Here is a 70,469-nt window from a genome sequence, read left to right on the forward strand (position 1 = left end):
TATGGCTCCCTTTTTGTTGTCTATATGCTGCCCAGAACAGACACCCTGAGACACCTCAACAAAGCTCTCTCCTTTTTCTACACTGTCCTCACACCCCTGGTCAATCCTTTCATCTACAGCCTGCGGAACAGGGAGGTCAGGGAGGCCATCAGGAAGGTGCTCAGGAAAGCCCTGCCTTGCACCCAGAGCTCACGCTACCTTGGTGACACAGGCAAAAGACACTTCTAGCTCCTTTGAAATCTCTGGATACCAGCTGGCACTTCAGAAGTGCAAGCCACTGAGATTGCTTGTGGAGTGGCAAGGGCAAGAAAGCAAAAAGTCCTTGGAGGTAAATACCGTTGTTTAAAAAACAATGTTGAAAGTGTCATGGGTTTGCTTGTGCCTTGATAATAAACACCTTGTTGGTCTTATGTGTGGCAACTGTTGAAGTGTCAAGATTTTCTTTTCTAGAGGACACAAGAATGTGTATTTGGCCTAATAATTGAATCCTTGTAAGGACCATTGCGAGGGCATCTTTCTGACTCTGCGTTCCCAGTATGGGAATCATCTTCCCCTGTGATGCACATTTCCAGAGCATGAACCTCACATGTCAGCCACAAATGAAGGTCTACTCTCAGCGCATCACTTAGAAAAGCCGGCCATTTCTTAGGCATCAGTTGGGGATGCAGCAGCTCAGCAGCTGAGGAAGAAGCCTTTTCTTCTCCTGCTGCAAGGGGAGGTGGAGAGGCTGGAGTGGGGGGAGCAGTTCCTCTTTCTGAGAGCTAAAACAAGATCATCCCCTGGATCTCCCTTCCCCCACTTTTTCCTCCCCTCTTCCCAGAGAAAGGAGCAAATCCTGGCTCCAGCTGTGCTCCTCCTCTGCTACAGAGACCGGGACAGCCACTGCCTTGCCCCAGCTCCTTCATCCTTGGGGGATCAGGCTTTCCACCTCAGCCCTCCTTCCCCACTGGCTGGGGCTGCCTGCGATGGAGCTCATTTTCCTCCGAGCAGCCCATAAGGTGCTGTGTTTTGGATTGGGGACCAAAGCCATGTTGATAACACGCCAATGTTTTAGCTATTGCTGAACAGTGTCTGCACAGCATCAAGACCATCTCTGTTTCTCACACTGCCTTACAGTGAGGAGGTTGAGGGGGCACAAGAAGTTGGGAGGGGACACAGCCAGGACAGCTGACCCAAACACACCCAACAGGTCTTCCGTGCCATATGGCTTCATGCTCAGCAATAAAAACAGAGAAGAGGGGTGTTTTGGCTGGGTCCCCATCTGGGGACTGGTGGGGCACTAGTGTACTTGTGGGAGGTTGGTAGTGATTGTAATGTCATCACTTATTATTTTAAGGTTTCTGTGTTTTTTCTTTCTTCTTTGTTCCTCTTTCCTTCACTTATTAATCTCTTTCTGTCCTAACACATAACTTTCCTCCCTTTTGCTCTTCCTATTCTCTGCCCCCATCCTGCTGGGGTGGGGAATGAGTGAGGCACCAGTGGGAGGAAGCCAACTAGGAGGCTGCTTGGGGAGGAAGCAGAGAGGGCTGCCACAGGGACTGTGCTGGGGAGATGATCTTGTATCCCCTAATGCACCCTGGTCCATGCAGTGCCTGCACCGCAAGGCTGTGGGGCCATTGGGGCAGTGGGACTTGGCTGGCCCAGCTGAGGTCTTCTCACCCCACAGTCCCCAGCTCTGTCACCCGCAGGCACTGCCACAGTCCATCTGTGCTGGGCGGTGAGGTGTTTCTGTGTGCCTTTCTCTGAGCCCATGCAGGCACCCACAGTGCCTGCCTCTGCTTTGAGCAGTCACCATAGCTAGATTGCAGGGTCTCAGGAGACCCTGGCCAGGCTGTCCTTGGAGGTGGGCTGTGGTGCTCCTCAGCCCACAGCATGTGCTGAGTGCCAGCCCAGCAATGCTTCTTGCAGAAGAGCTGAGAGTGTGCGGGGAGCATGTGTGAGCCCTGCAGGATGTCCTCACCCCAGGATTCTCCTTGGTGTAAATGGGAACCATTGGATCCCAAAGTAATTCTGCTGAGTGAGACCTGTGAGGGCTGCACAAATGCTGACAGCTGTTTTAAAAGAAAAAAATAATGTCTTGGGCTCTAATGGCTTCAGTGCAGTGGGGGTGCACACAGGCACTACTCTGATACACTCCTCCACCACCATCATGACCAACAAACAAGCCACTTCCATACTGACACTCGGACCCGATGTGCCACAGCTCCTGCTAAAGTTCGTCTCTTCTCCAAGCCCATTTCCACACAGCTTGTGCTAGATCAAATGCTCTCGACACTTTCTCAACAAATTCAGAATATCTCCATTGACTGACCTCCCACAACCTTTCCTGGGCCCTTCCTCTGCTGATTGGCTCTTGAGAGATTTCTCAAACAGCCCCTAAAAACAAGCTCTCTCAACCTCTCCAAGTACATAATGTGCTTCAAGTCAAAACCACCTTTCTGTCCTCTGCTGGACTATCAAAAGTCTATCAGGGACTTCCTCGTGCTGGGGAGACCCACACTAGACTTGGCAGTCCTGATGTGGTCCCCAAATAGAGGGGAAGCGTCACTTCCCTTTCCCTCCTGGCTGTCATTTTGCTAATCCCACTCAGGATGCAGTTGGCGTTCCTCATCCCAAGGCCACACTGCTCCCTCCTGTCCCATTTGCTGTCCACCCGGACTCCCAGGTCCTTTTCTGCAGCGCTGCCTTCCAGCCAGTCATCCCCAGCCTGGCCTGTTGCATGGAGCTGTCCCAGAACAGAATCACAGAATCACAGAATCAGTACGGTTGGAAAAGACCTGTAAGATCATCGAGTCCAACCTGGGGAAAAAAAAAAAAAAAAAAAAAAAAACACAAAAAAAAAACAAAAACAAAAAAAACCCACAAAAAAACACAAAAAAACCCACAAAAAAACCCCACAAAACCCACGCCACACAACAACAACAACAAGCCACAACCCACCCAACACCACACAGCACCATGTCCATCAAGCTACATCCCACAATGCCACATCCACACGCTCCTTGAATACCTCCAGGGAGGGTGACTCTACCACCTCCCTGGGCAGCCTATTCCAATGTTTCACTACTCTCTCAGTAAAGAACTTTTTCCTAATATCTAGCCTGAACCTCCCCTGGCGCAACTTGAGGCCATTTCCTCTAGTCCTGTCACTAGTCACTTGGGAGAAGAGACCAGCACCCACCCCTCTGCAACCCCCTTTCAGGTAGTTGTAGAGAGCGATAAGGTCTCCCCTCAGCCTCCTCTTCTCCAGGCTAAACAACCCCAGCTCCCTCAGCCGCTCCTCATCAGACTTGTGTTCCAGACCCCTCACCAGCTTCGTCGCCCTTCTCTGGACACGCTCCAGCACCTCTATGTCCTTCTTGTAGTGAGGGGCCCAAAACTGAAACAGCAACAAGATGAATGTGACATTTGTCTTGCTTCAACTTTGTGCAGGTTACAGGCAGCCCATTTTCACAAAGTTGTCAAGGACTATGTCATCCACCTCTTTCCTCATCCAAAGGGCCCATCGTGTCATCGTTCAAAGTATTCAGGTTAGTCAGGCACATTTCTTCTTCTTGAGTTCATGCTGCCAATTCCCAATCCCCTTCTTGGACTTCACGTGCTTGGAAATGGCTTCCTGGAGGATTTGCTTCATCACCTCAACAGGGACAGACATCAATGTGACCAGCCTGTAGTTCCCTGACCTTCCTTTTTTCTCTTCATGAAGATGGGTGGGATGTTTGCCTTTTCCCAAGCATCAGGAACCTTCCCTGACTGTCATGGTTTTCCCAGAATGACAGAAGCAGCCACACAATGACATCAGACAGCACCCCCTGATCCCTTGGCTTCAACTCTTCACATCGTGTATGAGTGAGAGTCGGGTATGACCAATCACCTCACTGATACTCTCTCCACATGCTCTTGGTCACTAGGCACCCTGCCCCACTGAGCAGTGGGCCCACATCTTTCGTTGCCTTCCGCTGGCTGCTAACACACTTACTGAAGCCCTTCTTGCGACCTTCCGCATCACTCAAGCAGTGCCCAGCCTGGGGGAAGCTCTGCCTTGGGCATGAGGAGGGTGGAGGGATGAGGAGCAGGGAAAGCGGGAAGAAGACAGAGCAGCGCTGCTAAATGCTGAGGGGGAAGACATTGCTGAAGCTGGGGCTCCTACCTGTGGGTCATCAGTCAAAGCCTCTCCCAGCTCAGCTACTTCTGCCCTGACCCAGGAGCCCTTGTCCTGGTGCCAGCCCTGCCTCAGCGCAGACTGGAGTGCAAGAGGTGTCCTCCTCAGGGACGTCCCTGTGAGCAGTCCCAGCCCAACCCCACAGATGGGGGCTGCCCTCTCCCTGCCCAGGCCGGCCAGCCTGGCAGTGCCAAGAGCCCATCCCCTGGCACCCCACTGCAACCTGCTCCAGGAAGGCTTGGTCAGAGCCCTCCAAGGGAGCTGGAGCTGCCTCGGGCTCAGGGGAAGGCTGCTGGCAGGAGGGTGGGACATGGGCACAGCACAGCAGTGCTGGGAGCTGGGGCACCAACAGGGTCACTGGGCAGCTGCTGCCTCTGGGGTTGGCCAGGCTACCAAATCGGGGCAGATGCCAGCTCGAGGGTAGGAGCGCTGGGATTTTCTTGGACTTGCGGTGCAAACGTGCCTGTGGGGAGGGCAAGTGGGCAGGCTCAGGCACAGGCAACTGCAGTGGCAGGGGTGGAAAGAAAGTGTGCTGGCCTCCTGCCATGGCTGATCACCTTTACCCATAAAAGCCTGGAGGGGTCTTGTGTTTTCACATGGTTCTCCTTGAAGATGAAGCAGTTGTCTGAGGTCCCTTTGTCCTCCAGGGCACTTTCCCATGAAATCCAGCACAGGAGTTTCCTGAACAAGAAAAAATTTCTATCCTGAACTCCAAGGCTCTGATGCTGGCATTTGTTTTGCACTTCTCTCTTGGGAATTTAAACCCCACCATCTGCTGTTCACTGCAACCACCTGACACAGACCCTCTGTGGAAGAGCTCACGTACCCATGGTTCCAAGTGCCTATGGCTCTGTCTCAGATATTGGCTCCAGAAGGTCACGACAGGCCACCTCAAGCCTCTCATTGAGTTGGGCACATTCCTGGAGGAAAAGAGAAGTGACAGGATTTGACAGTCCTCTTCCCAGTGCTGAGGCAGGACTGTATTCTCCATGCATTTGTGTGTGGTGGCAAAATTAGCTCTTTCTCTTAGAAGTATCCTCAACTGGGTGAGAAGGAAGGAGAAAGTAGAAGTAAACTGAATGCGTCTGCAGATGGTATGCACATATTCTGTAGATTTCAATGAGTGCAGGTCCTGTATGACCTGATTCCCAGTTCCTAAGTCAGTTGGGTATTTTTGAACATAGGTTTCTGTTAGTAGCAAAGAGTCATAGGCCATATGGGCAGTATACTTAAATGGGATGCTTGTTTACAGGCAATTGTCTGACCTGCTCTTACATGGTTCCTGTGATCAGAGCAGTATTTTGATAAAATAATTAGGGCAGACTGGCAGAGATCTGGATTCAGGTAACACTATTTGTCTTCAGAAAGACCTGCTGTGATCCTTCAGCAGGACAGCACGACACTGGACCTTAAAGTGTTCATCTGTGCAAAAAAAGACTTTGCAGATTGCCTTTCTTGGGAAGACTGGCTCCTTGCAAGTATTGTTGCCAAGTAGGCAAGTTCTTATGGGCCCCACTGCCCTCTGCTTCTGTCAGGCATATCCCCGTCAACCGGTTGGATCGTTCGATCTCTAGGACCAAAAGCTCGTGAGTAACACTAATGATCCAGGCCATTTGCTAGCACACATTTCCTTCATGTTGTCCTTTGTAGTAACACGAACTAGTTGTGAAAGAGTCAGGCTGTGCTCTGCCTGTTGTGACAAACTACTCAGCCCTTCCCACCGTATGTCTTCAACCAAAAATTTTTTTCAGCACACACAACATTCTTGTCAGGGTGGCTTCTGCATCCGTGCCCCTCTGCTGCCTGCTGGCAGGAGCCTGCTGCAACTTTTGGAAAGCACCAAATGCTGCTTTTGTCACTCCTGTCACCAAACTTGATCCTGTAGTTGAAAAGGGAGGAGTGGTAGTGATCATGTGAGGCACGTAGATCTAAGTCAACCTCACTGCTCGTTGTGAAGTTCCTGTGAGGTTCAGTGTGACTGAGGATTAGCTGGCTTAGTGTTACAGTACTTCCCACCTTCATCATCACTTGCATTAAACTCGCATTTCTTTTTTCTTACCTGTACTGTCCCACCTCGACTCAAGTTGCTGTCGTGTTATAGGAACCATGACTCCTCATGAGCCATCTGCACACATGCCTTAAATGCTGATGTGCTGGAGCTTCAGTGCACAGGGCCCTTGAGACACTTGGGCATTGGGCCAGCAGAAACCTCCTCAAGTTTTACAAGGAGAAGGGGCAGAGTGGGACAGGACTGGAGTCTGAGGAGAAGGCCCTGGACATTATGAGGGATGCCATAGGAGCCACTGGGAAAGGCTCACCATCAATACAGGCAGCTCCTGCATACGGAGCTGCATTGTAGCATGACCACCCAGACACGGAGAGTCATCATCCCCCTAAAACCAGCACTGGCATGGCCACACCTGCAAGAGGCTGTGGGGCTTTCCATTCTGAAGAGTGGGAAGGAACAAGAGAGTGTCCAGAGGATGCCTGCAAAGGTGGGTTTAAGGGAGCATGAAGCACATGACTTGTGTGGAGAGGCTGAGGGACCTGGGCTTCCTTGCCCTGGTGATGTGGAGGCTTGTGTGGGAGTAAGAGAGTAGCCTGAAATTAGGAGTTTCAGGTGGTTTCAGGGTGTTTTCAGAGATGATGGAACTTTCCTCTACAGTGGGAAACCACATGAGAAAGGAAAAGCATGACAAAGTGCAGCTTGGGAGGCTGAGGCTGGACAGGAAGAGAAAGAGATGTGCCTTGAAGGGTAGTGCTGTGGTGCCAGAGGTCACGCAGAGGGAGCCTGGATCAGCGCAATGCTTTGTGTTTCAAGGCACAGGCAGGGAGGAAGAAGAGATATCAGTAAAGGCAGGGAGATGCCACGGTGGGTGCAAGGTGAGGACCTAAGTTTGGTGTCCACAGCCTGCAGGTCTTTGTCCCCTTGGCTATGGCAGCTGGCTCTGCTACAAGGGCCTGAGAGCAGACATGTTAGTCTCATGGAACTGGGGCCTCCGTGCTTCCTTGCACCCCCCAGGGAGGCTGGGAGGTGTGGTACCTTCTCTCAGCATTGCCCACCCCACATCACACTGCTCCAGGAAGAGCCCTGAGCTCTTTGGTGAGGGACAGGATCCCCCTTCGCAGGGCTGACCACTTGCCATGATAAAATAGATCAAGTTTTACTCAGCATCAGATCCCCCTGCACAGTGCCTTTGCCTACCTGTCATCACAGCCTCCGATTTTCTACTCGAACAAATGCATGGGGAGGCTTGGTCTGTAATGGCCCTCAGAGGGGCCAATTAATGCTCCAAGACGCTTTGGCTTTTGCTTCTGACTTTAACTCCTTGAGAGCTTCTTCAATCTCCTCTCAGTATCTGAGGCTCATGGACTCAGCACCAAATACCCCATGGGGCTCGTTAAAGTGCAGAAAGTCCTAATGAGGCACATCACTTCCATAAATTTCTTCAGGGTTTCCAGACTTGTACAGCTAATTGGAAAGGTCTCAGGAGTCTAATTAAAGTGGAATATTTCAATCAGAACTCAGTAAAAAAGCGGTTAGGTTCTTTTATTTTTTTACTTTTAAAGGGTTTTTAAATTATTGTTTCATTCTACAGAAGAAGTGATAGCAGCTTCTAGACTTGTACAGCTAATTGGAAAGGTCTCAGGAGTCTAATTAAAGTGGAAGATTTCAATCAGAACTCAATAAAAAAGCAAGTTTGGTTTTTTTTTTTTACTTTTAAAGTGTTTTAAAATTATTTTTAAGTCTACAGAAGAAGTGATAGCAGCTTTCTCCAATTGATATTGATGTAGAAGGTTTCCTAAGGAGGTCTGGAGAGGTAGCAGCAGCCGTCTCCTCCAGGTCCCCCACTGTATGGACACCTTTCCTCCCCACCTCCCCAGCCCCACCATTTCTCTCAGGGGCCGCCTGGCACTTGCATTCTTTTCCTACATCAGACTTCCACACTGAAGTCTGCAGCTGAGTGTACAGCTCCTTTGCACCAATTCCCGCCTGATTTGCCCTGAGACTTCGCTGTAAATTGACAGAGGATTCTTATTAATTCTGAACAAAGAGAAGTAAAGTGTGAAAAAAATAAATGAAAAGACCCAATGGACTACTCAACTGTATGCCAAGTCTAAGTCTCCAATAAGGTCGACATTCCTCAAAAAAGGAAGGACCAAAAAAGAAATATGTTCGACAGACAGATAAGAAATGATAAATATACACACAATTAGTGAGTTGGCTAAAGGGACAGTTTGGCAGATTCAATCAACTTTGCCTTATTCTTGGACAAATTTCCATCCCAGAGCCTTGTCACCAACGCAGGTCTCTAGAGATGTCCTTGCCCCTCCCCCTGTGGTCACATCTACCTGGCTGCCTGTGCCTCCTGATCCCATGCCCACCTCTAGCAAATGAAGTTGGGGTGTTGTGTGGGAACATTTTACAGTCAATGTTCAAAGCATTCCTGAGTTAGGACTGAGAAAGAAATGAACCTGTGTGGCATCAGGTGCTCGTTAACATCATCACACTTAGCAAAAGCCTTCCTCGAAGATGGTCTCTCCTGGTAGTCCCTCTGCAAGCATGCCGAAATTGAGATGCACGACTAAACTCCTTACAGTTGCTGCACACTAACAAGCTCCCAGGGGAAAGTCAGAGAGCGCAGAGGGCCATGGCAGGAGTCAAGAGCCCTGGAGGTTTAGTAGGGCCTGCCGAGGGCTGTGGGTGATGAAGCTGCTTCAGGAAATTGAAGCGTGCCTCCCTGGGGGCTGATTAGAGCAGAAAATCAGAGGCAGGGATTTCAGGATGGCAAAGAAAGGAGAGAGAGGCGTCCTGTGTCAGGTAGCCCCTTGGATATGCCCTGTCAAGCCAAGGGGCCCCGTGCTGATCCCCAGCCCATCACAATGATGATGCTTTTGGTCTTCAGCAGCTGAGGTTTCCCTCTGGTCTCCACAAGGGCTGATACACGCAGAGTGCCTGCCCACCCTTGCCCCTCAGACGTGGCACTGTGCAGGTCACCTTAAGCCTTTGCCTGTACCCTAACCCTAGTACCTAAGCTGGAGCTCTCATCTTTAGCCCTTCCCTCAACACGAATGCCAAAGCAGAAACACTCACCACATGCCTGCAGCCTAAATCCAAACCCGACTCCCTAGCCCGGTCTCCAACTCAGAAAAACGTATTGGAGAGGCCAAGATTAGTGGGAGCCTGGGCTGCAGGGATCATACCCTGGTGGGATTCATGAGCTGAAGGGATATATGCCAGGGGAAAAATATAGTCAAGACCCTAAACCTTGGGAAAGAAACATTCAGTTGTTTAAGTAACTGGTAAATGGGACCCATGCACCCCTCCTGAAGGTCAACAAGTCCAAGTGCAAGGCCCTGCACCTGGGTCGGGGCAAAGCCCAGTATCAATACAGACTCGTTGATGACTGGATTGAGAGCAACCTGTGGAGAAGGACTTGGGCACACTGGTGCGTGAAAAATTGGGCAAGAGCTGGCAATGTGCACTTGCAGCTCAGAAAGCCAATCATACCCTGGGCTGCATCAAAAGAAGCATGGCCAACAGGAGGAGGGAGGGGATTCTCCCTCTCTACTCCAATCTCATACTACTTCATCTGAAACACTGTGTCTGGTTCTAGGGGCCCCAGCACAATAAAGACATGGACCTGTTGGAGCGGGTCAAGAGCAGCATCCCGAAAAATTTTTTGAGAGCTGGAAGAATTCTCCTGTGAAGAAAAGCTGCGAGCGTTAGAATTCACAGAATCACAGAATCACTAAGGTTGGAAAAGACCTGTAAGATCCAACCATCAACCCAACACCACCATGCCCACAAAACCGTGTCCCACAATGCCTCGTCCACATCTCCAGGGATGGTGTCTCCACCACCTCCCTGGGCAGCCTGTTCCAGTGTTTCACCACTCTCTCAGTAAAGACATTTTTCCTAATATCCACCCTAAACCTGCCCTCGTGCAACTTTAGGCCATTTCCTTATGTCCTGTCGCTTGCCGCCTGGGAGAAGAGACCAACACCCACCTCTCTGCAACCTCCTTTCAGGTAATTGTAGAGAGCGATGAGGTCTCCCCTCAGCCCCCTCTTCTGCAGACCGAACAACTCCAGCTCCCGCAGCCTCTCCTCATCAGACTTGTGCTCCAGATCCCTCACCAGCTTCGTTGCCCTTCTCTGGACACGCTCCAGCACCTCTATATCCTTCTTGTAGTGAGGGGCCCAAAACTGAACACAGCATTCGAGGTGCGGCCTCACCAGCGCCGAGTACAGGGGCACGATCACCTCCCTGCTCCTGCTGGCCACACCATTTCTGATACAGGCCAGGATGCCGTTGGCCTTCTTGGCCACCTGGGCACACTGCTGGCTCATCTTCAGCCGGCTGTCAATCAACACCCCCAGGTCCTTTTCTGGCAGGCAGCTTTCTAGCCTCTCGTCGCCAAGCCTGTAGCATTGCATGGGGTTGTTGTGACCCAAGTGCAGGACCCGTCACTTGGCCTTGTTGAACCTCATACAATTGGCCTGGGCCCAGATATCCAGCCTGTCCAGATCCCTCTGCAGAGCCTTCCAACCCTCGACCAGATCAACAGTCCCTCCCAACTTGGTGTCATCTGCAAACTTGCTGAGGGAGCACTCAATCCCCTCATCCAGATCATCGATAAATATATTAAACAAAACCATCTTCAAAACTGAGCCCTGGGGGACTCCGCTTGTGACCGACCGCCAACTGGATTTCGCTCCATTTGCTACGACTCGCTGGGCTCAGCCATCCAGCCAGCTTTTTACCCAGCGAAGAGTACACCTGTCTAAGCCATGAGCTGCCAGCTTCTCCTGGAGAATACTGTGGGAGACGGTGTTGAAGGCTTTACTGAAGTCCAGGAATTGTTCAGCCTGAAGACAAAAAGGCTCCAAGGAGGCCGTACTGCAGCCTTCCAATATATGAAGGAGGCGTATAAGACAGACAGAGAGGTATTTTAGCAGGGCCAGGGCAATGGCTTTAAACAGGACAAGGCGCAATGGTTTTAAACTGAAAGAGGGTACATTTAGATTGGACATATGGAAGACATTTTTTGAAATGAGAGTGGTGAGACACTGGAAAAGGTTGCCCAGAGAAGTTGTGGATGACCTATCACTGGCAGTGCTCAGGGTGAGGACATCATTGCAGAGGGCTTTGAGCAACCCGATCTAGTCAAAGATGTCCCTGAAAAGAAGGGATTGGACTAGGTGATCTTTAAAGTTCCCTTCAAACCCAAACCATTTTGTGAGACTATGATTGCAGATGTGGCCACACCAGTGCTGGGTCGAGGGGGACAATAACTCCCCTTGTCTGGGTGGCCACGGTCCTCCTAACACTGACCCGTATGCAGCTGGCCTTATTCATGCTGAGCCTTTCCCAGTGGCTCATATGACTTCCCTCATAACGCCCAGGCCCTTCTGGTCAGAGTCCAGGCCGTCCAAGTGCCAATTTGCCCCTTCACCCCTTCCCCTTGTAAAACTTGAGGAGGTTTCTGTTGGCCAAATCCTCAAGTGTCTCAAGGTCCCTGTGCACTGAAGCTCCAGCATGTCAGCATTTAAGGTACATGTGCAGATGGCTCATGGTGAGTCATGGTTCCTCTAACAGGACAACAACTTCAGCAGATGTAGGACAGTGCAGGTAAGAAAAAGGGTTTACTAGTGTAATGGAAGGGGTGATGAATGGAAGTTCCACTGTAACAATCTCAGAAACACCATGGCAAGAACCAAGGATCAGAATGCAGGGACAATGAGGACACCTTATACAGGCACAGGGCCTGGGAGACACCCGTATGCTGTCCCACTTGTCAATGACCTCCGGGTAACGTGCAACTTTATAATCAATGGAGATGAAGAAAATACAGAGAATGGAGAAGGCAAAACTCACAAAAGGAGAGGTGGAAGTCAGTGGGGCCACGTAAGACCATGCCTGACAGCCAGGAGGTGTTTGCCACCATGGCCAGGGCCCCACTGATCCATGGCCCAGCTGCCAGCTGCAGGCAGGATCTGGCCCTCCTCAGGGCTGCATAGAGCAGCAGTCTGCAGCCAGGCACGTGGTGATCAGAGGACATCACACCCAGGAGTGAGCACTCTGCTCCTGTGAGAGAAGCAAAGCAGGAGAATTGCAGGATGCAGCAGCAGATGGAAACGGCCCTGTCCCCTGCCAGGACAGTAGCCTAGGCAGGGTGGTGGAGCTACAGCAGGACAAGTGTCCCAGGAAGAGGTACCTGGGGGTGTGGAGATGCCCATCAACAACCACCAGCACAATAGTGGAGAGGTTTGCAGCCAGGGTCATGGTGTGGGTCATCAGGAAGAGCAGGAGGAGAGGAACCTGCAGCCCAAGGTGACTGCTGCATCCCAGGAGCACTGATGTTTCATCCAGGCTGTGCAAAGGCATCCTGCATGCTGTGGGGTGTTTCACAATCATGTGCAATAGTTGCATGGGAGCCTCACTGTGGAGGCAGCCCAGGAAGCAGAACCAGGTGGGGAGCTGGAGCTACATTTTCTAATTGTGCTCACACAGCCCTGAGTAGTAAAGCAGGGAGTGAGAGTTGGCCCTTACACCAACTACCACTGTGAAGTAGAGGACCTACTGTGGGTGTGTTTGGGGCCTGGATGGTGTCACCTGTTGTCCTGAGACCTGTGTGGACACTCTGGTTATGGCCTCATTGAAGAGGAGCCCAAGCACCCCCCAGCACTCTGTGGATATCCAGAGGAGTGTGGGTGACAGCAATGGGCAGGCCTGAAGCATGTCTGCAAATCCGAGAGGTATTTCTTTCCAAAGAGCGGCAGGGCATGAGGTAGAGACGGTTGTGTGTAGAATTGTGCCAGGGAACTCTGCCTCTGTGTAGGAGAGTGGCCTGATCGTGCAGTGGCAGGCAGAGCACCCAGCCCAGGGGTGCAGAAATCAGGAGGAGGCTCAGACCAGAAGTGTCTACAGGACAGCGTCCTGCCAGCACTCAATTTGGGAGATGCTTTAGCAGGGCTTCCTAAGGGCTGATACAAAGAAGACAGTTCCTGGTGGCACGAGGTCAGTGCCTACCTTCATGCCTACCTTCCCTCTCCCCTACAGCCACTGTTACAGAGGCTGTTGATCACCTGGGAGTGGCTCTCAGCGAGGCAAGAGTCATCTCTGGAAGGAACAGAAGGTGCTGATGGTGAGAAGGACAATGAAGCTGTGGTTGGGTTGAGAGCAGGTGGAGCAAGAGCCAGCAATGGCTGTTGGCTAAAAGAAGCAAGTCCCCAGAGAAGATGGGTGGCATCTGGAACTTGAGCTGGTTGCCCAGCAGATGATCTATCCCCACCTGTGAGTGAAATGAGGGTGCTGATGCAGGGGGAAGCACCATGGGAAGAGGACTGTCAAATCCTGCCACTTCTCTTTTCCTCCAGGAATGGACCCAGCTAGATGAGAGGTTTGAGGTGGCCTCTTCTGACCTTCTGGAGCCAATATCTGAGACAGAGCCATAGGCACTTGGAACCATGGGTACGTGAGCTCTTCTGCAGAGGGTCGGTGTCAGGTGGCTGCAGTGAACAGCAGTTGTGGGGTTTAAATTCCCAAGAGAGGAGTGCAAGGCAAATGCCAGCATCAGAGCTTGGAGTTTGAGTTATCCACTCCAATAATCAGGAAAATAGCTTTAGGAGCTATGAGAAGTGGCATCAGATCTGAAGGAAGGGGAAGCTTGTTGAGAATTGGCTCTGCCATGGAGGGACTTATGTTAAGGCACCTAAAATAGGCCGAGGTACCTCTTGTTTTGAGCCTGGCATTGTTCCTCTGAAGCTAAGAGAGAGGAATTTCATTCTTCAAGGCACTGGGAGTCTCATCCTTGCTGACACTGAAGAAGACTTTCCCTTTCCCCACGTACAGGCAGGCTCTTGGTCCACCTCTCTCCACAGGGCTCATGAAAGTAGGACCTCTTTTGCAGGCAGCTTTGGCAGCCCAGCCCCGTCCTCTGGCACCATCCAGCACAGCACAAGTCTCTGTCCATGGACTTGTTCCTCATCTGCCGTGTTCACCGTGGATGGTATGACCCTGTGCTTGTCTAAACTGGGCCCAGATCCCTTCTCACTTCAACCCATTTCTCCATTTCCCAGTGCATGCAGCAAGTGGAGAGTGGGGGCTGACACAGCCCGGTGCTCCCTCCATTTCCTCACAAGTCTTCCAGGAACGATGTACCCGTGTCTTTGCACTTCCAGCTGACGTATCACTTTGTGATGAGCTGGCAGACAGAGATGGTCCTCCCACATCTTGAGATGCATTCTGACCATAGCACTTTGTGTGCAAAGGGTTCCTGTTAGGGGGAGGTGAAGAATGTGGAATGTGTGATGGGAGTAGTTGCCCACATGAAGTGTATCCACCTGTCTCAGCGTTCTTCCGTAACTGTAAGGTGCAGCCATTCCTGGTAGGGGCCTCCCTGGTTCAATCTCTGGTCACACCTAGAGCCCTGCTCCAGATGTGCCCCAGCTGTGCTGCATTTGGCAGAGCTACATCCATCACCCGGGGTTCATCTTGGGGCTGCTGGGCTGTGGGGAAGCAAGTGCCCCTGGCAGCTCACAGCGTGCAGCTCTGGGTGTGCAGGAGCGTGTCCAAGTGACGATGGGAGCCCCTCCTCCTGCATGAGGCCAGACTGGGAGGATGAGGGGCCCATGAGCAGCCATGGCTCAGCAGATCCCACCACCCATCAGGCACGTGAACTGAAGAGGGGTTTAGTAGGTGGGTGGGACAAGACAGTCTCCAGAGATCCTTCCCAAGCCCAGCTATTGCCTGATTCTGCGATTCTGCGAGTGATCTGTTTTGATCCAGTGCACCTGAAGGAATTTTCTTTTCCTGGATAACATTCACACTCACTCTTGGCTCTAGTTAAGATCTGACCCATATTTAGACTCCAAATGAACTTGCTTTTATTCTTCTTTCTGTCAAAAGCGAAGGTAATTTTTCCTTTCACGCTTGGGTTTAGTGACTCCTTGACACCTTGTTGGCCTTTTTCTGCCACAACATGCCTTGCCTGCAGAGACTGCTCCCCTGACTGAAGTAGGAGCTGGGGATCCTCACTGCTGCCACCTGATGTTGGTGGCAGCTGCAAAATGGTAACCTGATCAACCTGAGCAGGTATGGGGTGGAAAGCCAAGCCTGGCAAGGACTTAGAGCCTGCTTTGCCAAGTTGCACCCAGTTGCTCCTCCATGAGTTCCTAAGCTCTTGCAGCAGTGAGACCTATGGTTGGCAGGCCCTGTGAGTCTCGTGCTGCCGGTGGGAAGCAGGAAGCCAGTCAACCTTCTCCAGCCCAGCAGCTTTCTCCAGCAGAAGACCCAGGTCTGTCTTAGGCACTCACTCTACCCAGCACAGGCATCCCTATGGCCATGGTCCTGCCTGCTGCACGCACCCAAACATTGGTGTCCCAGATGCTGGCAGCCCTGCTCCAGCTGCTGGAACACAGACCTGGGTGTGGGACTCCCCAGGTGGGTCAATGGCAGAGCCTTCCAAGATGACCTTGCCGACTGAGGATGGGGGTTTCCACATCTGGGGGTAATTTGGGAATTGTTCAAGACTCTCCATGGGATGTCTAGGAAAGAACAACAAGCAGGGAGAAACTGCATTTCCCAAAACCCTGTGGGATGAGGAGGTGCTCTGCTCTTTGTACGGATGGGGTGCCAGCCACTGCACTGGGACTCATGGGGGACTTGGCTATGTGAATACCTGCTGAACGGGGACCCATAGCGAGGTACACACCACCCAGGACCTTTCTGGAGCTCCTTGATGAGATCTTTGTGACCAGGGTGACTGTGGAGGCAGTGAGATGAGGTGTCTTGTAGGACTTCCTACTTACCACCAAGGAAGAGCTGGTCAGGGCTGTAAAAGTCAGGGATGAGAAGGTCGACTTGAGGCTCCTGAGAGAAGAGAAGGCAACAAAGAGCAGGATTTCAGGGAATCAGGCTCTGGCCTGCTGAGGGACCTGCTTGGAGGAATCCAATGGGATACAGCCCTGCAGAGCAGAAGGGTACAGAGACCTGTGTGATGGTCAAAGATCTCCTCTTCAGAATCAAGAATGGTCCACCTGGACCTGCAGGAAGTCACACAAAGCTGGCAGGAGACTGGCATGGCTGAGAAAGGAGCTCCTGCCTCAAACCAAGTGTGAAAGGAAGCACAGGGAAGGTGGAAGCTGGCTGCCCTCCAGCCTCAATGGTTCTGTGATTCTGTGCTGGAGGGAGACATTTGTGTGTGTGTGTGCGTGGGGGAACTGGGGGTATGAGGGGATCCTGGGGCCAGCTCCTGGTAAGAGGGTGGATCTAAGACCAGCTCCTGGAGGGATCCGTATTGTCTGAGTGTCTATATAGGTATACATTTCCACTAACATAGCCTAACCCACAAACAGCCCAATCCTCATTTACCTTTTCTCCCCAAGTCCCAGGTTCACTGGCTTTGTACCCTCCTTCGGTGTTTCAGAGATGGTTGCCATGGTAATTCCTACCTGGGTCAGCAACTAAACTCGTGTCTCCTTTTACTGTCTGTAGTGCCCTGCAACACCTCATGCTGTCATCTTGTGAGAGACATCCCCATCAGGGTGAGCCATCTGCACCCAAACATGAAGAGCTGACCAAATGGAGCTTGAGCCCAGGGGGACCTTGGGAATCTCCGGGATTTGACCGACAGAAACACCTTGAAGTTTTGCAAGGAGGAGTGACCAGTCCTGCCCTGGGGGGAAGAATAACCCCATACTTCAGTGCCAGCTGGGACCTGATGTGCTGAGCAGAGACCCTGAGGAGAAGGGCCTGGGCACCATGAGGGACGCCCAGCGAGCTGGTGGCTCATGCTCACTATGACCAAGGCCAGCTGTAGAGGGGGCTGCATTAGGAGGAGCGTGGCCACCCAGACAACTTGAGTTACCATCCCCGTCTATTCAGCAGCGGTGCAGCTCAACACACACACAGGCGTGTCCCAACACACCCAGGCCTGTCCCAGTGTTCAGCTCCCCATTTTGGAGAAGAGGGGTAGAACTGGAGAGTGTCCAGAGGACGTCTGCCAAGATGGAGTTAAGGGCCTAGTGCACATGCGCTTTGTGGACAGGCTGAGGGACCCGGGCTTCTTTGGCCTGGTGGCGGGGAGGGTCCGGGTGCTCTAGGAATAGCCTGAAAGTGGTACAAGAGGGCACCCAGGGGGAGTCTGAACCAGCCCATGGCCTTGTCTGTCAAGGAACAGCCAGGGAGGATGGGGAGATGTCAGGAAGGGTGGTGAGATATTGGGGTGAGATTGAAAAGCAGATTGGATGTCAACAGTCTTCAAAGGAAGAGGCGCAGGGGTGGGGCACAGCAGGGCAGCCTGTGGTGTAGACGGCTGAGGACAGTGGCAAGGCTGAAAGCCCCCAACAGAGATGACCTCTTTGTCACCATGGCTATGGCTGTTGTCTCAGCAACCAAGGTCTACCAGAAGACACCTTAACCTTATTCAGGATGACCTTATTACCTCCTTGCCCCAACCAGGAGGGTCATGCCATAGTCTTGCACTTGGCATTGCACATCCCCACATCGCACTGCCCCAGGAAAAGCCCTGAGCAACGTGTGAGGGACAGGATCTCCTTACACAGAGGCTTCTTTTCAGTGCTTGTCCGTTTGGCTTAATGTAACACATTCAGGTTTACTCATCGTCAGAATCACCTTTACTTCGCCTTTACCTACCTGTCATCACTCCCTCCAGTTTGCTGCTTTAACAAGCCCCTGGGGAGGCTTTGTTGGTAACGATCCTCAGTGGGACCCATTAACACTCCAAGAAACTCTGGAGTTTACATCTGACTTTGCCTTCTTGAGAGGTTTCTTCAACTTCTTCTCAGTGTGTGAGGTTGATGGACTCAGCTCCCAACCCACCAGAGGGGTCATTAAAATGTCTTGGGCTGGTCCTCTGCTGCTGAGCTGGGCCAGGCTCCTGGGATGGAGGGAGCTCATAGCAAGCAGGCAGCGCTGCAGAGAGACAGCTCTGCCCAGGAGCAGCTCCTCTGCAAAGCATGGCAGGGCTGAGGGCACTGCCTGCAGGCACCGAGAAGAGACGAGCAAGGCAGAGAGAGGTTAAAGGCAACTGGGAGTGGGAGGACTCTGAGAGCTCACTGGGGGAGAAATCTTCACAGCCCTTGACACGGTAAGTCTCTGGCTGCAAGGCAATGCAGCTGCAGTTCCTGCAGGGATCTCCTAAAGCTGTCATAGCCCAGAGCCGGTGGGATGTCGCTGCGGTGTAGAGGAGGAGGACATGCTCCAGATGAGGGATTCTCTGCTGTGCCATCAGAGGGACAGGGCATGACGGCTGCCTTCTCCCGGGGAGGGCTGCAGGGGTGTGAGTGCGGGTGTGCATCCAGGGGTGCCCAGGGCTGTCCTTCCGAGCAGGGTCCCTGCACGCCAGGGCACTGTGTGCTGGGGCAGGGACTCTTCCACCTGCCAGGGTCAGCACTCAGCCTGCCCGGGGAGCTCCCCACAGTGCTGTGGGGAGAAGCTGTGGGTGGAAGGAGTGACCCCTGGCAGGGCAGGGCAGGGTTCTTCTGCTGTCGAGAAGGTGTTGCGTGGGTCAGGTTTGCTCACAGCTCCACATCACTTCAACCCATTTCCCAGGGCACTTTTCCAGAGGCACCTCAAGGCAGGGGCTACCTGGGAGTAAAGGTGCTTTCCAGGGTCTTTGCTTTCAGTTTCCTGCTGTGCTGGTGGTGAAAATGGAGATGGAGCTGTAAGGTTTGCCCCAGAGTAGGAGACTTTTACAGCATTACAGTGCTTGATCTACAGCTCTTCAAAGAACCTTGTCAAGCCCCTTCACCCACCTCAGCCTGCAGAATGCCCAAACATCACCTTTGTGTCCTCTTCAGTATAGATCTGATCTGCACTGTAGGACCTGCAACACGGAGATGCCCTGGGCAGTGCCCTGCTGCCAGGAGGTGTCTGCAGGGCAGAGCTGAGCACACAGCGGGTGGGATAGAGTCTGTGAGCGCTGGCAGGGAGGAGAGATGGGGACAGCTTCCAGCAGGGACAGCTGCTGCAGGCAGATGCCTTCCCCAGAGCAATCCCTTGGTCTCCTCTCCTGCCCAGTAGAGCCTCTGCCATCAAGGGAGTGGGATCTCAGGCTTAGCAGCCTCACCCTCGAGGAGGAGAAACTTGCAAGTGCTGTCTTGGTGTCACTGAGGTGAATAAGGTGTCAGCCCTTTCCCAGGTCTCCCCTGCTGTGGAGCAGGGATAACTCCTTGGGAGCCCACAGGCAGAGCTCCGCTCCTCACGGCACACTTGGCCAGCATAAACCAGAGCTCCAGGCAGGGAGATGCAAGAAGTTTCTGAAAAAAAGGAGAGAGGAACTGTGTGTTTTCAGGGGTTGGGTTTTGAAGGGCACAAATGGGAAGAGATTTGCTCAGAGCTGTCCTAAATTGTGAGTGTGCTTTCCTCCTTTGGCAGTAAACAAAGGGATCAGATGTCCAACAGCAGCTCCATGACCGAGTTCCTCCTCCTGGCATTCGCGGACACAAGGAAGCTGCAGCTCTTGCACTTCTGGCTCTTCCTGGGCATCTACCTGGCTGCCCTCCTGGGAAATGGCCTCATCATCACCACCATCGCCTGCAACCACCACCTCCACACCCCCATGTACTTCTTCCTCCTCAACCTCTCACTCCTCGACATGGGCTGCATCTCCACCACTCTCCCTAAAGCCATGGCCAATTCCCTGTGGGACAGGAGGGACATTTCCTTCTCAGGATGTGCTGCCCAGGTCTTTCTATTTGTGTTCTTGATGTCAGCAGAATTGTATCTCCTCAGCTTCATGGCCTACGACCGCTATGTTGCCATCTGCAAACCTCTGCACTACGAGACCCTCCTGGGCAGCAGAGCTTGTGTCCACATGGCAGCAGCTGCCTGGGGCAGTGGGTTTCTCTGTGCTGTGCTGCACACAGCCAATACATTTTCATTACCACTCTGCCAAGGAAATGCCCTGGACCAGTTCTTCTGTGAAATCCCCCAAATCCTCAGGCTCTCCTGCTCAGACTCAGACTACCTCAGGGCAGTTGGGCTTCTCATGGTCAGTGTCTCTTTTAATTTTGCATGTTTTGTTTTCATTGTGCTCTCCTATGTGCAGATCTTCAGGGTTGTGCTGAGGATCCCCTCTGAGCAGGGACAGCACAAAGCCTTTTCCACTTGCCTCCCTCACCTGGTCGTGGTCTCTCTGTTTATCAGCACTGCCATGGTTGCCTACGTGAAGCCCCCCTCCATCTCCTTCTCATTCCTGAATCTAGTGGTCTCATTTCTGTACTCGGTGGTGCCTCCAGCAGTGAACCCCTTCATCTACAGCATGAGGAACCAGGAGCTCAAGGATGCCCTGAGGAAACTATTGCAATATACTATATTTCGACATCAGTGTCGTAGCTGTCTTTCTCCTATGACTCCCACCATAGTCACAGAAAATAGCTGCATGATCTCTTGTTCATAAGCTTTTTCCTTCCTTCCTTCCTTCCTTCCTTCCTTCCTTCCTTCTTTCCTTCCTTCCTTCCTTCTTTCCTTTCCTCCTTTTTTTTCTTTGCTTCTTTCCTTCTTTGTTAGACCTGTGGTAATATTATTCCTGATCTCATTTCTTACACATTTTAGTGTTCTTTTTATGCCTAAATACCTGATACACATGAGAAGCCAGACTCCCTCTGTAATTTATAAAAAAAGAAAGGCAGCAGCTGAAAATCAAGTTTCTCAGCTCCCTTTTCTGATAAATTTTCTGGAGCTGAGGGCGAAGCTCCTCTGACTCTGCAGTCCCAGGATGGGCTTTAGCAAGATGAAGGGCAAGGGATGTAACACTGGAGCGTGATTCATGATACCCTGTTGTACTGGCTTTGGATGGGATGGAGTTAAATTTCTTATGGAGCTATGTTTTGGATTTGTGATGAAAGCCACGTTGATAACACACCGATGCTTTAGTTACTGCTGAGCAGGGCTTACAAAGCATCATGGACTTTTCTGCTTCTCGGGTTGCCCTGCCAGTGAATAGGAACTGCGTGTACCCCAACCGGCCAAAGGGTTAGTCCATACCAGCTGGGGGAAGGAGAAGGAAGTGGGGGTTACTTGGATTTATAGCGTTTGTCTTCCCTGGAGCCCTGCTTTCCTGGAGATGGCTGAACACCTGCCTGCCAATGGGAAGTAGTGAATGAATTCCTTATTTTGCTTTGGTGATACACACGGCTTTTGCTTTTTCTATATTAAACTGTCTTTATCTCAGCCCTCTGTTGTTGTCAATTGCATCCTTCTGCTTCTCTGCCCCATCCCACCCAGCGGGGGAGTGAGCGGGCGCCTGTGTGTTTCTTAGCTGCCTACTCGGCTTAAAGAAGACCTGTTTGAAACACCACATGCCAGATCTAGTGGAGCACCCAAATGCAGAGGCATTGGAAATGCCCCATGGCCCTACCAAGCACCTTTCTTGGCCATAGGTCCATCAGGAAGCGCAAGACGGAAAGGGGCTCATCAGCAGCTATTGCTGTCTGTCTGAGTCTGCTTCCCACCCTGAGCAGCATGGCCAGTGCAGGTCACCCCGTAGCCCTGGCTGGGGAGGGGCTGGGCTGGAAATTGTCCAGTGAATGACAACACCAGTGAACAGCTCAGCTGTGTGAGTGTGCAGGCTTGGGGCACTCAGCAGTGTCCTTGCATGGCCAAGCCTCCTGGGAGAGACTTGAAGGACCATCAGAGCAGGACCTGGTCTCTGCCATGGTCCCTGGACACCCTGAGGAAGCTGCCCGAGGGCAATCGTCACAGACCAGCCCCTTGCAGCCGCCAGTGCCACCACTGGCAATGCACTCCAGCTCAGGGAGGTGGTTTGTCCCTCCAGAGAGGGACACCGAAAGACTGGTTCAAAAGTTTATTCTTGCATTACAGACTCATGCTTGCACATCTCATGCGTGCGATGAGATGAACTTGAGTGAACAGAAGTGCCATCAGCTGTTCCTCGGGGTGCCCTGAAGACGTGTGGGGCAGATGGTTTCCCAAGGCCCCTGCAGTTTGCAAGAAACATCCCCCAGGTAACCACCACGGGAATGTGCTTCTTTGCATCTAGGACCCCGTGTCCATTCCTTGTGCCGTGGGGTACCTGCGACGAGTGCAGAGCAGGATGATTCACCGCAGGGCTGAGGTGCCTCCCACCCTCTGGGAATGGCAGCAGGAAGCCAGAGAGATACTACAATTGCTGCAGTGTACTGCCTTTGCATGTGCAGGGGAAGGACTCCTGTCTCTGATCACCCCTGGGTGCATGAGAAGTGCACGAGGCCAGCTCAGATGTGCACACCTCACAGAGCCCTGACATTTCTCTCTGTGACTCCAGAAGCAAACCCCACCATCCCAGTCAGATTTATCTCACCGGCCTTGGACAGGTTGCTATCTGCTGTGTGAAGAACCTGTTCTAGGTCCCGGTCAACTGGGTCTTTTTGGGTGGTTCTATGTAACACCTAGAAAAATATTAATCTCAACACCAGATCAATTAATGATTTTGATTTTGATAAAAATCAAATATGAAAGTATTTGATAAAAAAAGATTCACCAACTTGTGATTCCAAGGCCATTTTATCCTCCATGCTGAACTAGCTGAACAAAAAGACACTTCCATTGCAGAAAATCATCTCCTTGCGAAATATTTCCTCTGGAAAGGCTTTTCTGTGCTGTTGGCTATAACGTGGTGTAAGGCTACCCTGGTCAGACTCAGTCATCCATTTTTCAGACAGTGGGAACCAATGATTCTTTATAAATATAGCGGCAAGCAGCATAGTGACATGACACAGTCCTTTTTTACCTTCCCGTGCATACTTCTCAAACGTGAGATTTCACTCCAGGCTCTTTCTCAAAGTGAACCCAAGTGCAGGAAGCATGAATAAACAGACTTGCTCTTTCTACAAATGAAAAATATTGGCTGTGTGTGACGTATCCTTGTATTCCTAATATTTGAACTACCTAGCACTTCAGTTGGGTACCTTCAACAGTAGAAATAACCCCTTCCAGGGAAGAGTTATCTCCAAGGACATGATTTTCTCCAATGGAAGTGTCCATTTGTTTCAGAAAAGTCCTAAGGAGCGACGAGTCTAAGAAATTTGCTGCAACATTTTGCTAATCACAGAGTCGTTCTGTCTTCTTTGCTCTTTGAACTTATCTGTTTCATCATGGTAGCCCCATGCCAGAGCTCATGTTCATATCTAGCTCTCTCAGCCACTAAGCAGGTGTTCACGCTGGGGTTTGAAGTATGAGAAAGACAGCATACTTGACAGAGGATGAAACAGGCCTGAGAGGCTGGATTGTGACTGAACCCCATGAGAGTAGCTAAGGAAGGATTACACTGAGCTCAGGAGAGCAGCTTGTGAAAGTAGGTTATGGCTGATATTCACTGGGTCACCAAGGAAATGTGATTCTGGGATCACTGGGTCCTGAATTTCTGAAGCTTTAATGCACATACCAGAGCAGTCCACATAACTGGACTAATACTGACAAAGCCGGGGAGAGTGAGACCTACCACAAAGGCTACCTTCCATCATGCTCGCATGTCCCAGAGAAGAATAACTCCCTTTGGATTAATAAGTCACTTGTTTCTTTCTTCACTCTGCTGCTAGGCTTTAGAGGTGTTATTTCCCAATCTCTGAGAAACTAGCAGTCAAAAGAAGACCAGAAAAGTGCTTTGGGAGTGGAACAGCTAATGCATCATCTCTCTTATGTCGATAGTCTAGGACTCGATTCTCTTTTCGTGAAGGTTCAAGTCTAAAAAGCTCAGGCAAGTTGTGACGTAGAAATCTGTCGTTCTTAATGGAGTGCTCTTAAAGTGACATTAAACATGGTGCTCAGCTGGAAGCATTAGCCATCAGCACTAAGGCTGGGTGATTTGATTTTCACATGCAGACGGAAGCCAAAAACCCCATATAAATGAACAAAAGTGAGAAGGGATGTATTTTCCTGCTTCTTCCTAAAGGACGGTTTTTTCCTCTGCCTCTTGCAAGAGAATCCAGAGATCATCCTCCAAGGAAGGAACATAGCTGAAATCCCCCAGTTCCACAGGGAAGAGATGCCCGATGTACTCGGTGCTTTTGTTTCCCTTTCCCCCAGGAAATGAGAGGTGTTGGTGAGTAGTTCTTCTCTGCTTTCTTCAACATTTTTCGTAGTGTTTCAGTGCCTGGAAACACAGCAGAAGCCCTCATACTTCATGTGCATGCTTCTAAAAAAGTCAGATGGGAATTATTCAATCCATCCATCTTAGAAGCACAGTTTGAACAGGGTGAGTTGTCCTAGGGAGTTGCCTAGCGCTCTGCTCTCACTAGAGTATCAAAACAAAATGCCTGACAAGGGGATACCAGGATGCTGCTTTGGCCACCCCACTTTGGCTCTGTATCCAAATTTGTTGGTTTGCTGAGTGTTTGTCATGATATTACCATGGGAATCCCAGCCTGATGTGGTGTTAATTTTGTAGTTTTACAGGTGTTGGTATGTCCAGATCAATTAGGGTTAGGTTAGAGTTAGGGTTAGGGCTGGGGTTAGGTTAGGCTTAGGGTTGGCGTCAGGTTTTTCATTAGGGTTTATTGGCCCTGTGGTAGAAGATATTCATCGTCTCACTGGTCATGCCACTCGAGTGAACCTTGTTCTTGCCTGCGGATTAGGTCTCTGAGCCTCTGCTCGATCCTGTCCTTGCCCCACAAAGGACAAGGGGGAGGGCTGTGATTAGGGTTCAGTGACACTGAAGCACTGAAGGCCAATCTGAGTCCAGTCCTGGGTTATTGTCATTCACAGATCAATACCATGCATGTGGTCAGTTCGTGTAACACCCTCATCTACAAGATTTGAGGTAACCGGGCCTTCATTTCTTCCATCAGAGGTTGGCACTACCTGTGTCCATGAACAAATCGTTGTACCTGGGCCACGGATTGAGGCCAAGGCCTGTTGGTTAAGCTAGCCCAGTGCTCTAAAGTTCCTGAGAGGTTCAGCACCCCATGCCTTATGTAGCAAATAATGCATCAGTTTTCTGCAATATCCTCATACGAGGATGTCCTCATCCTGATGGACCAGCTGATGAAGTATAGACTAGACAAGTGCACGGTGAGGTGGACTGAAGACGGTCTGAACTGTTGGGATCACCCGGTTGTGATTAGTGGCATGAAGTTCAGCTGGATGCCAGTCACTAGCAGCCTACCCCAAGGGTCAACAGTGAGCCCAGTCCTGTTCAACACCTCTGTTAGTGATCTGGATGATGGGGCAGAGAGTACCCTCAGCGAGTTTGCTGATGAAACAGAACTGGGAGGAGTGACCGATATGCCACATGGCTGTTCTGCTCTTTGGAGGGACCTGGACAGTCTGGAGAAGTGGGATACGAGGAACCTCAGGAAGTTCAACAAAGGGAAGTACAAAGTCCTGCTCCTGCCCCATGCACCGGTATATGTTTGGGGCTGAGTGGCTGTGGAGAAGAACCTGGGACACCGAGGTGAACATGAGCTGACAATGTGCTGCTGTGGCAAAGAATGCTAATGGTGTCCTGGGCTCCATTAGGAGGAGCGTGGCCAGCAGGTGGAGGGAGGTGATCCTTCCCCTCTGCTCAGCACTGGTGGGGCCACACCTGGAACGCTGTGTCCAGCTCTGGTCTCCCTTGTACAAGAGAGATGTGGCCTGCTGCAGAGAGTCCAGCAAAGGGCCACGAAGATGATGAAGGGACTGGAGCATATCTCAATATGAGAAGGTCCTGAGAGAGCTGGGAGCGTTCAGCCTGGAGAAGAGAAGGCTCAGAGGGATGAAATTTAGTCTGAACATAAGAGAACACTTCTCTTTTGTTTAACAGTGAGGGTGGTTAACACTGGAACAGGTTGTTGAGGGAAGTTGTGGATTCTCCATCCTTGCAAATATTCCAAACCTGACTGGAATCCATCCTGGGCAGCCTGCTCTAGCTGCCCCGTTTCATCAGGGGATTGGACAAGACAATCTGCAGGGGTTCCTTTCCAACCTCAAGTATCCTGTGATACTGTGAATATTCAATTCTTCATTCATTAAGGGTCTTCTCAGTGCTTCAGAGGATTGCTCTGGAAAGAAAAACACAAAAAACAACCAACCATCCAACAAAAACCCCAAATCCAACAACGCACAAAACCATAAAAAAACCGCAAATGCTCCTAATCCACCCAATAATCCTACAAAAGCATTAGGTCATGGTATTTTTATTTCTTTTCTTTAGAATTTGAGTTTTTGAGCACCTCTCTAAGCATTTCCCACTCCTTTTGCTTTTGCAATAGTGTTAGTACTTGAAGACACAGTGTCTTGGTGGCGCAGTATCTTTATCTATTTATGCTTTTTTTCTCTGCTTGGTGACTGCTTTCAGAGCTCCTGTCTGGTTTTCAGCTTTTGCGGATTTGCCTATGCAGCACGACATCCTGCACTATTGATCTTTGTGTTCACAGCTCAGAGTTCTTTCAGTTGGACATTCTCTTTTTCTTACATCTTTAGCACTTTCTCCTTTTTCTGCATTTACTTCCTGAGAATCCCCCATATCATCTGCCTCAGGTACAGCATGCACTTCCAAGACCAAGCATTATGTTGGTGGAGGTGTTAGTTTCCAGCAGAAGAAAGGAGCTTTTTATTTCCCAATCCAATCCTGCATTTAAAATGTACAAGCACAGTATTCCCTCACAAAGTCTTTCAGAAGAAACCCGTAACACAAGGGTCCTGTTGTGATTTTTCCAGGCATGAATTCCTGCTGGCCAGGAGGATTCTTAATGTTTTCTCACCCACTTGATCATCCCCAGGAGTCTGCGAGAAGCATTTTTCAAGGCCTCTTTCACCTGCTCGTTCCTTAGGCTGAGTACGAAAGGATTTAAAAGAGGTGTGACAATGCTGGAAAGAACAGAGAGTATTCCGTTGAGGTGCCTGGCGTCCCTCTGGTACAGCCTGGTATAGATAAAGATGCAGATGCCAAAACCCACGGAAACCACAGTGAAATGAGAAGCACAAGTGGCAAATGCTTTCTGTCTGCCCTGGGCTGATGGGATCCGGACCATGGTTGAAATGATCCAAGAATACGACCTTGCACTCAGTGCCAAGGAGCCCAGGAGCAGGACAAAGGACACCACAAAACTGTTCAGCTCAACAAGCCAGGTGTCGGTGCAAGCGAGGTGCAGGAGAGGTGCGTTCTCACAGAAGTAGTGGTCAATGACATTGGGACCACAGTAGAGCAGCCTGGCTTTGAGGACCACTCATGGCAGGACCATGACCAAGCCACCCACCCACGTGCCCAGGACAAGTTGGCTACACACCCTTCCCATCATGATGGTGGGATACCTCAAGGGTTTGCTTATTGGCACGTATCGGTCACAGGACATGATGGCAAAGAGAATGAGCTCTGTTGCAGCCAGGGAGAAATGAAAGTAGAGATGGCTGAAGCAGCCTGCAAAGGAGATGATTTTCTTCCCTGACAAGGCACTTGCCAGCATTTTTGGCACCACAAAGGAAGCCATGGAGATCTCAATGATGGAGAAGTTACCGGGGAAGTAATGCATGGGAGATTGGAGATTGCAGTCTGTATGGACAAGCACAATGATAAGAGCATTTGCCAGGGCAGTCACCACATAAATAAGCAGGAACACCACAAAGATGATCTCTACCTCACAGCTGTAAGGAAATCCCACTGGGATGAACTCTGTCACAGATGTGATATTCCCCCTCTCCAAGCATTTTCTGTCACCGGGAGAGTAACAGCAACACAATCTCCTTGAAAATTCAATTCATTGACTTCAAAGGAAGATCTTTCCTCACTAGACACATCTCCACTCCTCCCCACTCAGCAGTCACCAACTCTTGTTACAGCTCTTCACTTAAGAAAGAACAGTGAACAGGCAGGTCTTGGCTGCCCGGCTGCTTCAGTCTCTCTGCTGCCGTCAATCAAACTTTCCAACAAATCACAATGTAAGTTTCATTATTTTCATCCTACGTTTCCTACATCTGTATTTCTGAGTCACACATGCTCAAAGGGGCAAAACATTGCATTTGCAAGGGAAATATTTTTGCTCACACATCACTTTGTTCATGCTTACGTTCAGCAGTGAGGACACCCCAGGTATGTATTCTTGGTGCCTTGCTGAAGGCAGTTGTTCCTGAGTTCCTGCTGATAGTTCAGTGCTGGTGACCAAGAGGCAAACTGTGGAGAGACAGACTGAGAGAGAGAGAGAGAGAGAGGATCCCACGCTCCCAGTTTATATCATAACATCAGAAGAACTCACTCTCTCATTGAGTTACTCATTGCACAGCTCCCAGCACAGCGAATGCAACGTGAGCCACAGGGCTCGGACTATCAGAATAAAAAGGGCTTTATGCTCTTGCTGCTGCTATAACCTTGGCTGTCTTGCAGGATCTGACAAGCTGAGCTCCATGCCACGAGAACTGGCCGCTGTTCCCCATGGTCTGCGGAAGCCCTGACTGCTGATTGCCATGGGAATTAGCTAAGTCTTTGCAAAAAAGCCTACAAAATTAGTAAGTTTGAAACCTCCCAGGGAAGGAGATCCAGAAAGCAATAGTCAGCTGATGGCCGGAAACATTCTTTGTTACTATTATTGGGATTTTAATTTCTCCTTTAGTGAAGAGAGTAGATTTCACAGTGGGACAATGATACTTGACAGACCCTCTGAGAAATGCCATAGGGTATGATAGAATAGCTGGCTCCCTCACAGCAACTTGGGGCCTCAAAGCCTGGAGATTTCTGATGCAGGGGATTCTGGCAAAGAAGTTTTATGTAAGATTTATAAAAGTAGAACACTTCCCATGTGGAACTGATTTTCTTCTGCCTCCACCAAGGCTTGATGGCCTCATGAAGCACCAGACAACAAAAGCCTTTTCCAATGAATCAGATCAGGGATGAGCCTTCAAGGCTCCTATCCCTCAGAGAGCCCAACATGCAGATGGGCTCGCAAACAAGGGGTCAGCCGGACCATTGAGGCCATCTCACAGGTCACCCATGAAGTTGAAACGTGCTGCAATCAAGTGAGCCACGTGAGTGAAGTCTCCCCGGAATAGCAGGCAGTGGTTGGGTTTTCGATATGGCAAGGCCTGGCAAATTGACTGTATTGGGCCACTGCCAATGCAAGCACTACGGACTCACCCTGGTGGGAGCGACTACTGGTTGCCTAGAAACATACCCTATAGACCATGCCAGCACCCGAAGCACCATCTTGGACCTTATAAGGCAAGCTCTGTGGCGAAATGGTAAGCTAGCAAGAATTGAGTGAATGGGACTCATTTCCAGAATAACCTCATAGACTCCTGGGCCAAGAGACACAACATTCACTGGGTGCATCACATCTCCTATCAGCCACAAGCCTCCAGAAGGATGGAGTGATACAATGGACGGTTAAAGACTATGGTGAGGGTGTTGGGCACTGGGGCAGGGAAGCACTGAGATACAAATTTCGCAGAAGCCACTTGACTGGTTAACACCAGAGGCTCTGCTAGCCCTCCTGGTGGTGCCCAAACCAAGCCCCCCATACCGTGGGAAGAGATAAGGTCCCCGTAGTACACATGGGGAAGTGGCTGGGGAAGGCAGTGTGGGTTGCTCCTCCCTTGGGAAAAGGCAAGGCCGTTCATGGGATTGTCTTCGCTCAAGCAGTTGGATGCACTTGGTGGGTAATGCAAAAGGATGGGGAAATCTGGTGTGTGCCTCAAAGAGATTTAATCCTTGGGGGAAAATAATCCTTGCTGTGAGCTGTATGTTCGAGGAAGTAATGTAGCAGGAACCACCTGAACTGATGAAGAGTGAGCTTTGATGGGAACTGGGCTAGTGCAACGATGACCCAAACCCAGCTGGTGTTGGCACCCAACAATCCAACATGCAGCTTATCCTGTCCTGAGTGACCACCTTGATAGAGGGGGCCCAGGTCATTGCCTGTTCTTATGGACATTTTTGGGAGTGGCAGAGGCCCATGGAATGGGGAAATGACATTTATCTCTCTGACAAGGAACAGGGGATAGTGATTAATGAGGACGTATAAATCCTTATGTTGGATGTAAAGATGGTTTACATATGCAGTATAAGTTTTAAGTGTTGGTGAGGGGGATTTCAGGAATGAGAAATAGATACAATGGGATGGTCAGGAGATATGAAAACATATCAAGTTATGTGGGACCTGAGCATGATGCAAACGGTATGGAATAAGAGGTATAGATTGTACTGGCTCTGGCTGGGAAGGAGTAAACTTTCCTCACAGCAGCCCATGCAGTGCTGTGCTTTGCACTGGTTGCTAGAACAATGTAGATAATGAGCCAGTGTTTTGTTTATCACTGGGCAGTACTCGCACAGCATGAAGGCTGGCTCGCCTACTCTACCCCTCACCCTCCAAAGGCCAGTAGGCTGGGGGTAGGCAAGAGGTTGGGAGGGGGCACAGCCAAGAGAGCAAACCCAAACTGATCAAAGGGATATTCCATATCTAATGATGTCATGATCAGTAATAAAAGATGAGAGAAAGGGGTTGGGCAGGGGCATTCATAAATATGGCATTTTTCTTCCAAACCAATCGCTAGGAGTGCTGAGGCCATGCTTCCCAAGAATTGGCTGGACACATGCCTGACAATGGGAAGGAGAGACTGAATCTTGTTTTCCTTTGCTTCTGCCAGAGGCCTTTGGTTTTCTCATTAAACTGTCTTTGTCTCTAGCCACAAGCTTGTCCATCTTATTTTCTCCCCCTGTCTTGCTGCGGAGGGGGAGTGAGAGGGTGACTGCATGGAGGCTTAGCTGCCAGCCAGGTCTGCCCATCACTCCGTGGTATATTTCCATACATACCTGGAGATCTTAGTCTAGCTTTCCTACTACTGCAATAGTGTATGCTGGTGTTTGTGGTCTTTCCCTGTGCTTGAGTGGTATGTGATGGCGGACGGGACATCACCAACCTCCAACAGCTGTTATTTGGATTACTTTATACGGAGAAAACTCCCCGGAGTAGTGGCTTGGAAAATCACACAGCTGGATCTGGATTTCTTCTGGGATTTTCTGTCCACACCAACCTGCAGAGCTTGTGCTTCACAATTTTCCTTTTCACCTACCTCGTGGTCCTCATAGGGAATGGCCTCGTCATGCTCAGGCCTCCACAGCACCATGTACTTCTTCCTGAGGAATTTGTCCTTCCTGGAGATCGGTTCTACATCAATCACTCTGCCAAAAATGCTGGTGGGCTTCCTGAGAGAAGACAGCAGGACCTCCTTCGATGGATGTACTGCCCAGCTGTATCTCCTGGTTCCCTGGAGGCACCAAAAGCCTTCCCCTGGCTGCCGTGGCCTGCGACCCTTACGTAGCCATCTGTGACCCCCTGCACTATAACCTCATCATGAATGGGGGGGTTCTGCGTCACACTGGTAGTGGCGTCACAGCTGGCTGTCATACCAGTACAAGTAGGGCAGACCTATCAGGCATTCACTTTGCCCTTCTGGGCATCCCTTGACCTTCATCACTGCTTCTGTAACACCTCCTCTGCTAGAACTAGTCTCTGCAGACACTTTCTGGAAGCAAGTGGCACTACACACCATCGTCGTGGTATTCGCAGTCCTTCCCTTTGCCTTTCTAGTTATTCCTTACAGTACAATTATCAGGGCTATTCTGAAAATGCCTTCAGTTCTGAGCAGACATAGAGCCTTTTCTACTTGCACCTCACACCTCGGGGTAGTGACTCTCTTCTTTGGCTTAGTCATGGCTGCGTGGTTTAAACACTAGTCAAGGCACTCTGCAGGCACTGGCAAATGATAGATTCATAGAATCACAGAATGGTTTGAGTTGGAAGGGAAGATCATCGAGTCCACTTGCCCTGTCCCAGGTAGGGACATCTTTCACTAGGTCAGGTTGCTCAATGTCCCATCCAGCCTGACTTTCAACACTTCCAGGGATGGGACATCTACAACTTCTCTGGGCAACCTGTTCCAGTGTCTTGCAAACCTCATTGTACAACATTTCTTCCCTACGTCCGATTTAAACCTACTCTCTTTCAGATTAAAACCATTGCCCCTTGTCCTGACACTACAGACCTTGGTAAAAAGTCTCTCTCCATCTTTCTCATAAGACCTCTTCATATATATATATATATATAGGGTTGACTGGACACCTCCAAAGGCCCATTCCTATTTGAATGCTTTCCTGAATGTAGGACAACTTTTGTTCTAAACTGACTTGCTGGTCATTTGGAGAAAGAAGGTCAAGACCGAGTCACTCAGCTTTTCTCAGTGTCTCCCTTAGAATGAGATGAATCATCTTCCAGCTTCTCCCTGTGTCTCTGATGGTGGCAAAGTGGGCCTGGACCATGATCTGAGGTGTTTTATGTCTTGCATGATGTGACAGCAGTTCCACTCTCTGGAGGATCACCTTCACTTTCCAAAATTGCAGCACACTGGAGAGGATCCGGAACAACCTCCAGATGACTGGATGCATCGAAGAAGTCCATAGGCATCCTACAGGTGATGTACCCTCAAACACTTTAGGATGTCTTTAATTGCCTGCTGCTTGTTCATTGTGGTTTAAGCTTTCATAGACAGTTATCACCGGCCTGGCTTCAGTTCTGTCTCTAATTCCTTTTCAGTCTTGGAGCTTGGCTGTATGACACAGCCTTTGAGGGAGGAAACACAGCAACATAGGCAGACCACAATGAAGAGGACTTACCGGGTCATCCAGACAGATGGATGTTATGGTCCTTATCATGTGTGGTCAGTGCTAGTAAATGCCTCATGTAATGAGGACCTGGTCACGGACAGGCGGGAGGCAAATAGTTTGCTCTGTTTCACACATGCCCCATGTATGCATTTTGATCTGAGCAAATGCCCCGCACTTCCATAAACATAAAGAATTGCCATTTCTAGGGCATGAATCACCCTGTTTTCAGAGAAACAAGTAAAAACCCAAATGGAAAACCTTTCTTTCACAGACGGGGCCAAGATATTTGGGTGTAAGACTCAGCAGGTGGATCAATGGGAGAGCCTCCCAGGTTGACCTTGCACAGTGAGGGTGGGGGTTTCTGCCTCTGGGTGTCTGAGACTCATGATGGGCTGCAAGAAAGAGCATTTGGGGATTGTGCAAGACTTCCTGGGGAATGTCTAGGAAAGGACCAAAGGCAGCAAGAGAGAGGGATCATGATGGTTTGGGGAGGAACAAGCGTGGGAAAACTGAGGGAAAAGGGGATAAAAGGAGATGGTCACGTGTAAACAGGTGGCCGGTCAGTACACTTGTCTGGCCATGCCCTGCAACTAGTCAGCCCAGTCTGTCTCATGTTCTTATTCAACTCCAATTTCCCACAAGTTTCTGGGGTGTGGATAATCTCTGGGTTTGTGTATGGATGGAGGTCCAATTGCCAGCCACTGGAGTGGGAACCATAAGTCATATGGGCTCATGTTCTTTGGGAGCCCAGAAACTGGAGACATTGGAGACTGTGCATATAATGTTGTGGTGGATGTCAGTGGGTGTAAGCACTAGCAAACATCAAAACAGGGCAGCCGGTGAGTAGAATCAGCAGCCTGGGAGCCCAGCATTTAGAGACCCTAAGTCTGGACTGGACACTGGAGAACCCAGAGGGTCTGCAAGTTGGCTACTGGAAGGAGAAGGTGGCCCAAACCACCTCCTGGGAAAACTGTGCGGTATTAAGGGTCTGGTACTGATAAGGCCACAGGTCTGGACCTGGAGGGGAAGTTGCTCTTGATGGGAGAGAGCAGCAGGAAAGCGTGGAGCTCTGCCTGGGCACAAATCATGAGTCAGCTGAGAGCTGAAGGGTCAGCATGAGAGGGTAGAAAAACATGGGCAACACTGTGGTGGGTGGATGTTTGCTCCAGACCTCCTGATCAGGAAGAGGAAGTAAATGAGGCCTTCTTCAGACAACTGGAAGAAGCCTCATGTTTGCAGGCCCTGGTCCTCATGGGGGGACTTCAACTGTCCCAAGTGCCTCTGCTGAAGAGGCAACATAGCGAGGTGAAAGCCATCCAGGAGGTTTTTGGAGCTCGTTGATGACATCTTCCTGACTAGGGTGACAGAGGAGGCAATGAGGTGAGGTGCCCTGCAGAACTTCATACGTTCAAAATGGAAGAACTGGTACGGGATGTAAAAGGCAGGAGTGAGAAGGTAGAGTTGAGGATCTGGAGAGAAGGGAACAAGGCAGAGAGCCTTGATGTTCAAGGATCTCCTTTTGAAGCTCCAAAATGGTCCACCCAGACGTGCAGGAAGTCAAGGAAAGGTGGCAGGAGGAAGGCATGGATGAGAAAGGAGGTCCTGACAAAAAAACCAGCATGAAGAGGAAGCACAGCGAAGGTGGAAGCTGGCTGCCTTCCAGCCTCAATGGTTCTGTGATTCTGTGCTGGAGAGAGCTATTTGTGTTTGTGTGTTTGTCTGTGTGTGGGGGAACTGGGGAGATGAGGGCGTCCCAGGGCCAGGTCCCAGATAGATGGAGGGTCTAAGATCACACAGCTGGATCGATCCATATTGTCTGAGTGTCTATATAGGTATACATTTTCCACTAACATAGCCTGACCCACAAACAGCCCAATCCTCTTTTATCCTTTCTCTTCTGACCCAGGTTTTGCTGGCTTTGTGCCCTCCTTTGGTGTTTTGGAGACTGTGTTCATGGCAATTCCTACCTGGGTCTGTAGTGCCCTGCAACACCTCATGCTGTCATCTCGTGAGACTCCACCATCAGGGTGAGGCATCCGCACACAACCCTTAACAGCTGACCAAATAGAGCTTCAATCCAGAAGGACCTTAAGAAACTCAGGGATTTGGCCAACAGAAACCTCTTGAAATTTGTAGGATAATTGGCCAGTCTGGCCTCAGGGTGAATAACAAACCTATACATCAGGGCCAGATGGAACCTGATGTGCTGAGGAGTGACTGTGAGGAGAAGGGCCTGGGAACTACAAGGGACACCATGAGAGCCAGTGGTTTACGCTCACTGTGAACAAGGGCAGTTGCATACAGGGCTGCATTAGGAGGAGCATGGTCACCCAGACCAGGGTCGTCGTTATCCCCCTTGACACAGCACTGGTAGGGACCCCCACACAGGGGTTTGTCCCAGTTGTTGGCTCCCTGTTTTGATGGAGTTGGGAGGAGCTGGAGAGTGCCCAGAGGAGATCTGGCAAGGTAGAGTTTGGGGCCTTAAGCAGACGCCCAGTGTGGAGGGGCTGAGAGACCTGGGCTTCTTTGGCCCTTTTGCCCAGTGGCCGAGAGGCTCAGCACAGTTTGGGAGTAGCCTGAGACTGCTTGAAAGGTGATTTCAGAGATGGTGGAGCTTTCTGAAAATTGGGAAACACCATGAGAAAGAAAAACTGCTACAAAGTGCAGCTTGGGAGGTTGACACTGGAAACGAGGAGAAAGAAATACCACTCCAAGTGTAGTTCCGTGGTGCAGTAGGCCACCCAGAAAGAGTCTGGATTAGTCAAGGCTTTATATTTCAATGAACAATCTGCGGGGATGGAGAGATATCAGGAAGGGTAGGAAGACGCTCAGGTGAGACCAAGGTTGGTAAGCAGGGTGGATGTCAACAGCCTTCAGGGAAAGAGATGCAGGTGTAGGACACCATAAGACATCCTGTGGTGGAGACAGCTGTGGGCACTGGCAAGGCTGAAAGCCCCAACACAGCCGAGGTCTTTGTCTGCTGGGCTGTGGCTGTTCTCTCTGCTCATGATGCCTGTCAGGAGACATCTTAGCATTATAACACCAGGACTTCATTGCCTCCTCGTCACAACGTGTGAGCCTGAGAAAGATTGTATCATAGTCCTGCTCTAGGCATTGCACATCCTCACATCACACTGCCCCAGGAAGAGCCCTGAGCAATGCGTGAGGGACAAGATCTCTCCTCCCAGGGGCTGGGGGTCAGGGCTTGGCCCATTGACTTACTATAACACATCCAGGGTTACTCAACATCAGAGCCACCTTTTCTTTCCTTTGCCTACCTGTCATGAGTACCTCCAGTTTTCTGTTCTAACCAGCCCCCGGGGAGGCTTTATCAGTAATGTCCCTCTGTGGGACCCATTAATGCTCCAAGAAACTTTGGAGTTTGAATCTGACTTTGACTTCCTGAGAGGTTTCTTCGACTTCCTCTCAGTGTCTGAGGTTCATGGACTCAGCATCAAACCCACCAGAGGGGTCATTAAAATGTCTTGGGCTGGTCCTCTGCTGCTGAGCTGCTGGGACAAGGGGAGCTCACAGCAAGCAGGCAGCGCTGCAGAGATACAGCTCCGCCCAGGAGCAGCTTTTCTTCAAAGCACAGTAGGGCTGAGGGCACTGCCCGCAGGCACCGAGGGGAGAGGAGTGAGGCAGAGAGAGCTTAAAGGCAGTCGGGAGTGGGAGGATGGCTAAGAGCTCTCTGGGAGACAAAGCATCAGAGCCCTTGACAGGGTAAGTCTCTGGGAGCAGGGCAATGCAGATGCAGTTCCTGGAGGCAAGTCCTAAAGCTGGCACAGTCCAGAGCTCATGGGATCTGTAAGGAGGACTCCCTGTCCAGAGGCTCTTGTTAGGTGAGTTTGAATGGCTGTGAAGCCAGGGGTGCAGCCAGGCGTGCCCAGGGCTGTCCTTCAGAGCAAGGTCCCTGTGCCCCAGGGGCTGTGTACCAGGGCAGGGACTCTGCCACCTGCCAGGGTCAGCACTCAGCCTGCCCAGGGAGCTCACTGAGGGGAGAAGCTGTGGGTGGAAGGAGCGACCCACTGGAAGGGCAGGGCAGGGCAGGGTCCTTCTGCTGTCGAGAAGGTGCTGTATGGGTCAGGGTGGTTCACAGCTCCAGATCACCCCCAGGACATTTCCCAGGGCACTTTTCAGGAAGCACAGTAAGGCAGGGGTACATGGAAACAAAGGCGCTTTCCAGGGTCGGTGCTTTCAATTTCCTGCTGTGCTGGTAGGAGGAAAGGGTAATGGAGCTGTCAGGTTTGCACGGGAGACTGAGACCCCTACAGCATTATAGTGAGTTATGAACAGGTTTTTCAAGGCACCTGATAAAGTAACTTCACACTTTCCTCTGCCTACAGAAAGCATGGACATCACCTTTTTTGTCTCTTCAGGGTTTATCTGATCTTCTCTTTAGGACTTGCCAACACGGAGATGCCCTGGGCAGTGCCCTGTTGCCAGGAGCTGTCTACAGGGCAGAGCTGAGCGCACAGCGGGTGGGATGGGGTCTGTGAGCGCTGGCAGGGAGGAGACGTGGGGACAGAGAAAGAGCTGCTGGCAGGGAGAGCTCCAGGCAGCAGAGACATGGGCAGGGAGTGGGAGGAAACTGCAGACAAGCCCTGGGGTAGGCTGCCTTCAGGCAGCTCTCTTTTGTCCCTCACTGTAGATGTCTTCTGGGCGTTGTCTGCTGTTCTGACCAATGGTCTGACTCTCCCTGTAGGCCATCCCATCACCAGGACATCTGACTGTCTGCTTTGCCTGTCCTGCTGGGCTTGTTAGGTGGCCCCAGAAAAGCACAGCTCTCCTGTAGGATCCTAGGGAGTGCTGAGCTTTCCCTTGGAGGTCAGTACTCTCCCCTCAGAGTCCTTTGCTTCTCTCTGTGAGGTGTCATGTCCTGCTCTCTCCATCACAACTCCACCTCTGGGCTGGGATAGAGGAGTTTGCAGATCTGCCCTTTGAAACAGGGCTCCCCTGCTCTCATCAGAGTCTGGTTTTGGGGTTTTTTTTAAAGGGTAATTTGTGTGTGAAGTTGTCTTCAAGGCAGCACAAGTGAAAGAACAGAGCAGCTGGGTAACAGACTAACAGACACTGCAGTTCTCCTGACTGCACTAAGCTACAAAGACATGAGCCCTTTTGCCTGTCCTGTCTCAAGACTCCACATTTTCAGACATAAAATAAGTATTTCTACCCCTAAAAAGAACACTGATCAGATGAGATAGTGGAAAATAGAAAACAAAGACAAAATTCTTATAAGGACATGCTGAGCCTCTCTTCTGCAGCCCACACCCTTCCGAGTCATGAGTGAGGCTATGGATCTTTTCCATTAAAGGTGGATTACATCTGGCATTGGTTGTGGACATCGGAGCTGTCACAAACCAGCTCCATGTACCCACTGCAGCAGAGAAAAGATGACTCCTCAGCTCCTCACAACACACTCAGCCACTCACAAAACTGAGAAATGAAATGTCTTTCAAATGGGGAGGATTTCTATGAAAATGGAATGGCTTTGCTCAGAGGAGTCTGTCCTAATTTTTCCTTGTCCCTTCCTTTTTTGTACAGGCCCGCATGCCAAGAAACAGCAGATGTCCAACAGCAGCTCCATCACTGAGTTCCTCCTCCTGGCATTCGCAGACACACGGGAGCTGCAGCTCTTGCAGTTCTGGCTCTTCCTGGGCATCTACCTGGCTGCCCTCCTGGGCAATGGCCTCATCATCACCACCATAGCCTGCGACCACCACCTCCACACCCCCATGCACTTCTTCCTCCTCAACCTCTCCCTCCTTGACCTGGGCTCCATCTCCACCACTGTGCCCAAATCCATGGCCAATTCTCTGTGGGGCACCAGGGCCATCTCTTATGGGGGATGTGTTGCCCAGGTCTTTCTGTTTGTGTTTTTGATCGCACTAGAGTATTTTCTTCTCACTGTCATGGCCTACGACCACTATGTGGCCATCTGCAAACCCCTGCACTACGGGACCCTCCTGGGCAGCAGAGCTTGTGTCCACATGGCAGCAGCTGCCTGGGGCAGTGGGTTTCTCAATTCTGTGCTTCACACTGCCAGTACATTTTCACTACCAGTCTGCCAGGGTAATGTCCTGGACCAGTTCTTCTGTGAAATTCCCCAGATCCTCAAGCTCTCCTGCTCAGAATCCTACCTCAGGGAAGCTGGGCTTCTTATATTAAGTTGTTTTTTAGCTTTTAGCTGTTTTGTTTTCATCGTGCTGTCCTATGTGCAGATCTTCAGGGCTGTGCTGAGGATCCCCTCTGAGCAGGGACGGCACAAAGCTGTTTCCACGTGCCTCCCTCACCTGGTTGTGGTCTCCCTGTTTGTCAGCACAGGCATATTTGCTCACCTGAAGCCCCCCTCCATCTCCTCCCCGTCCCTGAATGTGGTAGTTACAGTTCTGTACTCGGTGGTGCCTCCAGCAGTGAACCCCCTCATCTACAGCGTGAGGAACAAGGAAATCATAGAAGCCCTGTGGAAAGTATTTGAATACGCTCGACTTCAGATTAATATAGTGCCTATTATCCCACTAGGGCTCGCACTGTACCTCAGGAAAAGTGAGGGCTAACTTTTCTTCGTATGTGTCTTTATTTTTAATTTGTGGTTGGGGTTTTTTCTTTTTGCCTTTTTTTTTTTTGTTTTGTTTTGTTTTGTTTTGTACCTGTGATATTATTGTTCTTGGCCTCCTACTTGTTTTTTCTTGACTGTGCTGGGCCCTGGCCAGTATCTACCAAACACTGCTCGATACTATGCAGCACCCACAGGAAGAAGAGAGGGGAAATAAACCAACAGACACTGTGGCTAAACCAGGCACTGTATCAGTTGCCCCTATAACTAAAAAGAAACAGTGGAAGCAGAAGTCAGCTTGTTCAGTAAGGGATGAAGAAGCTTCTCCTAAGAGGGAGCAGGAGAAAGAATCAGAAGAGGCAGCCTGTTCTGCGGCAGAGCAATCACAAGAACAGGAGGAGGAAGAGACTGAGATAATCAGTGAGACAGAAACCACGCGCTCCCTATCCCTGAGTGAGCTGCGAGATATCCGAAAAGATTTTAGTCATCAACCAGGTGAGCTAATTCTCAGCTGGTTGCTTCAATGCTGGGATATCGGGGCCATTAGTCAGGAATTAGAGGGTAAGGAAGCCCGGCAGCTGGGATCCCTTGCTAAGGATAAGGCCATTGACAAAGGGATTGGAAAAAAGGCAGGAGTCCTCAGTCTTTGGCGGCGACTCCTGTCAAGTGTGAAGGACAGGTATCCCTTCAAGGAAGAACTTGCAAATTCTCGAAGGAAATGGACCAACATTCTGGGGGGCATCCAGTAACTGAGGGAATTAGCCATGTTGGAGGTGATCTATAATGACCAGGCATCCAAAGACCCGGATGAAATCCGGTGCACACGGTCCATGTGGCGAAAGTTTGTACGAAATGCAGTGACGTCATACACCCACACCCTGGCGATAATAAGCTGGACAGACACTGAGCACCAACTAGAGATGAACTGGCCAGGCAACTCCGAGAATACGAAGATAACCTTGCTCCCTCCATGTGTGCCTGTGTCTCGGCTGTGGAGAGACACAGACTGACCCAAAACCTGTTTGAGCAAGCTGAGAAGGGTAGGTTTTCCTCATCCACTCCAACCAAAGCCTCAGCTATTAAGAGTCAGCTTTTTCCCGTTCAAGCGAAAGGGTACGGGTGGTGCACACCACGTGCAACCCTGTGGTTCTTCCTGCGTGACCAGGGGGAGGACATGAGGAAGTGGGATGGTCAACCTCCCTGGAGACTAGAAGCTCGGGTGCAGGAACTGCGAGGGAAAACAACAGCCAAAAAGCATCCACCCAGGACAATTACTGCTCCAGTGTCTGTGGGGCAGAGTAGAAGGGCTGACTGTACCTTTGATCCTGAGGAAGGAACCTGTGTTTTTCACTTACAAAAACGAAGTAATGAAGACTCAGACCAGGAGTAGAGGGGCCCTGCCTTTGGTCAGGTAGAGGAAAGGGACAATCGAGTTTACTGGACTGTGTGGATTCGGTGGCCTGGCACATCAGCCCCACGGGAGTAGAAAGCTCTAGTGGACACCGGTGCACAGTGTACTCTAATTCCATCAGATTACAAGGGGGCAGAATCCATCTGTATTTCTGGAGTGACAGGGGGATCCCAAGAGCTGTCTGTGTTGGAGGCTGAAGTGAGCCTAACTGGGAATGAGTGGCAAAAGCACCCTATTGTGACTGGTCCAGAGGCTCCATGCATCCTTGGCATAGGCTATCACAGGAGAGGGTACTTCAGAGACCCAAAAGGGTACCGCTGGGCTTTTGGTATAGCTGCTTTGAGTACGGAGGAAATTAAAAAGCTGTCTAGCTTGCCTGGTCTCTCAGAGGATCCTTCTGTGGTGGGGTTGCTGGAAGTTAAAGAACAGCAGGTGCCAATTGCTACCATGACAATATCGCACCAATCGAGACTCCCTGGTTCCCATCCATAAGTTGATCTGTCGACTGGAAAGTCAAGGAGTGATCAGCAAGACACATTCACCCTTTAGTAATCCCATATGGCCCGTGCAAAAATCTAATGGAGAGTGGCGGTTAACAGTGGACTATCGAGGCCTGAACGAAGTCATACCGCCACTGAGTGCTGCCGTACCAGACGTGCGAGAACTTCAATATGAACTGGAATCAAAGGCTGCCTAATGGTATGCAACAATAGATATCGGCACTGTGTTTTTCTCCATCCCTCTGGCAGCAGAGTGCAGGCCACAGTTTGCTTTCACATGGAGGGGTATCCAGTACACCTGGAATCGACTGCCCCAGGGGTGGAAACATAGTCCTACCATTTGTCATGGGTTGATACAGAGTGCACTGGAACAAGGTGAAGCTCCCGAACATCTGCAGTATATTGATGACATCATTGTGTGGGGCAACACAGCGGAGGAAGTGTTTGAGAAGGGGAGAAGAATAATCCAGATTCTCCTGAAAGCTGGTTTTGCTATAAAACAAAGTAAGGTCAAAGGGCCTGCACAGGAAATCCAGTTTTTAGGAATAAAATGGCAGGATGGGAGTCGTCATATCCCAATGGATGTGATCAATAAAATAACAGCCATGTCTCCACCAACTAACAAAAAGGAAACACAAGCTTTCTTAGGTGTTCTGGGTTTCTGGAGAATGCATATTTCAGGTTATAGTCTGATCGTAAGCCCTCTCTATTGAATGACCCGGAAGAAGAACGGCTTTGAATGGGGCCCTGAGCAGCAGCAAGCCTTTGAACAAATTAAACGGGAGATAGTTCGTGCAGTAGCACTTGGGCCAGTCCGGACAGGACAAGATGTGAAAAATGTGCTTTACACCTCAGCCGGGGATAACGGACCCACCTGGAGCCTCTGGCAGAAAGCACCTGGAGAGACTCGAGGTCGACCTCTAGGGTTTTGGAGCTGAGGATATAGGGGATCTGAAGCCCGTTACACTCCAACTGAAAAAGAAATATTAGCAGCATATGAAGGAATTCGAGCTGCTTCAGAAGTAGTTGGTACTGAAGCACAGCTCCTTTTGGCCCCTCGATTGCCTGTGCTGGGCTGGATGTTCAAAGGGAAGAGCCCCTCTACGCATCACGCAACTGATGCTACATGGAGTAAGTGGGTTGCACTGATAACGCAACGGGCTCGGATGGGAAACCCCGACCGCCCTGGAATCCTGGAAGTGATCATGGACTGGCCAGAGGGCCGAAACTTCGGAGTGTCACCAGAGGAGGTGACTCGTGCTGAAGAGGCCCCTCTGTATAATGAATTATCAGAGACTGAGAAGCAATATGCCCTGTTTACAGATGGATCCTGTTGTATTGTGGGAAAACATCGAAGGTGGAAAGCTGCTGCGTGGAGTCCTACACAACAAATGGCAGAAAATGCTGAAGGACAAGGTGAACCGAGTCAGTTTGCAGAGGTGAAAGCCATTCAGCTGGCTTTAGATATTGCTGAACGAGAAAAACGGCCAGTACTTTATCTCTATACGGACTCATGGATGGTGGCAAATGCCCTGTGGGGGTGGCTACAGCAGTGGAAGCAGAGCAGCTGGCAGCGCAGAGGTTAGCCCATCTGGGCTGCTGAGTTATGGCAAGATACTGGATGGTTGGAATCATACCCCGTGACCCACGCCACTGCCTGGAACGCTATCTTGGACCTGGAAAAGCAAGTTTTATGGCGACACGGCACCCCTGAAAGAGTTGACTCAGACAACGGGACTCATTTTTGAAACAATCTCATTAACACCTGGGCCAAGGAGCACGGCATTGACTGGGTGTACCACATCCCCTACCACGCACCAGCTTCCGGGAAAATGGAACGATACAACGCACTGTTAAAAACTACACTGAAAGCAATGGGTGCTGGGACATTCAAGCATTGGGATACACATTTAGCAGAAGTCACTTGGCCAGTTAACACTAGAGGCTCTGCCAGTCGACCTGGCCCTGCCCAATACAAACCGCTGTGCACTGTGGAAGGAGATAAGATCCCCATAGTACATATAATGAACTTGCTGGGAAAAACAGTCTGGGTTATTCCGTCCTCAGGAAAAGGTAAACCTATTCATCGGGTTGTTTTTGCTCAAGGACCTGGGTGCACTTGGTGGGTAACGCAGAAGGATGGGGGAGTCCAGTGCGTACCTCAAGGTGATTTAATTCTGGGTGAAACTAATCCGTGATTTGAGTTACATGTTACAGGAATTACTATAGCAGGAACCTCCCGAACCAATGGAGGACAAGCCTTACAAGAAGCAGTGCAAGTGCAGCAGTGACCTGACCTGAGCTGACTGTGGTGCCCAATTACTCCATACAATACAACATCTCTCCTGTCCTGAGTGACCACCATAAGAGATGGAGCCCAAAGTCATGGACTAAATGAACTCAATGGACATTTTGTGAACATTTGTGGATATTTATGGACCCTTTACAGACATTTCATAGGGGTGATCCACAGACTAAGGGAATGATATCTGTGTACTATATCAAAGGATGGGAAGGGTGATGGCAGGTAGAGAATGTATTGGATGGTGTGCTACCTGGGTATGATATAAATGGTATGGAATAAGGGGTGGAGAATGTGCTGGTTTTGGCTGGGATAGAGTTAATTTTCTTCATAGCAGCTAGTATAGGGCTGTGTTTTGGATTTGTGCTGAAAACACTGTGATAAAGCAGGGATGTTTCAGTAACTGCTGAGCAGGGCTTACACAGAGTTAAGGCCTTTTCTGCTCCTCACACCACCCCACCAGTGAGTGGGCTGGGGGTGCACAAGAAGTTGGGAGGGGACACAGCCAGGACTGCTGACCCCAACCGACCAAAGGGATATTCCATACCATATGATATCATGCTCAGTATATAAATTAGCGAAAAGCTGGCCAGGGGACCGCTGCTTGGGATGGGCATCAGTTGGAGGGTAGTGAGCAATTGTTTTCATTTGCATCACTTGCCTTTCTTGTTTGTTGTTATTTTCCTTTTCATTACAATTTTTTTTATTATTATCATTATTATTATTATTTTATTTTATTTCATTTCACTTATTAAACTGTTCTTATCTCAATCCACGAGCTTTCTCACTTTTACTTTTCCTATTCTCTCCCCCATCCTGCTGGGGCAGGGGGTGGAGTGAGTGAGCGGCTGTGCGGTGCTTAGTTGCCAGCTGGGATTAAACCATGACATACTCCCAATTGCCTTTAAGCTCTCTCTGCCTTGCTCCCCTCCCCTCGGTGCCTGCAGGCAGTGCCCTCAGCCCTCTGCGCTTGGCAAAGGAGCTGCTCCTCGGCAGAGCTGTCCCTCTGCAGCACTGCCCAGTTGCCAGGAGCTCCCTCCATCCCAGGAGCCGGCTCAGCTCAGCAGCAGAGGACCAGCCCAAGGCGGCACTTTCTCTGCTCCCTCTGGGCTCCAGGAGAACTTGCTGTGAAACAGGCTCAAGGAATCACTGATGATCCCTCCCTCATCTGGGGAGAGATGCTTCTTTCTAGCAGTGCCATTGCTTCTATTAGAAAAAGAGTTGAGCATGAGAATTCCTTATTTTGTCCCATATTTAGGCAGGACACCAGGAAGGTGACAGAGAAGGATCTAATTTCTCCCAGATGGGGGGATGTCTTCACTTGAGTGAATTTAGTCATTTCATTTTGCATTTGTAGTCCTAGGGCTAGAAAGACATACAGCTCTCTCCTGTCCATGCCACATCTCTGCTCTGAAGCAAAACCTTTGACCACAGGGGTCTGGGACACTTGGTACCACATTTCTTTATGGCAAGTGTGAGCTTGCCTCATTCCACAGCTGAGATGCTTCAGCCCAAACATGCAGCAATGCCCCCAGCCAGGGGCACGGACTGGATGAGCTGGATGGATCCATTAATGTCGGCAACAGAGCTGTGACACTGATGGAATAAACTGCCAGGGCGCGGTGGCAGAGCTCAGTACAGCTTGTCTTCAAGGACAGCATCCTCCAAGCACAGCAACAGTCCGGGCTGAAGGTCAGTCTAAACTTGAAAAGCAATTCAAGGGCACCATAACGCGTATTTACTACTTCAGGAACAGTTAAGGAAGCGACATTGCGGCCACTGCTGAATTTAGTAAGAGCGAGTGTAGGTAGATCTGAGAAGCTCCATGCCCTCTTTGCCTCGGTCTTCCCCAGAAGGGTCTCCCAGAGCTCTGTGACTCAAGGCAGAACTCCAGAGGAGAACAACCAGCGGTGGATGGGGATCAAGTCAGGGTTTCCTTGAGCAAACACAATCCTTTACAGCCTATGGGACAGGGGGTGCAACATCCCAGGGAGCTGAGAGAGAGGGCCAATGTCACAGTGAGGCCACTCTCCATCATCTTTGAAAGGTGATGGAGATTGGGAGAACTCCTGGACGACTGGCAGCACCCAGATGTTCAAGGTACCTTTCAAAACTGGCCAACAGATGAGCAGGGGAAGGAAAGTCTGTGCTCCACAGCATTTCCACTGGGATCCAATTTCTGGGTGTCTGAAAGAGAAAGTGGTTGGATTTACCCAGGGGACATTGTGTCTGGCCATCCTTTTGGCTTTCTGGGATGGATGCAGGAAAGCAGCAGTGGTCTTTTACCTGGAAGTCATCATGGCTTTCAACATTGTCCCCCACAATTTTCTTGTGTCCAAGATAGGATATTATGGTCTGCATGGGTGGATGGGTAAAAAACAGCTGGACACTCGTCCTCGGAGTGATGTGGTTAGTTCATGGTACTCTGACTGGAGGCGTCTAGCTAGTAGCGCCCTGGAGGGGTCTATCCTGTAACTTGCCCTGTCTAACGTGTCTTTAATGACCCAGAGAAGATGAGAGAGTGCTTTTTCATAACATTTGCGGATGACATCACATTGAGGAGAGCAGACACTGCACTGGAGGGCAGGGTTGCCAACCCAAGGGACCTACCCAGGCTGGAGGGATGGACCAATAGGCACCTCAGGATAGCCGATGAGTCCTGACCTTGAGGTGGACTAGGCTGACGCAATGATAGAGACTGCGGGAAAGGCTGTGGTGGTCCTCGGTTACATTAGGTAAAACCTGAGCCAGGAGCAAATAAGGCCGACAGCATCCTGGGCTGTATGAGCAGGAGCACAGTCAGTCTGCTCAGCCCATTTTGCCCCATATCCAGAATACTTCCCTAGGTTTTGACACCCTACAATGCCAGAGAGACCTTGACAAACTGGAGCCACTTCAGTGGAAGGCCACCAAGCCCAGTGGGAGAACTTGTGCTGTGAGAAGAGGCTTAGAGAGCTGGGCTTGTTCGGACAGGAGTAGAGAAGATCTTGGGGGGAACATGCAGCAGCATTGCACGGTTCCCAAGAGGGTCAAGTGACGCTTACGTCCATGGTGGAAGGCACAAGGACAAGAGGCAATGGGCTGAAACAAGAGATCATCAGGCTAGATATAGGGAGAAACTTGTCCAGCTTAAGGATAGTCAAGCACTGGAAGCTGTTTCCCAGGGAGTGTGCACCGTGTCTATCCTGGAATGTGATCGAGGCGTGTTTGAATGGAGCCCTGAGTATTCAGGTCTGACCCTGCCTTGAGCAGGTGGTTGGTGAAGACACCTACTGAGGTCCCTCCCAGCCTGAATGCCTTTAATCCAGGAATCGGTATGCCATGTCTCCTGAGATTCCTGGGAGAATCTTAGGGAGACCTAATCTTTCTGTCCAGAGAAGTGTGATTCCTCTTTAGGTGCCCGGGTCTACGTCTCCTGGCCCATGCAGTGCATTAGGCTGTGAAGATAGTGAAACGAACCTTTTGACTAGGTTAGTTTCATTTTCCATGCTAAATGCAGGGCGGATGAAGGGAGCTCAGAGCTTCCAGGCTCTCTGCTGCAGAGCTAGCACTTCAGAGAGTGGAAATGCAGGTAATGGTGTGCACCATATGAACCACTGGGTACACCACACAAAAATTCTGGCTTCCTTTGTGCCTTTGCACTCACCTGGGATTGGTCCTTTGGTCGTTTTTGGCTAAAAAAGAAACATTTCCCCTATTCCACCTCCCCCTCCTCCCAAAAATAGGGAGAAAAGACACAGAACAGGGATCACGTAGGGGCCAATCTGTCTAAGAGGTGTAATCTTGAAATGATAACAAAGAGGTAGCACTGAAAGAAAAACCACTGTTCTAAGAACTTCATGCCAGAGGCTAGCTACTGAGAACTTGTAGCTATTTTGCCAATGTAGAATAATAACTGTTGGGAAGGAAATGAAAGAGTTTTAGTTCGTCATCATCATCAACATCAAGAAAAAGAAGGCGTTCCCTTACAACACTCTCCTGTTACTGCTATTGGTGATAGTACCACTCATTCCAAAACATCCTTGAGAGTTTCTTCCTCTTGGCTCTAAAGCTCAGCCTGGTCAGACCTTGAAAGGACTGTCTCAAAAGTCTCTGCAACACAAATCTCTCCACCCTTCTGTCAGCCATGCTCTTTTAACCCAGGAGACTTCTCCCCATCCCTTCAGCACACCGCCCGGTCTGCTTTTAGCTGTGTGAAGTCAGGGTACTCCCTTGCACAACCTCCCCTACAAAAGTCTTGTCTATGTGCTGATCCCACTTGTATCACCTCATCTGCTCCTTCTGCAGAGCTCCACGGGATGGGCAGTTTTCCTGTTTCTTTCACACCCATTCACCTTCACAACCTTTTTGTGTTGTATGCATACCAAATACTGTCTGAAGCGACACAGCTTCACCCATTTCCAATTGCAGGCTGTGTTATTTCCCCTCTTGGAGCACACATTCTGAAAAGCTGCTCCATATCTGGAAACACACTTCAATACTGCCAACAGAGTTGGGTTAAAAAAGAAAAAAGCCATGCTGGGCTAGTTTTTCAAAGAGACAGTTTCAGAGCGGCAAAGCAGATTCAATTCATTAATTCTGAGGGCCGAGTTACAAAGAGAGAGGAAAAAATGGTGAAGCTATATTGTCCAAACTCACAAGTTCTCTGTCTTTAAAGAGAACGTCCCACAGCCTCTGTTATGTTTTCATTAGTTGGCCCTATAGTAAGTTGGGTTTATTGGACCTCTTGGCTTGAGTCTGCTGCATTCACGTTTCTAGCAAGGGGAGAACCTCCAGTTCAGTAGTTAAACATTTTTCTTACCCATCCCGCCTGGAGATCCAGGACGGTTGTGTCACACAATAGCCAGCGTCAGGGGGAAGATGGAGGTACTGTGAATTTAATACATTTGGCCTCAAATGGAAGCTCGAATCCTGAGCTGGCAGGACAACATTGGCTGCAGTTAGACATAACTTTCTTGACATGACTGTGAGTTTAGACCTAGTTGATGATGTTTCTCACACAGCTCAATGAGGAGGGCAGTGTGTCAGGAGACAGGGAGAAGAGTGCACGCTTCAGCTTCCCAAATCCCATGACAGTGCCCAAACCATCCTTCCCTTGGCCTCTGGCATCCCATTTGTTGAGATGCAAACCTCATGGGTCTTCTGTCGATAAGGCATCCATAATCCTTCAGGTGTTTCTGTGATTTCCCTAATAATGGCAGTATCTATGGAAAAAAAGAAAAAGTAGCAGTCTGCTTCTGTAGTAGCAACTCTGGGCAATGCCAATTAAATCAGTATTTGCCATATAAAGCATGATAGCCCATCCTGAAGAACACAGCTAAAGCAGTTCAGATGAAGGGTGGTCTTGCAAATGTCACCCTCCTTGTCCCCACAGTGGCATGGACACTGCTGGTTTCCCTCTCCAGAGAGTGGCAGAGGCTGGATCCCCTGCTCAGGACAGAGTCCTTGCCAGGAAGACACAGCTGTGGGTGTAGCTCGTCAGGTTCTTACAACATTTCACTGGGCATCAGTTTTGATTTATTTGATGCTTTACTGTGACTACTCTTTCTGCCCAGAAGATCATCAAAAGACAACCGTTTCCTAAGAGATGGTCATAAAGGCCCTGTTATGGCCATGAAAGCTCACCATGAGCTCTGGAGCGAAGAGGAGGAGGAGGACAAAGAGGTTTGTCCCTGGAATAAGGCCAGAAGAAGAGCCCATTTTGTTCAAATCATCGATGATACAGCTGTTTCCATCGTGTGTGCATGACTCAGCCTGGCAGACGGGGAATGCCCACCGCTGGGTAAGGGTGGCTGTGCTTGGTCATACCCCATGAGCTGATGTTGCTCTCTTCCCCTCCTTCACCCCCACACTTGGATGGACCTCAGGAAACATCCCTGAGCCTGGAGGGTGCACAAACCTCCTGAGTGAGGTACCATTGTGTGAGAACCTTGGCATCTCATGTAGCACTACAGGGCTGTATTTCACCAAGAAATTGAGTAGCTTCTATGAATTTGATTAGGCAATGTGGGGATGTTCATGAAATCACCATTATTATAATCAATGGCGAACTACTAAACCCAGCTGGTGAAAAAGAGAGAAACTTTGATCTCCTTAGGGAATATGACTCCATTAAATCAACTGAATCCCTGCGTAGGCTGCCCAGGACATAAAAAAATAGGTACAGGTTCAGTCATCCTAAATGTGGGCATCTGCTGTCATTTCAGTCAGCCAAAGGGATTCCCCACCAGCCTCCAAGACAGTGCCCCCAGATGCTGCCCTGTCTCTCAGCACTGCTCTACTAGAGCATGAAGATAGCTACACATATCTTGGACCGCCTCTGGCATTTCAAATGTCACCAGGTGTTTGTGTCTGAACAGCTCACGGCTGCCATCCATCACCATTAATTCCCAGGGGAGCTGAGACAAGGAGCTCACATGCAGGTGCCTGTTTTGTGCACACCTGAAGTGAAGTGAGAGGAATCTCACCTCCTGTGGGTTTGTGGTGTGCATGGGAAGGAGCTGAGTCCCCTTCTAGCCCCAGGACTGCAAACCTGGGATGTGATGCCGCGAATGAGACAGACGAATCCTTTCCCTCAGCAAGGGTAAAGGAGATCCCTGCCCGTCACTGTCTGGGTGTCCTGCCTAATGGTGGGTTGAGGAAAGGTGATTATTAGACCTGACTGTTTTTCTGATATGAGAAGTTACATTGCTGGAAAGAAGCGTCTCTCCCCAGCTGAGGAAGGGAACAGCAGTGATTCCTTCAGCCTGTTTCACAGCAGGTTCCCCCAGAGCCCCAGGGACACCTGGAGGGAGCCCAGAGGGGACAGAGAAAGTGCTGCCTTGGGCTGGTCCTCTGCTGCTGAGCTGGGCTGGGCTCTTGGGACAGAGGGAGAGCTCATGGCAACCAGGCAGCTCTGCAAAGAGACAGTTCTGCCCAGGAGCAGTTCCCCTGTAAAGCACAGCAGGGCTGAAGGCACTGCCTGCAGGCAGCAAGGGGAGAGGAGTGAGGCGGAGAGAGGTTAAAGGCAGTGTGGAGTGGGAGGATGCTGAGAGCTCACTGGGGGAGAAATCTTCACAGCCCTCTACATGGTAAGTCTCTGGACGTAGGGCAAGCAGATGAGTGCACAGAGGGGTCTTCCAATGTTGGTAAATGTCACAGCTTATAGGACCTTTCAGAACTGCTCTCCCGATTTTTCTGGTGTGGAGAAGGATGACATGCTTCATAGCCAGGCTTCCTTGCTGGACCATCAGAGGGACAGGGCATGACTGCTGCCTTCTCCTGGGGATGGCTGCAGGGGTTTGAAGCTGGCTGTGCACCCACGGGGCTGTGTGCCGGGGCAGGGACTCTGCCGCCAGCCTGGGTTGGTGCTCAGCCTCCCTGGGGAGCTCCCCACGGCGCTGTGGGGAGAAGTTGAGTGGAAGGAGCAACCCCTGACCGAGCAGGGCAGAGCAGGGTCTTTTCACTGTCAAGAGGGTGCTGCGTGGGTCAGGGCTGCTCACTGCTCCAGATCACTGCCAGGACATTTCCAAGGGGACTTTTCAAGAGGAAAGTCAAGACTTGGGCTGCCTGCATCAGCGTGTGCATTCCTGAGTCTGAGCTTTCATTTTTATGGTCTTTGGAGAGGAGGGAGTGGTGATGGATCTGTCATGCTTGGAACAAGGCTCTGGGGAGCCATCCTTCTGCGCTGTGAGATCATCGCTCCAGCTGACCCAGCTTATGTTTCCAGAGGAGACCTTCCTAAAGGAAGGTCAATGAAGTTGCTGCATGAGAAAAACACTTCCTTTCGGAACCTCTGTTTTTAATTTTCTGCTGTTTGATTGGGAACGGGGAAGTGAAAATGATTGAGACTCCTAAACCACCTCTGTAAGAGATCTATAGGTCTGCAGGGAACCTCAGCAAGTCCCTCCCCTCCCTCACATGTAGACAAACCAACCTGACCTTTCAAGCTTCAACAAGGCTGTTTCCACACACCCCACAGATTTATCAAATGCCGAGGTGCCTCTGGGCAGTGCCCTGCTGCTGTGGGGTTTCTGCAGGGCAGAGCTGGTCACACAGGGGCTGGGATGGGGTTTGTGAGCCCTGGCATGGAGGAGACGTGGGGACAGAGAAACAGCTCCTGGCAGAGAGAGCTCCAGGCAGCAGAGACATGGGCAGGAAGGGATGAAACTGCTGAGGGAAACCCTGTTACAGGGGAAATACGAACACCTCCTCGCCATTCCCTGCAGTACAGATACGTTCCCTGAGCAATCCCCCTCATTTGTCCTCTCCCACCCAGTACAGCCCTTGGCCCACACCTCTGCAAAATCCTGGGCATGAGCTGCCTCCTGGGCAGCCAGACCCCCAGAAGAAGAAATGTGTGCTTCTCCTGCCACGTGCCCATTTCCCTCTGCCCAGCAAAGGGCTGAGAGCAACCGCTCAGCGATGTCGCTGCCTGGGAGACAATGTGCCCAGCTGGGCAAGGTGAAATCTCTTCTGTTTGCCTGTCTGCCTCACCTCTACCCTCACCTGGCAATACGATCATGGTATTTTTACTTTTCATTCCACCTCACCGTGTTGCTCTGACTCTGAGGCTTGTGGGTATGTCAGCGTGTGGGGGGTGGAGGGGATGGGGTTCAGCTGAAGTTCAGACACTGACCCTGAGGGTCCTGCAGAGGTGCCCAAGACCCCTCCAAACGTGTGGGGCTCTGGGCAGCGCAGTCAGTGGTGCTGGGAAATGATCTGGCTCTCCCTTCATCAGTCCTGATCTTTAGGGCACTTCACTAACTCCCAGAGGTGTCCTTATAGGAATGATGCTGCTGACCAGAGGGGAACATAGGATCTCTCTCACAGGATCTTTGAGATACCCAAGAACCATTTTGAGAAGCCGCAGAGATGCTAAGGCTGTGAACAGCCTGCTGGGAAGCTTCATATGTATGCAGCTGATAGGAACCCTGGCACATCGTGAAGTCCTCGGTGTGCTCATTGGAATGAGGAGCCAGTTCCTGCCCCACCAGGAAAGGTTCATTTTCCCATCTACAGGGTGTTGCATGGGTGATGGCTGATCCCAGCTCCAGCTCACCCATGTCCTGAGGGGATCTTTCAAGAGGATGGAGAAGGCAGGGATTACGTTAGCAGAAGGATCCTTCCAGAGGCTGTGCTTTCAGTTTCCTAATTGCTGCAGGGGAAAAAGAGAAATACATTTTTGTCTGTGAAGGAGGTGGAGACTGCAGACAGTTCCAACTTCACCTCTCCAGCCTCTCCAGGGTGGGTCTGAGCAGCTGCTGAGGTGCTGCAACCCCCGAGATGCCCTGGGACAGTGCTATTCAACCAGGAGGTGTCTGCAGGGCAGAGCTGAGTGCTCAGTGTGTGGGATGGGGTCTGTGAGCACTGACAGGGAAGAGACGTGGGGGAAGAGAAACAGCTCCCAGGTAAGACTCCAGGCGGCAGGGATGTGGTCAGAGGGAAAGGGAACTGCTATGGTATGCTGGGGCAGGTGGGAGCATCACTTTGTCCTCTCCAATGCAGATGCCTTCCACTGAGCAAACCCCCTTGTCTCTCCTCTCCCACCCAGCAAAGCTCTCCACCCTCATGGCCATGGGATCTAGGGCAGCCAGACCCCACTGTTGCAGAGGTGCTTTTCTCCTGCCACGTGCCCATTTCCTGCTGCCCGACAAAGGGGCTGAGTGTAACAGCCCTTCGTTGTCACCACCTGGGAGGTGGGGGGCACAGCTGGGGAAGGTGAACACTTTCCAGAGTGCCTGGCTGTCTCTCTTCCCTTTCCTCCCTTAGGAAAAAGGGTCTTGGTATTGCTCCATGTTTCCCCACCCATCCGTCCTTGTCCTTGTGTCATAGTTGTTCTTCAGAGGGATTCCAGACACCACCCCTGAGGGTCCTGCTGTGCGGGGATCTGTGTGGGAGCAAGGAGTCCAAGTCCCCTTCTAGCCTGTGAGGCTCCGAGCATGCACTGTGTGAGGGGTGGGGAACGAGATGGTTCTCCCTGGGCTATCCAGTCCAGGGGCCAGCTACCCTCCCGAAGGCCACAGCACTCCCTTGTGATATTTACTTGTAGCTGAATGTTGCAAAGATATGATGCAGAGGTGTAAAGGTCACGGAGATGCTGCCAGGCAGCTGTACGTAGGCAGCCTGAAGAAGTGCCGTGGCTCCTTGCAAGACTGTGAGTGCTGAGACCTCCCTCAGCTGTCAGCACCCACATCCCAGAGCCTCCTTGGTCTAGTCGTTGGAGCCAGCAGGTGTGTCACCCTCTCTCCATTACCCTCTGCACGCGAGGGGCGAGAAAGAGGAAGGAGCTTGGGGATCTCCCTTGGAAACCACAACCTCCCACCCTCCCAAACATCCAGACAAGTCATCTCTCCAGACTCTGCAGTGAGGCGCAGAGCGTCCTTCCATCTCTTGGGACTCACTAGTGTGTTCACCAGTGTTTATTCTGAGAGCAGTGGAAAAGCCAAGGCTTTCTACCCCTTCAAAAAACATGCTCCTGGTGTGATGGGAACATCTGAAACCTACGTAATTGCACCAGTATGCAATGACTGACCCGGTGTTGCGGCCCATCTTCTGAAGAATGGGGTATGAAGCTACGGAGCTGCCCTTCTGTGTGATGGGTGCACTTCACCTAGGAGAGGAGGTGTTCATAGTGACAGTGCTGTTTCCTCACCCTCCACCCCCCTCACTCATATTACTATGCCTGGAGATGCAGTACAGGTGACAGACTGAGGTGAGAAAGGGTCTTTCTCAGTGGTTACTGACTCTTGGCTGTGCGAGAGGGTGAAGGTGAAGGAGATGAATCCCTCGCAGGCATCTTGTCTCTCAGGGGCAGATGAGCACAGGTCCTAATGTCATTTTTCACTATAGGGCTTGGAGAGTATTCCCACATGGTCACTGCTACAAATCCTCTTCTCTCGCCTCAGAGCGTCCATCTGCAGGAGCCATCCCCAAACCATGAGCTGTTTGCAGCCTCCAGATGTCCACTTCTGTAGAGCAGGGCTGAGTCCTCAGAGTTAGTGCGCTCACCCAGCACAGAGCAGAGCTCAAGGCAGGGAGCTGCAAGTGTGTCATCCTGAGAAGGAGACACTCAATGTGTGTGCAGGCTGTCTATAAGAAATGGAGAGGGCTTTGCTCAGAGACCCTGTCCTGACTTCTCTGTGTCTTTTCCTTCTTGGACAGGCCTCCATGCACATGTCCAATGGCAGCTTCATCACTGAGTTCCTCCTCCTGGCATTCACAGACACACGGGAGCTGCAGCTCTTGCACTTCTGGCTCTTCCTGGGCATCTACCTGGCTGCCCTCCTGGGCAATGGCCTCATCATCACCGCCGTAGCCTGCGACCACCACCTCCACACCGCCATGTACTTCTTCCTTCTCAACCTCTCCCTCCTTGATCTGGGTTTCATCTCCACCACTCTCCCAAAGTCCATGGCCAATTCCCTGTGGGACACCAGGGCCATTTCCTACTCAGGATGTGCTGTTCAGATCTTTTTCTTTCTCTTCTTGATTGTAGGGGAGTACTGCCTTCTCACTGTCATGGCCTATGACCGCTATGTTGCCATCTGCAAACCCCTGCACTACGGGACCCTCCTGGGCAGCAGAGCTTGTGTCCACATGGCAGCAGCTGCCTGGGGCAGTGGGTTTCTCTATGCTGTGCTGCACACGGCCAACACATTTTCACTACCACTCTGCCAAGGCAATGCTGTGGACCAGTTCTTCTGTGAACTTCCCCAGATCCTCAAGCTCTCCTGCTCAGACACCTACCTCAGGGAAGTTGGGGTTATCATTGTTAGTGCCTTTTTTGGTTTGGGGTGTTTTGTTTTCATTGTGCTCTCCTATGTGCAGATCTTCAGGGCTGTGGTGAGGATCCCCTCTGAGCAGGGACGGCACAAAGCCTTTTCCACCTGCCTCCCTCACCTGATCGTGGTCTCTCTCTTTACCAGCACTGCAATATTTGCCTACCTGAAGCCCCTCTCCATCTCTTCCCCATCCCTGGACCTGGTGCTGGCAGTTCTCTACTCAGTGCTGCCTCCAGCAGTGAACCCCCTCATCTACAGCATGAGGAACGAGGAGCTCAAGAATGCCATTAGGAAAGTGTTTGCATGGATGTGTTTCAATACTGATAAACTTCCAATCTCTCTTCACAAATGAATCCCAAAGTATCACATACCAGGCCCATGCTTTTGTGGTTTTTTTGGTTGTTTTTTCTTTGTATTTTTTTTGGTTTTTATTGCCATTAGTGATAATGTTATTTATGAGTTTAATAATCCTAGAGAAATATTTGGATTTCTTTCACTTCACCTGAAGCGTGAACCTACAATATCTCACCTGGAACCCATATAAAAATGTGTCTAACACTGAGTCAGAGCTGAGACCCCCCTAGCATCTGTGGAATTATTGCTGGAGGTGACTTCAAAATTAAATTTATATTTGCATTTTAAGGAAGCTACAGCACTGAAGAAAATTTGGGGTGGAGTATGGCAGTTACAGAAGGGTTCCATCCCACAGAACCTCCCCAGGCAACGTTAGGTGTTGGCAACACCAGGGGAGCTTGGTGTGCTGACTCTAAGAGAAACTGCACGGAGGGTGGAGCGGAGTGAAGACACCGCGGCCAGGCTCTGTGATAAGACGGGAACTGGAAGGTACTATGGAACATGGAGGTGAAGACTCATCCTGATAATTAGGATACGTACCTGGTCAAAGACAATGCTACTGTACAAGGACCTTTCGAGTATACAATAACCTATTTAGTGTGTGTAATGGTGTGTAGTGAACTATATTAGAATTTGATAAATGTGCATTGATTTTCCTTGAAATGGGCCAACCGTCTGTCATTTTTTGACAAAATACTATTCTTTGGGTGAACTTTGCTCATTATAATCTCATCATAATACCGAAACACACCTCCATCCCAAAAGCTACCCGCCTCCAAGGTGCGACCACCCCTCACTGAGCCTGCGCTCTGAAATTTTCCTAGTTTATACCTTTAAAATCAAAGCAAGAAACTTTTACACCAATTACAACAAAGATATGTATGACTAGAGTCACTCAAACTCCACCTGAAAAGTAAAAATAGTATAAAATGGCTTAAGAGAGGAGGGATGACCGGGACACAGACCACCTTTGACACATGGGATCAGTCGACAGGCTGAGCCTCTCTTACCCCACAACAGGGACACCTTTGGGTAAGATCTGAACACTTGGTTATACCGAGTGCTTCCCCGGCAGACAGAAATCTCTATAGAGTTGTTCTGTAACTTAATGCGTTTGTAGCCAGGCTATATTACTCATCTTCTTGGTATGTACACATGCTTTGCGGGCAGTAATTCTATCACCAGCAATCCAAAAGAACTTGTGCATCTGTTGCTTCAATAAACTGCACTATTCATTAATCTAGCTGAGTGAGTTCTCATTGAATGCAACCAAATTCCTTAAGTGTGGCTGCGCTAGTTCATGGAGTGCAACTAGACTGAAAGTGTATGGTGTTACGAGTGCTTCCGTAATCGTGAGAGTTCAATATATTGAACACGACCAGGTTTGTAACACTGAATTGGGCATCACTCAGAATCTAAGCCCAGCTGCCCCCAGCCCCTCTGATACCTGAGGACAAGCTGGAACGCAGCGGGGTTTCTTTTCTGCCAAATTGCTTTGCCCTTTAACACAATAGTGTCTCGGTAATAAAAAGGGATCTCCCCATGTACTGCCTGATAGCTGGGCTCCTCCTCAAAACTTGGTGTCAGGAACAGATTCAAGGATTTGCATCCCAGAAGGGGCCCTTTGCTTTCTGGGTTCAGGGGCAAGAAGCTCATTGTCATGTTGTGACCTCTTAGAGATGGAGGTTGGATTTAACATTCAGCTGTTGGTGTCTAGTGGTGATAGAGCTGGTGACTGCTCACTGAAGTACGTACCCAGGTCTCTCCCACATGGGACATGGCAGCCGATGTCCTTCAAGAGAGGAATCCCGAGCCACCTGGAGAGCCTGGGGGATCTCCATGGACAGCCTGTGCCTAGCGTGGGAAGAGAATGGAGCTCCCCAAAGTGAGAGTGTGTCCAGGATAGTGTCACCCAAAGGTAAAGTGTAAAGTGCTCAGAGCACTGCAGCACTCTGCGGTCAGCACTGCCATGGGGCTAGGGGAGTGTGGGAGAGCTGGGGAGGGATTGGGCTGGGCTGGAGTGTGCTCAGGAGAGGACAATGCCGGTGTAGAGCTAAGCTGTGTGAGTGTGCAGGGTGGGGCACAGAGCAGGGTGCTCACGGTGCAGAGCAAGGTGACATGGTGAAGGAAGCAAGGCACCATAGGTGCAAAAGAGAGGGTCCCTGTCGGTGTCAAGTTCCTTGGACACCCCAGGGAAGCTGCCCCAGGGAAATTGTCCCAGTCCAGACCCACACACTGGTCATTTCCATCATTTCCATCTCTGACCATACACGCTAGCCCTGAGGAGGGGACCTTTGCTGCATGATCACCTCTGTCCTCCTTCGGGGTTCAGTGATACCCAACTCAACCACCATTATTAGGAAAAAGGAAACTGGTTTCCTGCTGACTCTCATTACACGCCAAGTCCCAGAGCTCGTGCCACAGCTGGTCTCTCAGCCAAGCCCATTCCCAGAGAGCTCCAGCTAGATCAGGTGCTCATGCCTTGTCTCTACGAATTTTGAAAAACTCCATTGATTGAGATCCCACCAATCGTCCTCGGTCTTTGCTCCAGTGCTTGGCTCTGAGGGATTTCTCAAAACCCCAGCTCTCTCAGCCTCTCCTTGCACATAATGTGCTCCAGGCCCCAATCACCCTTCTGGCCTCTGCAGGACTCGCCCCAGTCTGTCAGGGTCTTTTTTGTGCCAGAGAGCTCCCTACTTGATACAGCAGTGCCAATGCTGTCCTGTAGTGGGTTAACTTTGGCCAGTAGCCAGACACCCAGCTGGCTGCTCACCCACTCTTCGTACTCAAAGGGACAAGGGGAGCAAGTAAGACAGAAAACCTCATGGGCCAAGGTCAAAAAGGGAGTTCACTTAGTCATTACTATCATGGGCAAGGAAGAGTTGACTTGGGGAAGGTCAATTTAATTTCTTGCCAATTAAAAAAGACTTAGTTAGTTAGAAACTCTGACAAAAATCTTAAAGACCATTCCTCCAGCCCACTCCTTTTTCCCAGGCTCAAATTATTCCATTATTCCCAATTCTTCCAACCCAAAGAGGAGCAGTGGGGATGGTGCATGGGGGGTTACGGTCAGTACATAACATCTCTGCCATTCCATCCTTCTCACAATTCTCCTCTGCTCCAGCGTGGGTCCTCTCCATGGGATCCCATGGTATTTGTGTTCAGGGCTATGTGTTGTTCATTTCTTTCAGTCTTACTTTTCTCCTCCATACTGAAAATCATTGTGGTTGGAAGGACCTCTGGAGATCACCTAGTCATCCCCACCTTCTGAGGCAGGGTCAGTGATGGCAAATTGCTCGGGACCTTGTCTAGGTGGTTTTGGAATATCTCCATGGTTGGAGACTCCACCACCTCTCTGGACAACCTGTTCCAGTGTTTGACCACCCTCACAGTCAAAAAGTGTTTTCTTGCATTCAGATGGAATTTTGTGTATTTTTAGCTGTGTCCATTCCCCCTTGTCTTGCCACTGGGATCTACTGAGAAGACTTTGGCTCCCTCATCTTCATGCCCTCCCGGGTATTTATACACATCAATAACCCCTCCCCTTAGCTTTTTCTTCTCCAGACTGAATAGTCCCAGATCTCTCAGCCTTTCCTCCTGTGAAGGATGCTAGAGTCCCTTAAACCAGCTTTGGGGTCCTTTGATGGACTTGCTTTATCAGGTCAAATGACTTTCTTGTACTGGGGGGCCCAGCACTGGACACAGCACTCCAGATATGGCCTCACGAGTGCTGAGGAGAAGGCGAGGGTCACTCCCTCAATATGTCAGCAATGCTTTCCCTGATGAAGCCCAGGAGGCTGTTGGCCTTTGCTGTGGGGGTGCATTGATGGCTCATGCTCAGATTGTTGTCCTCTGGGACCCCAGGTTTCTTCTCTGCAGAGCTGCTCTCTAACCAGTCAGCCCCCAGCATGACGTCCTCCCCAGTGACTTTCTCAGCAGCAGCTGCTTGTCGTTGGAGATGGGCTTCGCCTCCGTCACAGCCCCCACGGTGCTGCAGAGTCACCTGGGACAGCAAAGCCCTCTCCTGCCAGGGCTGCACAGCCCAGGCCTGTTTCTCCCTGGCCTTGGGGACTGCAGATTTGCTCTCTCTGTGGGAATCTCATTCCTCATTAAGTTGCCACCTGCCGTCCTCTCCGGCATGCCTCTGCTCTGAAGCAAAGCTTTGCCACACAAGAAGTCCAGTCTTTTGGTACCAGCTTTCCATGTGACAAATCTGCCCTTGGCGCTGATGCCACATCTGAGGTACCACAGCCCAAATGGGCACCAGAGCCCGCAGCCGGGGGCACAGACAGCAGGAGCCCTGTGTGCCATAACAAAGCTGTGGTGTTGGTGGAATAAGAGCTGAGGTGGGAAGGACAGCTCACACAGCTTTTGTGGTGGGTAGAGATGCAGTATTTTTCGGAGAGACCAACAGGGAGGACAAGGAGGGCGGGATGTCCTGGGTGACGACAGGGCAGCTCAGATATATGGAGCTCCTCTGTGGGACAGGCAACAGGTTAGGGGGGAACTTCTGTGGGTGGGTGTGACTCTTCATTCCACTCCAGCTTAGATTGTGGCTAACCCAGCTCGTGCTAAGGCCTGATGTATGCTGGGAGCAGCGCCATTAGGTCAAAGCGAGAGCACCACGGAGGCAGGACAGGTGGCCAGAAAGAGCTAAAGGGCCACGATGCAGCCATTATCACCTGCATACTGCTGTCTCCAGCAGCCATTATCTTTTGTCTGGCAGTTTCCTCAGAATCCACTAACTTATAGAAATGTTATAGACCAAACCTCCAAGCTGGAGGGTATAAAACACCCTCTTACCCCAAAAAGGTTTTGAAGTGGATCCAACAGCAGCTGGACTGCTGAGGCTTTCATGCTTCCCAGTGCGATACAGGGGACGCCCACACGGTGACGGACAAGGAAGGATGAGCACTCTTACCGTCAACTAGATAACTAATTCTTTTCCTTTTTGCTCATAGGTGCATGATACTAAGATTTACAGGTTATAAATTATATGACCTGAATGGTGAGTAAGTGAACTGACGTGATAGACTAGTCTGGTTGAGAGGCGATTGAGCCCATTTGTCATGTTTCTTTATCGTATTTCTGAATGAGCTCATGAAATAAAGTTTAAATCACAGAGGACATTGTCCTGTAAATTTGAGAGACCCAAATGGACTGTAACAGTGGGTCAAAGGAGAGGCCAGAAAGGATGACACTGGTATGTATTCAGTTTGGTTTGAAGCCAGCCAGCAGCTAAGCACCCACAGAGTCATTTGCTCCCTCCTTCCTGCCCCCACCACCCCCAGCGGGATGGGGGAAAGAATCAGAAGCACACAAGAGAGAAAACTCATGGGTCAAGACAAAGACAGTTTAATAGATGAAGCAAAAGCTGTGTGTGCAAGCAAAGCAAAATGAGGAATTCAGGGGCTATGTCCCATTGGCAAGCAGATGTTTCGCCATTTCAAAGAGAAGGGCTTCATCACAGGTATCAGTTACTTGGGAAGACAAATGCCATGACCACGACTGTCTCCCCTTTTCCATTCCTTCATTGAGGGTTGGGGTTTTTTGTGTTTTGCTGCGCCTAACATCATAGGTATGGAATATCCCTTTGGTCACTTTGTGTCAGCTGTCCCAGCTGTGCCCCTGACAACTTCTTGCATACCCCCAGCCTACTTTCTGTGGGGGCAGAGTGTGAGAGAGAGAAAGCCTTCACGCTCTGCAAGGACTGTTCAGCAACAGCAAAAACACTGGTGTGTTATCAGCGCTGTTTTAGTAACAAACCCAAAGCACAGCACCATATGTGCTGCGATGAAGTAAATTAACTCCCTCCCAGCCAGATCCAGGACCGAGTTACAGCTCATAGAGTCAGGGTGAGGAATGAACAATGCCTTATTTAAATGACCTGAGGAAATCTGTGGATTGTAGAACCTGGCTTTTATGGGGGACTCCCATTGGTAGTCATTGGTCAAGTGAGATGGCAGGATGCAAACCATCCAGGAGGTTTCTCGTGGTGTTTGCGGAAACGTTCTTAGCACAGCCGCCAAACGGTCCTTTCAGTCTTCTGCTCACCGGGACCTGGTAGTCCCAAAAGAGGAAGAGATGGTCAGGGCTGTGAAGAGCAGTGTTCGCCTTGACTGTGGTGACCATGAAATTGTGATCTCCCGCATCCCCAGGGATGTGGGAAGGAGAGTAACAGAGCACAGACCCTGGACATCAGGGAATGAGACTTTGGCCTGTTGGGGGCACTGGCAGGTGGGATCCCGTGGGAGCAGTGCCAAGGCCCTGAGAGCATCCATAAGGCTTCATGACCCTGACCAGCCTCACCTGTGGCCTCGACCCACAACTCCATCCATGGGCCCAGCAGACCATTTAAACCCAGGCCCGAGTTTCAGCCCCAGCTTGATCTATGCTGTAGGTGTACAGACACAGCCATAGACACAGCCTTGCCAGTCCATGCACCTTGCTGTTTCGGGCTTGGAGACTCACTTCCCAGCTTGGTTCTTTATGGGATGTTCAATGACATGACACCGTGGCCCTCCAAGTGCCAGACTCCAGCTGATTCACAGAGGTCTCGGGCCTTTCTGCTTCCTTTCTTCCCATCCCTTGGTCAGGTTTGGGGAGGAGAAGAAGGAAAAGCAGGTGAGGTTCCTGGGTGCCAATGATTGAAAAGGGGGAGCAGAGCCCCCACATGTGAAATGATCTAAAGGCTATGCCAGTTCAAAATTGTCATCTTCAACTCCTTTCTCAGAGGCCTTAAGTCTTCATCAGGAACCTGGAAGTGCTGAGGTCCCTCCAGCTCCCTCTCTTTTAGCTAGTAAGTTGGCAGTACCCAAGTCAGAGGCTTTGTTTCAATTCTCTTTGCAGCCTAGAGCGCCCCACGGTCTGCAGATATGCCAGGAAACTTGCATAAGGAACCCGCTTCTCTGGACAAGAAGGTGGCTGTTCCCAGGAATCTCAGGCGGCATGGCATACCCATAGCTGTGTTCAGGGAGCTGGTCAAATGCCTCATCTCCATTTTTGCAGCAGTGGCTTAGCTGCCCGGTTCATGTGTCAACTCTCTCTGTGGATGCTGACGTTTACTCAGCTACCTGGTCTGACCTCAGAGCTGGCCCTGCTTGGAGCTGGGCGTTGGACTAGAGACCACCTGAGCTCCCTTCCACCCTGAATTGCCCTGTGATGTAGTGTGAGAGACTGAACTGTGAAACACGTCTCACAGATTGCTTGTTTAAGGTGAACGAAGACTGGTTGTTTAAGCTGGCTGCAGAATGCGGGAAGGACAGCTGCAACAACACCGAGGCCTCTGGTTTGTGAAACATCATCCTGCCCAGTCAAGCAATAGTGTGAGGCGTGTGCGCATGTGCAGGAATGCGAAGACTTCCAAGTACCTACAATTGTCGTGGAAACCGCAGCCCCTGAATGGGGGGATAAAAGGAACTGTGGAAGTAAACTTTGTGCGATTGCCCACTGCGAAACCACGGAGAGGCTCAGACCCCCGAGATGCCGTGGATTCGTGGTAGTGACTACTCTTGCAACTCTATCCTGACTGCTTGTTTGATTTCTACCTTTTCCTTCAACTCTACCCTATTGCTACTATTTTCCACTTTTGATAATAACAAGCTGCTTTAGGCGAATGGCATTTGACCTTGTTTGTGTCTTAATCTTGTTCTTGGGATCATATTGAAACCTGCCCCGACAGGGAATTCAGACAGGGGGATAATAACTCTCCTTGTCTGGGTAGCCACGTTCCTCCTAAGCAGCCCTGTATGCAGCTGGCCTTCTTCATGGTGAGCAGGCACCACTGGCTCCTGTGGTGTCCCTCATAGTGCCCACAGGCCCTTCTCCTCAGGGTCACTACTCAGCACGTCAGGTCCCAGCTCCTGATGTACGGGGTTATTCTTTCCCCTGAGGCAGGACTGGCCAGTTCTCCTTGTGAACTTCAGGACACTTCTGTTCACCAAACCCCAAAGTCTGTCAAGGTGTCCCCGGATTGAAGCTCCATTTGGTCAGCTGTGAATGTTACTGTGCAGATGCCTTACCCTGATTGTGGCATCTGTCACAAGGTAATGCCATGAGGAGTTCCAGAGAACTACAAATACTAAGAGGAGGTAGTACTTCAATGGAATTTCCTTCCAACATAGGATGAACCGTGGTGACCATCTCAGAAACAGCTACAAAGCAAGCAAAGCCAGGGCCATTGGGGAAAGGGCAAACAGAGGCTGGCTGTTTGCATGTATGTACAAGGATGATCAAAGCGAAGGACTTGGATGGGTGAAAAGAGGGGAAAAGAAAAGGGAAGTTGAAACATGAAGAAGTTAAACTCTGACCCAGTATTGATTCCTGGGGCACAGCACGAATGACTGGCCTCCAGAAGGGCTTTGTGCCCATGACCACAGCCCTCTGGGTTTGGCCACTCTGTCGAAATGGCTCTGGTGGTGCTTGAGTTTCGTTAGGCAAAACGTAAGCCGGTGGAAAAGATGGCCAACAGCATCCTGGGCTGTATGAGCAGGACCACAGCCAGAAGTGATTATCTGCTCCCCTCTCCTCCTTTCTCTTAGCTTTTATTGCTGAGCAGACGTCACACGGTGTGGAATATCCGTTTGGTCAGTTTGGGTCAGCTGTCCCAGCTATGTCCCCTTCCAACATCTTGCCCACCCCCAGCCGAGTGGCCTTTGGGGGTGAGGGGGGAGAATGTTGGAGAGACAGCCTTGATGCTGTGCGAGCACCGCTCAGCCAAAATACTGGTGTGTTATCAACACCTTTCAAGCTATCAAAACAAAGCACAGCATTATGAGGGCTCCTATGGGGAAAGCTAACTCCATCTCAAGCAAGCAAAAAACCCTGGACATCTGCACCTACTTCACCACCTAACGGTCCCCTCACACTCTCACTCTCGCCAGAGCCCAGCTCCAAAATTGAAAACATCCAGCAACTACTCCCACATGGAAGGTTAAAGCACTAAATGCTGTTGCTGGCCCTCACCTTCCCTTGGCAGCGTTTCTTTCCTCTACGGGGGACTGGAGGCCCCAAACTCAGTGCAGTGCTGTGCGTGCAGTCTATTGAGGACTGGTTAGAGGGGGAGAATCCCTCCCCCTCATCTCCTGGCCTTGCTCCTGTTCATACAGCCACCATGCTGTTGGCCTTCTTGGCTGCCAGGCCTCACCACCGACTTATATGCAGCTTGATGTTCACCATGACCCTCAGGGCCTTTTCTGCTGAGATGCGCCCCAGCCAGGGCTTTTGCCCAGGGCTAGGCAACCCCAGCGGGGAGACTTCGAATGTCTCCTTTCTGAAATGTAGTAGCTTCTTGTTGGCCCACTCTTCCAAGGTGTTGAGGTTCCTCCAGAAGGCAGCCCTCCAGTGTATACGCTGGTCCCCTGCCTCAGTTTTGTGTCATCTGCAAACTCTGCCAGCTCCTCGGGGAAACTGATAATGTCATTCAGTCCCAGGAAAGAACCCAATGGATTCAGTCAGTTTTTTACTCGCCTTTTTGCCCAGCCTCAACTGGACAGGGGAGACAAAATATAATGAAAGGCTTGTGGGTTGAGGTAAGGACAGGGCTATCACTCAGCAATCACCATCACAGGCAAAAGAGACTCGACTTGGGGACATTAGTTTACTTCATTGCGAATCACATCAGAGTAGGGTAATGAGAAAATAAAACCAAAACTTCAAACACCTTCCCCCCACCCCCCCCTTCTTTTTGGGCTCAAGTTACTCCTGATTTCTCTACCTCCTCCCCCAGAGTGGCACAGGGGGATGGGGAATGGGGGTTGTGGTCAGTTTATCACATAATCATTCTGCCTCTTCTTCCTCCTCACACTCTTCCCCTGCTCCAGAGTAGGGTCCCTCCCATGGGAGACAGTCCTCCAGATACTTCAATGTGGGTCGTGTCCACAGGGTGCAGTCCTTCAGGAACAGACTGCTCCCGCCTGAGTTCCCTGCGAGGTCACAAGTTCTGCCAGCCAACCTGATCCAGTGTGGGCTCCTCTCCTCACGTGTCCACAGCTGCGTCCTGGAGCCTGCTCCAGCGTGGGATTTCCACGGGGGCTCAACCTCCTTTGGGTGTATCCCCTGCTCCAGCATGGGGTCCTCCAGGGACTGCAGGTGGATATCTGCTCCACCGTAGACCTCCATGGGCTGCAGTGGGACAGCCTGCCTCACCATGGGCTTCACCAGGGGCTGCAGGGGAATTTCTGCTCTGGCACCTGGAGTACCTCCTCCCCCTCCTTCTTCACTGCCCTCAGTGTCTGTGGAGTTCTTTCTCTCACATATTCTCAGTCCTTTGAGTGACTTGATCCCCACCCACTGATAGCTGTTCTCCATGGGTTCTGCCTCAAGGCACCAGGGTCTGGGAGACCTTGCTGATGAAGGCTGAACCAAAGACAGCATAGAGCACCTCAGACCCATTTACACCTGCTCTTGCTAAATTCTGCAGTGGCCCCACATAGTCTTGGTTTCTTCTTTGACTTTAACTTCAGTAATAAGAGCTCGTCTTGGTGCCATTGAATTCCCTTGAGAGAGTCAACTGGATGTCCATATGGGCCATTGCAGGAGGCTGTCCTTAAAGACCGGCTGTACTGAGCTCTGCTCAGTGCACAGTACTTGTGCTCTGCCCTTCAGTGCTCCTGCCCATAAGTTCCCCAACTGAAAACCCCCAGAACAGGCCACAGTTTATCCCTCTGAGGTCTTGCGTCTGCACTTGTACTCTTCTTTTAACACTCTGCTCAGGAGCTGGGACCCACCGCTCTTTCATGGTCGCTACAACAGAGTGTGACGCTGGTTTTCACATCCCTGACCAGCCCTTCCATGTTTGCAAGTACCAGACCCAAGCAAGCATCACCTTTGTTGGGCTCCCTGGCAGCTGTGAGAAGATTTCCCAAAAAACTCCAGAAACCTCCTGCACTGCGATCCCAATCTAGTGAAGGTCAGGGTTGTTGATGTTCCCGGTAAGACCCGGTGTCATTGATCCAGAGAAATGCTCAGATTTTCAAAGAAGGCTTTGTCCACTTCTTTGCCCTGACTGTGGTTTCCTTATGTCCTGCCACAATATCACCCTAAACGGCCTCTCCTCTGACTCTCACCCACAAGCACTCTGTCCACCTCTTACCCATCCCATAGTGGAGGTCCATACTTCCCAGCAGCTCCATCAAACAGATGACGAGCGTCTCCTGAAGAGCCTGTGTCCATCCTGCACACCCCCCGAGTTGTGCGAGCTGTCCCGCCACACCTTGGCAGTTCTTCCATCAATGCGGCCCTTCTGTGAAGGCACGCGGGGCTCCAGCTCCTCCTGTCTGTGCCCCAGGCTGAGGGCATTGGTGCGCATGTGGGCTGCAGCCCCTCAGCTGCTGCCCGCTGGGGCCCACCTCAGACTTGTCACAAACTAAACTGGAACTGAGTCCCAAGACCCCATATAGGTAAAGGCTTTGCTACATGGCAGAGATGTGCTCAGAATGGATCGCAGATGGCAACGTAAAAGATGATATGAGATGGAGATGTAGATGTAGATGTAGATATAGATGCAGATGCAGATGTAGATGTAGATGATGAGAAAGATGCCATGAGGGGTCCACAGAGTGAGCAAACCCTGCTCTCACTGACTCCAGATGGAAGAGGGCCTGGGCTGTGCAGCCCTGGCAGGACACCATGAGACACCATAGTCAATGCTGATCTAATACATATAGGCGATGGAGGAGAGAAAGAGAGAAACTTAGCTCTCCTCATGCAAAATAACTCCACTGGGGCAGACAAATACCTCTGTAGGCTGCCCTGTCCATACCAAGTGGGGACAAGTTTCATTGTCCTAAATGTGACCATCTGCTGTCATTTCAGTTTACCAAAGGCATTTCCCAATGGCCTCCAAGATGGACACTGCCCTGTCCATGAGAAATGCTCCACTAGAGCCTGCAGTTTCCTGCACATACCTTGGGCCACCTCTGGCACCTCAGATGCCACCAGGTATTTGCATGTGAAGCACTCACTCCTGCCCTTCATCTCCATTAATTAGCAGGGGAGCTGAGACTAAAAGCTCACATGCAAATGTCCATTTTTGCACACCTGAAGAGAGGCAAGAGAAATCCCACCTCCTGTGGGTTTGTGGCAGGCATGGGCGGGAACTGAGAGCCCTTCCAGGATGAGGACTACACACCCAGAATAAGATGCCTCGATTGCCTCAGCTGAATCTCTTCCCTCACAAGTGGTCAAGGAGATCCCTCACGCTCACTGGGTATTCTGCCTACTGATGGGACAAGGAAAGGTGACATTTAGACCAAACTCTATCTCTGAGCAGGAAAATGGCAGTGCTGGGAAGAAGCATCTCTCCCCAGCTGAGGAAGGGAACAGCAGTGATTCCTTCAGCCTGTTTCACAGCAGGTTCCCCTGGAGCCCCAGGGACACCTGGAGGGAGCCCAGAGGGGGCAGAGAAAGTGCTGCCTTGGGCTGGTCCTCTGCTGCTGAGCTGGGCTGGGCTCCAGGGATGGAGGGAGGGAGCTGAGGGCAAGTGGGCAGTGCTGCAGAGAGACAGCTCTGCCCAGGAGCAGCTTTTCTTCAAAGCGCAGCAGGGCTGAGGGCACTGCCTGCAGGCACCGAGGGGAGAGGAGCGAGGCAGAGAGAGCTTAAAGGCAGCATGGAATGGGAGGACAGCTGAGAGTTCACTGGGAAAGAAATCTTCACAGCCCTCTATATGGTAAGTCTCTGAGCTGCAGGGCAATAAAAATGAGTATTCTGCAGGGGTCTCCTAGACCTGGTTCTTCCCATAGCCTGTACAAACTTCCCGGAGGACTCTCACAGATTCCCTAGTATAGAGGAGAAGGATGTGCTCCACAGCAGGGATTCCTCCCTGCACTGTCAGAGGGACAGGGCACGATGGCTGCCTTCTCCCGGGGATGGCTGTAGGGGTTTGAAACCAGGTGTGCATCCAGGGGTGCCCAGGGCTGTCCTTCAGAGCAGGGTCCCTGCACCCCAGGGCACTGTGAGCCGGGGCAGGGACTCCGCTGCCTGCCAGGGTCAGCACTCAGCCTGCCCAGGGAGCTCCCCAGGGCACTGCGGGGAGAAGCTCAGGGTGGAAGGAGTGACCGCTAGCCAGGCAGGGTCCTTCTGCTGTCAAGAGGGTGCTGCGTGTGTCTGGGCTGCTAACAGCTCCACATCACCCCCAGCACATTTCTGGAGAGGATCTTTCAAAGATGACAGTCAAGGCAAGGCTTTCCTGCTTCAGCTTGTGCATTCCTGAGTCTTTGCATTAAAGGTTATACTAGTTGGATGGGTGGGAATAGAAATGGATCTGTCAGGTGTGGACAACCCTCTGAGACACCTTAACTGTTACACTGAGAGATCCCAGGTCGAGCTCACCAAGTGACTATTTCCAGAGGAGACTTTGCCATAGGAAGGTCAATGAAGTTGCTCTTTGAGACAAAGTTGCTTTCCCGACCCTCAGTTCATGTCCTGCACTGAGGGAGAAGAGAGAGGGCAGGGAAAGAGTAATGGAGGTGTTGAATTTGGACAAGACACCAAGACTCCAGGAGCATTGCACTGAGAGATGGGTAGGTCTGCAAGGAACCTCATCTAGTCCCCTAAGGCACTGCTCAGCCTACAGACAGCAGGGCAGCAGCACCTAGGTGGTCTCTGTGGGACTTGTTTGAGCTGCTCCTTAGCTTCTGCACACGCAGAGATGCCCCTGGGCAGTGCCCTGCTGCCAGGAGTTGTCTGCAGGGCAGACCTGAGCACACAGCGGGTGCGATGGGGTCTTGAGCACTGGCAGGGAGCAGACACATGGGGACAGGGAAATAGCTCCTGGCAGGGAGAGCTCCAGGTAGCAGAGACATGGGCAGGGAGGGAGAGGGAGCTACTCTCAGAAAGACTGTGGGAGGGGGAACTGGGTACCTCGCTGCCATCCCCTGCAGTGCAGAAACCTCCCCTGGAGTACACACCACCCCCCATCAGGTCTCCTCTCCCATGTAGATGTAGCACAGCCTGTGGAAATGCATTTTTCAGGTCTGGGAGAGAGCCAATCCACTTTTTGGATGCCCCATTATTAGGATGTTTGACTCGTTCCCTGGGGGGTCCTGCTGGGCTGCAGGGTGCCCTCCAGAAGGGCACAGCTCACCCATGGCATCTCTGTGTTACGCAGGAGCCCCATGGAGAAGACAAGTCAGCGCTAAGGCCACAGAAATGCTGCTGGATGGCTCCACGCAGGCAGCGGCAGTGAGCCCTCTGTGCCCCTGGCTGGGAGGGGAGAGCTGAGCTCCTCCTTGGGTACGCTGAGGCAGGGTGAGGGGTTTGGAGGTCTGCACTTGGAAAATGGATTTCTTTTGCTCTCAGCAGTGTCCAGTTTCTTTTGGGGGGAACACTTGAGTGCTATCGTCCTCCAGCTCAAAGAGGTGCCAGCACAAGGCAGCTGAGACCAGGGCTGATGGACAGACTGGCTGTCCTCACTCTGCACTAAGGGACGGCACCTTTGCTTCTCAGGACCCACAAGGTTTCACTTGGAGGGCACTACTAATGCCAAGGCTTTCTGCCTTAAAAACACTCCTCGGGGTTGGTGGGGCCACTAGAGCAGAATAAACAAAACAAAATCCTCACAGCTCTGCTCCAGGGTTGGGTGCCTTGGGAGAGACAGTGGGGAAAAGCTCTTTGATATCACGAGCGGATTTAACCATAGACCCCATTCGCAGACACCCAGGAGCTGCATCTCTTGCAGTTCTGGCTCTTCCTGGGCATCTACCTGACTGCACTCCTGGGCAATGGGATCATCATCACCACCATCGCCTGTGACCACCACCTCCACACCCCCATGTACTTCTTCCTCCTCAACCTCTCCCTCCTTGACCTGGGCTCCATCTCC

The 70,469-nt window shown here is 50.9% G+C and overlaps 3 protein-coding genes and 2 pseudogenes across 3 annotated transcripts in view; 4 read left to right on the forward strand and 1 right to left on the reverse strand.

Moving 5' to 3' along the window:
- The window catches only part of LOC132320230 (olfactory receptor 5AP2-like), a 3,551-nt pseudogene extending 3,323 nt beyond the window's left edge, over window positions 1–228 (forward strand).
- A 19,356-nt stretch (window positions 229–19,584) lies between these two features.
- Window positions 19,585–20,592, forward strand: LOC132320231 (olfactory receptor 14A16-like). The gene has a single exon (XM_059832504.1). The coding sequence runs from the start codon at window positions 19,585–19,587 to the stop codon at window positions 20,590–20,592; it is 1,008 nt and encodes a 335-aa protein (XP_059688487.1).
- A 4,528-nt stretch (window positions 20,593–25,120) lies between these two features.
- Window positions 25,121–31,507, reverse strand: LOC132320232 (olfactory receptor 6C4-like; annotated as a pseudogene).
- Window positions 31,508–54,680: 23,173 nt separating this feature from the next.
- Window positions 54,681–55,646, forward strand: LOC132320233 (olfactory receptor 14C36-like). Its single transcript, XM_059832505.1, has one exon. It carries the CDS (start codon window positions 54,681–54,683, stop codon window positions 55,644–55,646), a length of 966 nt encoding a protein of 321 aa, XP_059688488.1.
- Window positions 55,647–70,418: 14,772 nt separating this feature from the next.
- Window positions 70,419–70,469, forward strand: part of LOC132320234 (olfactory receptor 14C36-like) — an 810-nt gene continuing 759 nt past the window's right edge. Inside the window, exon 1 of the mRNA XM_059832506.1 lies at window positions 70,419–70,469. This exon is cut by the window's right edge and continues 759 nt beyond it. Coding sequence (XP_059688489.1) covers window positions 70,419–70,469 — 51 coding nt within the window.

Source organism: Gavia stellata, chromosome 34 (assembly GCF_030936135.1).
Source record: "Gavia stellata isolate bGavSte3 chromosome 34, bGavSte3.hap2, whole genome shotgun sequence".
Lineage (NCBI taxonomy): Eukaryota > Metazoa > Chordata > Aves > Gaviiformes > Gaviidae > Gavia > Gavia stellata.

Bases quoted from the DNA above. Each gene is read 5' to 3' on its own strand.
- LOC132320231 (XM_059832504.1), top strand. From the start codon at position 19,585: ATGTCCAACAGCAGCTCCATGACCGAGTTCCTCCTCCTGGCATTCGCG.
- LOC132320233 (XM_059832505.1), top strand. From the start codon at position 54,681: ATGCACATGTCCAATGGCAGCTTCATCACTGAGTTCCTCCTCCTGGCA.